The sequence below is a fragment of the Melitaea cinxia genome, chromosome 25 (genome assembly GCF_905220565.1).
Source record: "Melitaea cinxia chromosome 25, ilMelCinx1.1, whole genome shotgun sequence".
In the NCBI taxonomy this organism is placed as follows: domain Eukaryota; kingdom Metazoa; phylum Arthropoda; class Insecta; order Lepidoptera; family Nymphalidae; genus Melitaea; species Melitaea cinxia.
This window is the reverse complement of record NC_059418.1, coordinates 204,870-276,958: the sequence shown is the minus strand read 5'-3', so window position 1 is coordinate 276,958 and position 72,089 is coordinate 204,870. Positions and strand designations below refer to the sequence as shown.

The window sequence follows — 72,089 nt, the reverse complement described above, 5'->3', positions numbered from 1 at the left end:
CGCAAGAAACAAACGAGCAATGTCCACTCAACTTTCTTTCACTTACGTTTAAAAAAAAAAAAATATAATAAAAAAAGTTAAAGAAATTTAAGCAAAGAAAAAAAAAATTATAACAAAAAAAATGTTTTTAAGGAAGGATTTGATCCTTCGCCCTAACGAGTGTGCAGACGACCGGCAATCTGTGTGTTAGACACTAGACCACTCAGTACTCGTTTGTGTGCAGCGAAATTTTCAATCCGTATGAACTTTTTACGATTACTTCTTTGTAATAACGGGTAGATGTTAATGAATAAGTCCAATCCTTTGTTCACTAAGTTCAATTTATACATCAACAACGAAAGATTTCAAACAATTTTTTCCGTTTTAACACTCATTCACACACTTATTAATTACCGTTTCACAACACTTCGTTAGATTTTTATCTACTAAACACGCTGATACAACTCAATACTAGGATTTTGTGAATATTTAACCATTTACTAATATTTATCTTCCAGAACCACAGAAACACGTCTTCTCTCGATAAGCAAAAAAGAAAATCGATTTAGATGTTAACCATTTAGATGTAAAGACTGCGTTCTTGAATGGTGATTTAGAGGAAACCATTTATATGAAAATGCCAGATGCAGTGTCTCAAGCCTTTCATTTATTAGAGTATCGTTTGTTGATCTTGCAGTAAAGATCGTTTTTAGGTACTCCTGTTTGAAAATAGCGTCTGAAAGTCGCGGAACGGAGCATGAGTGCACTTCCCGCAGCGCCGGAGTTAAGGTGGAGTTAGACGCGGAGTTCTAAGGTATTGTAATATCTCTGAATAACAAAAAAACCTCATACTTTATCCACGATATCACAGTAACCACTGGGTTCATACAATAATAGTCGTGCCAGAGGATGACTCACTTCTTCCCCTTTTCCCCCACCTAACCCCCAAAACCAAAACTCCATAAATTAGCCCGCAATTATAAAGCCTAAAACTGTCATCGATATTAAAAATATAAACGAAAATTATTAATCTGTCACCACAATTTGGAACTTCACAGTTTTATTTAAAAGTTTAAATTCCAAAATACTCACTTATTCAAAAACCCAATCGAGTTATGCCCAAGATCCAATTTCTTCAAACTGGTCATATTAGAGAACAATTCGCCGGGCAGGCTCTTCAAGTCATTGTAACTCAATGTAAGTTCAGTCATCAAAATCTGCTCCGAGAACACGTCGCTATTCAAATAACTTATTTTATTATGGCTTAGATATAAATAAAACAAATTTAGATCTTTAAATGTCTTGTTTGGAATATATTTTATATTGTTTCCTTGTAAGGATATTTTTCTTAATTCAGTAGTGTTTCGGAATAGCTCTGCTGGTATAATCTCGATGAAACTATTGTCTAGCTGTAACTCTTCGAGAGAGGGTAGATTTGAAAAAGTGTTGTTGCTCAGTTTCAATACTGCCTTATTATCGATGATAGAAATCTGAAAAAAAACGAGTGTGCTTCAGACCATACGACTGAAGTAAAACTTACAAAACGTAACTTTCCCTCTTTCTATCTTCACTAACTCTCTCTCTCAAGTTCCGTTCGCCTCCCCCGATTACACTTTTTGTAACGCTCTTGTCACGCATTCATCAGCTTACTCCCCAAGTCAAGCGTGTGTATTTTTACTTCAAAAAATTACTTTTCATAGATATTTTTACTGACTTGATACAATTTGCTGTGACCCTGCTTTCTACTCCCAAGGTTTCGGCTTTGATTCCCGTCATAGATGTATATTATTATGTACGAAAGGAACACGTATCAAAAGGGACAATTCAAATTACCCGCGAATTAAAATTGATTTCGAATCAACACCATATTGGTGGTTTAGCTGCATTTCGCTTATAAAATATTATTTTTTGTGATATTACATGTTGTACCTTTCAAAACAGCATATACCTACATTAATACATTTTTTTTGATTATTTTGATTTTTAATTTTTTGTATAGTTGTTTCGTAATGTTTCTTCCTTTGCCTGTATTTGTAGCCTGAATTTTAGTTAGTTTTTAAATGCTAATGTTGATTTTTAATTTAATCAACAAATGTATTCTTGCTTTTAGTTTTTGCGAAAGCTGATCGTGTTAAACTTATTTGTGACCACAGTTTTGGTTTATGTATTATGTTTTTAACTTTAATTGTATGTGTTTATTTTTGACTGTTTGTGTTCCTTAACAATTAAAAAAAAATTATATACATATGTATATAAAGCACAAAATGATATATATATATATATATATATATATATATATATATATATATATATATATATATATATATATATATATATATATATATATATATATATATATATATATATATATATATATATATAATAGCTGACCCCGCAAACGCTGTTTTGACATATATGTTATTAACCCTCTTAATCCCCCCCCCCTTTTAACTTAGGGGTATGAATAATAGATGTTGTTCGATTCTCAGACCTACCCAATAGGCACACAAAATTTCATGAGAATCGGTCAAGCCGTTTCGGAGAAGTTTAACTACAAACAAAATTATTATTATAATTAAAAACAAAATAAAAAATCTCTAGCTATATCAGTCGGCCGTTACCTGATGCATGAGCATTTAGTTGCTTGCCTTAGAAACAGACGACGTGTGTATGTCAAAATGTTTATTTGTTATTTAATTAATTAGACGCAGTTAATTACTAAGTAATTACTAGTATTGAATAATTGTTTTAATGGACTGTGTTAGCAAACTTTTATGAAATAAATAAATACCTCTTTAAGCTTGTTTAATCCGGTGAACAAGTCGTCAGACAAGTCGAGCAACTTGTTCGCGCTCAAGTTGATTATTTCAACGCTCGGTATGTGTCTGAACACGCCTGCGGGTAGATGTGTCAAGAGATTCTCGCTTAAATCGAGCTGCACTAATTTTGTTAAACCTGAAATTATAAAAAAACAAAATCTTTGTTAAAATAGGCTTTAAAAGTTCTTATGAATCATTATTTTTAACCGACTTCCAAAAAGGAGAAGGTTCTCAATTCAACTCTATTTTTTTATGTATGGTACTTCAGAACTCTGACTGGGTGGACCGATTTCGACATTTTTTTTTAATCGAAAGTTGGTGTGTGTTATTTGGTACCACTTAAATTTATTTGAAAACTAACAACTACTTTTCGAGTTATATCTAATAATGCGTATTTACTTGACTATTTTTTCGTCGACCTACGTTGTATTATACCGCATAACTTTTTACTGGGTGTACCGATTTTGATGATTTTTAAATTTCAATTTAACATTTAAACATCGAGACCTGATAACAAGTTTTTGAGTTATCTTTGATAACGCGTATTTACTTGAATATATTTTCGTATACCTACGTTGTTTTACTTGTCGATGTAATTGAAGTGGGTTTTTTTGTTTGCGAGCATTTACAATTATATAATTTGTAATTAAGTTAGTTTTTAACCCCGACGAAAAACTTCCCTCGAGTTTTAAGTCTGACGCTAATATCGGCCTGTCTTTCTGTTTGTCTGTCGGTCTGTGGCATCGAAGCTCTTGAACGAATGGACCGGTTTCGATCCGGTTGTTTTACGTGAAAGTCAGTTTCAGTTCTTTTCCAAAATGATATTATATGGCGCTTTCGGCACAAAACGTATTTATTGCGAAGTGGTTTCCTTAATTTTATAGTTATTATTAAATTACTGAAGCCACCACGGTTTCGGAATGTAAATTATGCAGAAATTTATCCGGAAACCAACACAACTCTATTAATAATTATGTTTGCTCGCAAACAAAAAACTCTGACTTAAATTACATCAACCAATAATATAACGTAGGATGATGAAAAAATAGCCATGTTAATATGGATTATTACCGATAACTCAAAAGGTACTCGACAGATAAGCTTTCGATTAAAAAAAGAATCATAAATCGTAACCCAGTAAAAGTTATATACATATAAATAACACAGTCGAATTGTTAACCCTTCTTGAAGTCAGCTGAAACTCTTTCATGAAATACATCTTTATCATTTATATAATCTTGAACCAGATTCGGGTTTACTTGAAAACAAATGACACTCAAAGTGTATTAAAGCGAACTAAGTCGCGGGTAGAGCTTGTATTAATAATATTTGCTCACAAATGAACATAAAAAAAACCAGACTTCAAGTAACATCGACAACCAATCAAATGAGAAGTCAAATATGCATTATTAGAGTTAACTAAAAGCTGCTCGTCAGATCTTGGTCTATATTGAATGGTTAACTGAGGAAGGGCACAGCAGGAAATATCCTACTAAAAATATGGAGCAGCCTGACGGGGGAAGTACTTCGACCTTACAGAAGATCACAGCTGAATAATAATGCTTTCAAGCATTGTTGGGTTCTTGTGGTGATTAAGGTGATAGAGCTCCTGGGAGATTGGGGCTAGGGTCGGTAATGCACTTGCGATGCTTCTGTTTTTGCAGGCACCTATAAGCTACGGTGATCGCTTATCATCAGGTGAGTCGTACGCTTAAATAAATGGGACTACGCAACGAGCACGAGCATTTAAACAAAAGAAGAATTATCAAATTCGGAACTGGTAGTAAAAAGTTATGAGGTAATAAAACTGCTATCGATCAAAGTCTTTTTTTGAAGTGGGTTATAAAATAATTACCTTCGAAAGCATCAACATCAATAAATTCAATTATATTTTTCGTCAGCGTCAAATATTGCATTTCGGCGGTAGCCTTGAACGCGCCTTTCGGTACACTTTTGATTCTACATTGATCTAGTTCTAAAAGTGTCAGTTTTGACAGAACGTAATTAGTTTCTGACGTCAGTTCTATGAATGCTTTCTTCATGGAGAAAAACTCGAGATTCGGTAGGAGAGATAACGCGTTGTATGGTACAGATGCTAAGCTTTTATCTGTGGAATAAAATTAAATATCAATTTTTAAGACACAATTTGTGTTTATTATTAAATTTAAAGCTGCAAACTGTGTGGTTACGGCAGTAAAGAATATAGCAACCCCCTCTCTTCCCGTGGCTGTCGTAAGAGGTGACTAAGGGATAACACATACCGCCTCAGAACTTAAGAAGCCAACCGATAATGGGATAACCATCCAACTGCTGGCTTTGAAATACATAGGTCGAAGACGGGCAGCAGCGTCTTTGGAGCGATAAAGCCAGCCCTGTGGTCACCAACCTGCCTGCCCAGCGTGGTGACTATGGCAACACACACGAGTTCATGCCATTTTTATGGCGAACTTGTAGAGGCCTATGTCCAGCAGTGGACTGCGATAGGCTGAAGTGATTTAATTATGATAACTTGTTCCTAATTTTTATATAATTTGATAATTTGGTTATGATGATGATTTAGTGTCACTTTTTTGTAAATAATTCAAATATTGAACTGTATTATGTATATTTAAAGTTCAAATATTTTAATTATTTGTGATTTTTTGTGTTTTTAATTTATGTATTCCAAAGTGTTATGAACTCTTGTAAGTGAGATGCACATAGATACATTATTATTATATATTGTTCAATTTTATATTTTTATTTTCAGGTTGTGTGCTAATTACGAAGGGTGCAGCCGGAGCCTTCGAATGAAAACTTTCATTGACGTCAATGATTGACGTCGTAGGTCGTAGGTGCCGTGTGCAATGTATATGTTACATGCTTTTCAAATAAATAAACATCATGACAAGTATTACCTTTCAAATACAATAAAAAACATAAAAATCGTTATATCTGTAAATATTCCCTATCCTATCCTATATATATATAGGCATGTTTATGATGTATGTTGAAACAAATGAAAACTAAAATTTAAATACTAAAACAAGCAACCATCGTAATTCCAGGTGCTATCTCTATCAAAGAACAATTTGAAGATATCAATAGAAAAGAGCGTTAAAAAGTCATAAGACTCTCAGGTTTCGTATCTTACTTCTCTCCTCTGACGAACCTGTTGAGGCCGAGGTTAAACGAAATTTAATTTTTTTGCTTTTGCTGACTAACCCAGTCCATCACAACGGCGTCTGCAACGTCGTTGAAATATTAAATTTTATAATTAAAATTTTTGATATTGACCGCGAAAGCTTACGAACTTAATAAATTCGACTGGTCTGTCTGCAAGTCTGCGCTTATAGTTTATTTAGAATGGTTCTTCGATGGTCAATAACTGATATTATAACCTATTTCTCATTTAATGGAATAAAATTTGATTGTTTTTGTGTTTAAGTGGTTATTACTATCTTCTAGAAGAATTGAACAAAAATATTGTGCTTTCAAATTGGTACCACTCACAGAGTAGAACAAAAATATATGGCAATAAAATCGCTCACCCACATCATACATTTCAAGTTTAAAAACCCCTTCCAAAAGGTGAACAGGCTCCAGAGTCCCCGCAACTCTCTGCAGCTTCACCAGGTCTGTTCCTTCCACCACACCTAGGAGACACGCTAGACGTTCGGTTGACAAATTGCAAGATTTAATGTAAATTGTGCGCAAACTCTTTTTCCAACTGCCTGTGTCATTATATTTGTCAAGGAAGGGCTTCACCTCCTGCAGTTCAGCGCAAACTAGCGTACTGTTCTGTAAAAAATTGTTGAAAGTCAGTCATACCTATTCTCCACAAATCCAACGACGAAAACATTTCAGAGAATCATCCGAATCGAAAAATATTGTATTCAAAATAGGCTGCTAAAGGACTTCAATTTTAAATCAACGAATAACAAAATGAGAAAGCGTCTAAGCATTACAAGGGTTAACTCAGAAACCGATAGTTTGATATAGCTCATACTTAAATGGGACAACATGACAAGCATCTGATGTAATAAAAATCAACAACATCTGCACATTCAGCAAAAAGTTATGTCGAATTTATTTTTATTTTAATTAATTTATTTTTTATATCTATGCTCATGTAATGTTGGAGTTCAGCGCTCAACATCCGTGCCGATAACTATGCAATTCGTTAAGGTATTGTAAAATTTATCTCGACTGACCTTTGAACAAAAGATGATCAAGTTTTCCATTAAATTTTCTTTTCGTAGGGTCAGGTTCCCGCTGGGCAGCGTGCAGTATATTTCGATAATACCGGCGTTTACCTTATTTGTGCATACTTTATCAGGATCTTGCCATTTTCTCGGAATGTCTAGCGAGGTCCTGGGGAAATATTCAGAATAAAAACTTTTCGCGTACCCTAAATTTTAATTTAATTCAAGTCATGTTTTTCACTTCCATATGTTTTTATTTTAACTTATTTACTCTCATATAATATTCAGTAACAATTATTAAAAGGAACTGAAATTTTGAATATTTTTCGTATGACAGTAAATAAGTAAAAATAAAATATATTTAAGTAAAAAACATAACATGAAATAAGGCTGTATGGTCTTAGATCTTTGCCTTTTACAGTTCTTTAGATAAAAACAAAGCAATTGTGCTTACATTGCTTTGGAGTGCAACGCTGTGGCGCGCCATTTTTTTAAAGCATCTATCTCTCAATCTGTTCAAAAATAACTGGTTAAAGCTGCAGAACAGACCATGACGGCACTTCCCGCAGCGCCGGAGCTAAGGTGGAGTCAGACGCAGAGCTCGAAGGTATTGTAATAGCTTTAAATTCTTCTACTAATATCAAAACTTTAACTATGGATATCTCCATAATATCTCCATAACCATTGGTTTCCGAATGATGGCAGTGTTACCTAGTGTAGCTCCCCCTCCACCCTCAGCTCCAAGCTCGTAATAATAAATAATTAAAGGGGCTCCCAAACAACAAACGTGATTTTTTAAAGTCTAATAAAACTATAATCGTGACATGCTGCTTATCAATCCTAAGCCACATGTCGTCACATAATTTAGCGAGAGCCGAAACGGTGCTGTGCCCAGGGCGGAAACCAGACTGGAAACAACTGAACTGATTTTAATGAAACTCGGTACGTAGTTAGCTAGGCTACATAGGCTTTTTATCGTGACATTCCACGGGATCGGAAACTGCGTGGGTGAGACTTGGGAGCACAGTTTGTAAGATGTATGTAATTATAATATTGGATGTCTCCCCATCGTGTCTCGGAGAGCACGCCAAGCCGTTGGTCCCGTGTTGTTATCATAAATACCTGATAGCGATCGTTATTCATAGTATAGAACATATCCGGCAACTGGCAGTGGAGCAGCGTGGAGGATTAAGCTCCATATATTCTCTTACATGGCGAAAAAAGGCCTAATCCCAGTGGTGGGATGTTACAGGCTGAATGCGTAAAAAAATAATTTCCACACTCACTCCTGGGCATCTGTCGCTGCCAGCGCGACGGCGAGGACTACCAGCCATGGCAGCATCCTGCGTAACCTGATATCTGTGTCTGTAACAAATTGCCACTTATTAGTGCCGCTCATAAATTTAAAACCGTCGCTATCTAGATTTCAACTATACTATTTAAACTATATGTGACTTTCATTTTTCCTTTCCCAGACACAGTGTGGCGAAATCCGGCTTAAGAACTAGGGACAGAGGCCGCTCTTTCTAACGAGCGCTGGCGCAGCGCTCTCCCATTACGTAGGTAATTTTAAATCTATATTTCTGTACTACTAAGTCATCCCTTTCACGTAGCCTATAAGATTTAGTATTAACTTTAGCTTAAGATGAACCGTACGTTCAAAGGTTTCTGTACCTAATAAGTTTCAAGTTATTGTCATGTTATAAAGTCTTTGGGTTGTCATGTCATATTTTAACTTCCATCTGATCTTCTCCTCAAACCGTGCCCAATTTCAAGACTAAATGTATGTAACCAATTTTACCCAGCTTCGTTTAAATTTTGGATCTGGCCCAATTTCTGAATCAGAATTGACCAATGTTGATCTATTTAATTTAAAGTTGTTCTGTTATTTTGTAAAGGCCAACACACAAACCGACAGATAGACTGACAATTGTGATTAGAAACACACATTACATACAAAAAAATGTTTATTATTTAAAATCATATTTACAAAGTATTCCGCTATGCTCGCTATCCGATCTAGTTTTCTAAAAGTTTAATTTCTACATTTAGGCGAAAAACTAAGGTGTGGATGCGTTGGAAGACTTACGGTTCATTACGAGACTATCAGGAATTAAATTTACTGCGGAATCGAGTCAAACTACTAATTGGGAACTGCTACAATCAATATATTGAAAATATAGAAAAGTCTCTTAAAGACAATATAAAGTTGTTTTGGAAATACACGTCTGATTTAAAAGAAACTAACTCAGGATATCCAAAAACCATTAAACTTAAAAATTGTACATCCAGTAATCCAAGCATAATTTCAGTACGTTTTCTCAATATTTTCAATCAGTTTTTGAGCCGATAAATCTAAAAAAAGGAGCCTACAAAATTTCTGATACACTGGATACAAACGAGACCCTTATATGTTTGAATCAACTTTATCTACCTCAACATTATATTACGACATTTATAAGCATTAAAAGATATAGATCCTGGCAAAGGGCCGGGTCCCGATAACATAGCACCTATAGTGTTAAAAAGAGTTAGTAAAAATATCTCTTTTCCTCTTGAAATAATAACTATCTCACAAAAAGTGTATTTCCAAGCCGACGGAAAAGGGTTTTTATAACGCCTATATTTAAATCGGGTTCGAAAAATAAAATACTAAATTATCGGCCAATATCCATCCTATCAACTATTCCGAATGTGTTTGAGAAACTAGTTCACAATTTCATGTCATCGAGGCTTAAGCATACTATTATCGAGGAGCAGCACGGATTCGTTAGGGGGCGATCTACCTTGCCAAATCTATTAGTTTTCACAAATAACATATTTAAAAATTTAGACAAAAAGGACCAAATTCAATTTTTTTTATATATAACTAGATCACCCAACAAGCGTAAGGCTCACTTGGTGGTAAGCGATTGCCGTAGCTTAAAGACGTCTGCAACCTACTCACTAACAGGAACACAAAACTGCTTGAAAGCAGCGTTATTTAGCTTTGATCTTCTGTAAGGTCGAGGCACTACCCCAGTCGGACTGCTCCATATTTTGAGCAGGATATTTCTTGCTGTGCCTTACCTCAATAACTACTAAGTATGGTCATAAAATTTTATTATTTCCATCCAGACCATAAAAAGTTATAGTATGTAATGTTCTTAACTACAATATCTGCAGGTAAGCGCATTATCTCACTACATAATGGAAAAAATATAAGGAACGAATTTCAGTTTTAGTAGATCAACGTGGCAAATATTAGCACAAGAACTGAATTATAGATAAAGAGATGACGAGAAGTGTGTGTGATGATGTCAAATCGTTTTCATTGATAGTATCATATTGTATCAGCAAAATTCAAAGAAACTATATTTAGAAGGTGTGGATAGTGCTTCTCGAATGAAGTAAGTTTTACGCCTATCTTCGAATGCATATTGCCGTTTTCGAATTGAAAATAGTTTTTGTAACTGAAAAAGTTATTCGAATGTAAAACGTAACCTAAAAAAGTTTCGGTGGAACGATTATTTTAATGTGGAAAATGGAAAATTTGCAGTGTCAAAGTAGATTAAAAACACGGTAACATTTACTTAACTCTTATAAAGTACTTCTTAGAGATTACTTTCTTTTATAGTTACTTAAGAAGTTTGTATGATTTTTAATACGCTATATCTATTATTGGTAAGTAAAAAGATATTGTACGTAAGTTTTAAGATTCTAAATTTTTATTCTTTAAAATTTGATCAAGTATGACATTATTTATTCAATCTGGTATATACACGGAATGCTTTGATTCTAAAAAAATATAGTGACAAAGCAAATAAATAGGAATATACTTAACGCAAATTTTAATATTGGCTTTCATAAGCCTAAAAAAAGATCTCTATGATACTTTTCACACATATACGAAAGTAAAGAATTACCTACCAATGAAAAGTAATCAGTAGATAAAGATGAAGCTAAGTCGAATGAAAAAGTATTAGCAGCTACTTTTGATTTTAAAAAAGTTTTGATAACACCACATACATATGTAAGCATGTTTTACTACAAAATGAAATTGTCTACCTTAAACTTTACGTTCTATAATTTGTCTAACAAAATAGCTACATGTTTTATGTGCCACGAAGCTATTGCAAAACGTTGTGCAAATGAAGTTTCAGGTTGACTTTATCAATATATATATAAGAAAATGCATATAGTCTAGGCAGAAATTTTGGTCCGACTATAGCCCGGGTCAGAACAGGAACGGAAGGTTTTTTCTCTATACTTGCTTGCAGTAAAAGAATTTGGAGTCACGATTACTCACTGTTTCATGGAGAAGGGTCATACTCAAAATGAAGGGGATAGTGTGCATTCAATCATCGAGCGCGTAGTGAACGCAAGATGTTATATTATATACCAGAGGAATGGTGCTGCCTCGTTCGCTGGGCCAAAGCTGAAGGTGAACTTTATGATGTTAAAGTGATGACAATTTCAGAAATATTGGATTTTAAATCCTTGCTTTGAATTATATTAATTACACTGGACACATATGAAATATGTAACAGTTATGACACAGTTTTGACAGAATTTAATATGAATATAATTTTTAGGACACATTTAAGTGACTAATCCCCAAAAGATATCACAATTTTTATTAGAATTCTATAATGTTTCGGAAAGAATCTTCTTGGATGAAGAAGACTGATTTTCATTGATTAATCTAAAACATATTAATATAAGTCTTAGATTTAACCAAATCTTTGATTACTACCCAAAAAATTTTATGTTAATAGATCGCAAAGACAATTGTAAAGACATTGCAGAATGTGCGGTACTCGTACCGACAGCTACAAATGTGTTGATTCTCAAAAACTATCAGCCCGTTAGATCTTGATCAAATTTGAATGAACTTGACAAACACGAGCTTTCTGTTACAAAAATAATCATCGAAATCAGTCCAAGTCCAATCAACGAAGCTATGAGGTAGCACGCATAAAACAATTACGTAAAATGTATAAAAAATATCGAATCGAGTTGAGAATATCCTTATTATTTCAAGTCGGTTAAAAATGACAGCAGTTCTTTTTTGGTCCAGCTCACGTTTATCTATATGCTAAAGTTACGGAAATAATTGTTGTAGAAAATGATAAATAAATAAATAATTCGTATAAATATTCGTAAAAATTTCGCTCGGGCGGGTGCATCGTTCCATAGCTTAATTGGCTAGAGCGCCGACACGGTATGTCGGAGGCGCGGGTTCGAACCCCGCTGGAGCGGTCAATTTTTGATATGATATTCAAAAATGTTTAGAATTCCTAATGTGGGTAACACAAAAAAATAAAATCTTAGATATTAAAAATAGCACGGTGTCGTCTCCTGTCAAAGATTTTCATTGTAATATGAAACTTTGAATAGTTACGGGTTTCTGTAAAGAGCTCACTATAGACGGCGCCACGGTTCGCTTAAACCGAAATTAAAAATTATCATATCGAAAATTTCGCTCGGGCGGGTGCATCGTTCCATAGCTTAATTGGCTAGAGCGCCGACACGGTATGTCGGAGGCGCGGGTTCGAACCCCGCTGGAGCGGTCAATTTTTGATATGATATTCAAAAATGTTTAGAATTCCTAATGTGGGTAACACAAAAAAATAAAATCTTAGATATTAAAAATAGCACGGTGTCGTCTCCTGTCAAAGATTTTCATTGTAATATGAAACTTTGAATAGTTACGGGTTTCTGTAAAGAGCTCACTATAGACGGCGCCACGGTTCGCTTAAACCGAAATTAAAAATTATCATATCGAAAATTTCGCTCGGGCGGGTGCATCGTTCCATAGCTTAATTGGCTAGAGCGCCGACACGGTATGTCGGAGGCGCGGGTTCGAACCCCGCTGGAGCGGTCAATTTTTGATATGATATTCAAAAATGTTTAGAATTCCTAATGTGGGTAACACAAAAAAATAAAATCTTAGATATTAAAAATAGCACGGTGTCGTCTCCTGTCAAAGATTTTCATTGTAATATGAAACTTTGAATAGTTACGGGTTTCTGTAAAGAGCTCACTATAGACGGCGCCACGGTTCGCTTAAACCGAAATTAAAAATTATCATATCGAAAATTTCGCTCGGGCGGGTGCATCGTTCCATAGCTTAATTGGCTAGAGCGCCGACACGGTATGTCGGAGGCGCGGGTTCGAACCCCGCTGGAGCGGTCAATTTTTGATATGATATTCAAAAATGTTTAAATAATTCGTGAATATGTACCCCTTTGTCAGTAATCAATAACTGTCAGTACTAAACGATATCTTTCGCACTTTGTAACTTAAATGCGATATTATTCAATTCGAAATTTAATTTTTAGAACCCACTTTGAGCCTTTTTTTTTGCTAACTTGTTAAATTTTGGCAAATCATGTGAATAAGCGAGTGATAACAAAAAATATTTAAAGATCTATTCTAAAGTTTATACAAAGTAAAGTTACGGGTGTAAAATAACTTAACAAGTATCATTTATCACATAATTTTAGAAATCCCTCCCAGGAGCTCTGATCACCACCACAGGAAGTCAACGCCCCTTGAGAGCAGTACTATTTAGGTGTCATCTTCTGTAAGGTCGAGGTATTTCCCCAGTCGGGCTGCTCCATAACTTGAACAATAATATCCTGCTAGCCCTACCTCAGTCATCGTAATAGAAAGGAGGTCAGATAAAAAAAAACCCATTTTCCACAACTGTATACATTTCCGCTGGCGTGCTTATTTTTAACCGACTTTAAAAAAAGGAAGCGGTTCTCAATTCAACTGTATTTTTTTAATGTATGTTACTTCAGAACTCAGACTGGGTGGACCAATTTCGACATTTTTTTTTAATCGAAAGGGGGTGTGTCATTTGGTACCACTTAAATTTATTTGAAAACTAACAACTACTTTTCGAGTTATAGCTAATAATGCGTTTTACTTGACTATTTTTTCGTCGACCTACGTTGTATTATACCGCATAACTTTTTACTGGGTGTAACGATTTTGATGATTTTAATCGAAAGCTAATGTTTATTATGTGGTTACATTTAAATTTCACCGAGATCTGATTACAACTTTTCGATTAATCTTTGATAATGCGTGTTTATTTGACTATTTTTTTGTCTACCTACGTTGTATCACTTGTCGTTGTAATTGAAGTCGGTTTTTATCGTTTGCAAGCAAACACAATTTATAGCTGTTCCGTTTTCTCCCTTCAAGACACAGCCCACGTCACTCAATGAGAACGTAACGCTCTCCTGGCGAAAGAACTTTTATAATCGGCGCAGTAGTTTGAGTTGATCCTTTATAAACATTCAATAGTATTTATAAGATACTATATGACCCGGATAACTTCGTATCACAGACATATGTTTGGGAATAATATGCGCAAAACATTTTCTGAACGCACCTGTACATATTTGACAACCAAGTGACAATTTTATTGACAAAGTCATCAAATTTTCCACAGCTATAAAATATTTTGTAGAGATTCGCTTGCGTTAGCTTTGGTTAACACACGTGTCAGAGAGATTTTTGGTGTTTTTATCTGTGTTTTTAAGTTTGTTTTGTAAATTTTATAGTGAAAATAGTTGGTATTTGGTTATAATAGTTTATATTAACATTGACAAGGTTGGGTAAGTGTTTTTATTTAACATATTAGGTTATTTATTTTTTGTTGTTATTATTAGGTTATATTACTAGTATTTTTTTCCCTTCTCTTTTATAAAATAATATAAGATGGACGTAGGTCGTCCTCCGGACCCTCCGGATCCTCCGGATCCGGATGATACACAAAGTTCACGTAAACGTCAAGCGACTGATGACCCAAACACAGCCAATCCTCCCCCCAAAATCATTGTCAACCATCCTTCCACGGCTATTCCGTCGATACAAACCGTTTATATCCACCCATTATATGCCGACACTCCTAAATCCTACTCAGATGAAGACAAAGGTCCCTTCATAGTTCATGTCTCTAGAGAAGTCTCAGACCCAGCTGCAGGAACTACTATCCGAGCCATCAAATTCGGCCAATTTTTGCATACTCACAAAATTAAAAATATAGTGAATGATGGCGTAAAAAACATCGGCCGAAATAAAATTTCGGTCGAATTTGTATCTGCACAAGCTGCTAATAATTTTATTACTAACCCAGTACTTGAGATGTGCAAATTCAAAACTGCTGTACCGACTTACAATATAACTAAAATGGGCTTGGTTAAAGGCGTACCAGTAGACTGGTCTATGAAGGAGCTGGTGGAATCTCTTGAGCTCCCTTCTGGCTGCGGGGAGGTCATCAAAGCTAGACGTTTGAACAGAAAATCAATAAGTGAAGGAACTGTCTCATGGTTGCCAACCCAGTCCGTAGTCTTGACTTTCAGAGGACAATTACTCCCTGAGAAAATTTATTCTTATCATACTTCTCTCCCTGTTGAAATTTATAAATTTCCAACAATTCAATGCCTTAACTGTTGCCGGTATGGTCACATTAAAACACAGTGCAGATCTCAACCCAGATGTTTCAAGTGCTCGCAACCCCATACGGGTGAATCTTGTGATGTCACTGAGGACAAAGCCACATGTTTACACTGTTCAGGCTCCCACTATACAACCAGTAAGTCTTGTCCAGAGTTCTCCCGCCAGCAGTCGATCAAGATCATAATGTCTCAAGAGAGTATCTCGTACTTGGAAGCGTCTTCCCGTATTCCCCCTGCCAATAGATCCTATGCAGAGGTGGCGAAGGAGATGTTTTCCACTCCTTCATACTCCTCCAATACTCCCCAAAATCCTCCTCTTTTCTCTCCCACTTTCCCAATCACTCCATCAACTCGATCATATAAAACAGTAGTCCGAACTCCTCATCCCCGAGCTCCTTTAGGCAAAGGTTACGACAGACAGACTCACAACTTAATTATTTCCAACGTCCCCTCTTCTCAACCTAACGGCTGTGCCCTTAAGAATAATAATACTCCCAATTCGTCTCCAAACATCTCTAACCTTTTACAAGATATCTTTCATATTCTTATATCAATCGCTTCAAAATATACTGACTCGACTTTACCGACCAACGTTGCCAATCCACTGTCTCATCTCTTAGAAGTCCTAAAAAATGTACCAACACAATTTCCTCCAATGGAATTGTCAAAGCCTTCGTCCTAAAAAACACGAACTCCTTTCACTAATCAACCTCCATAAGCCCGTCATTATTGCCATCGCTGAAACATGGTTGATTCCTGGATCCCGTTTTCGGGTCCCTGGCTTCTACTGTTTGAGGGATGACAGAAGTGACGGGTATGCTGGTAGTGCCATTTTCATCCGGCACTCCATTCCTTTCTCCCATATCCCTTTACCTCCCCTAAGTCCTCATATTAATGCAGTTGCAATCAGAGCCCTTAACATCTCTTTCGTCTCTTTGTACATTCCTCATCCTTCCTCGTCCCTTGGTCCTCAATTATGCTCCATATTCTCTGCTCTCCCAAACCCTATCCTTATCATGGGGGACTTTAATACTCACCACACAGCATGGGGTTGTCATTCATGTGACGGGTTTTCTTCCTTGTTGATGGACATATTTGATGATGCCAACCTCTGCATCCTCAATGATGGATCGCCGACGCGAAGAGTGTTTCCTCATCAGAATGCAAAGTCTGCTGTAGATCTCTCTGTTTCATCAACGTCTCTCTCCTCCCTTCTTTCCTTTAAAACTCTTCCTACAACTTATGGTAGTGATCATTTCCCTATTCTTCTCTCCCTATCCCATAGAGCAAATCCTTCTATTATCCCAAACCCCCTACTTAAGTACAATATTAATAGTGCAAACTGGCTTGCTTATTCGGCATCGGTTGATAACATTTTGGATAACCTACCTGATTTTAGAGATGATGGAAATATCTTTTTATACTACGAACTCTTTTATCATACAATCATCACATCTGCCAACAATAATTTTAAAAAGAAAAGCAATAAACCTTTCCTACATCCACCTTCCCCTTGGTGGGATGAGGAATGTAGTGTTTTAATAAGGGAAAGAACAGAAGCAGAACATTCATACAAGCTATCTATGTCCAATGAAAATTTCATCAAATATCAACGTATTAATGCTAAAATTAAACGATTATTTCACAAAAAGAAAAGACAAGGCTGGGCTAAGTTCTGTGAGTCCCTTGGTCCCAGATCTCCTGCCCGTGTCGTCTGGTTAAATCTTAAGAAATTCCGTCGATCCTTCAGTCACGATGATCCCCTCTCCAACGATCCCACTGTTTGGCTTAATGACTTTGCTGATAAACTTGCTCCACCTTTTGTCCCAAATCAGGAATGTTTTGTTAATACCATGTCCCTGTTTACATATAGCGAGATGGATGCCCCATTTTCTTTTTCGGAACTGCAATGTGCTTTAAATAGCCTTAAAGATTCGTGTCCTGGGGAAGATGGTGTACCCTATTCGTTTATCGTAAACTTAAGTGATAAAGCAAAGAATTTCTTCTTAAACATTATTAACGCTGGTTTCATAAAAGGAATCGTCCCACAATCTTGGAAGTCGCAAATCATTATACCAATTCTGAAACCAGGTAAGGATCCCTCAGAATCAAACTCTTACAGACCTATAGCTTTATCTTCTACTCTAGCCAAAATTACTGAACACCTTATAAAAAACCGCTTGGAATGGATAATTGAAAGCAGAAATATTCTCTCGCCCTTCCAGTTTGGCTTTCGGAAGGGGTTGAGCACAATTGATAGCCTTAGTATTCTTTCCACAGACATTCGAATTGCCTTTGCTAAGGGTGAGTACCTTGTGGGTGTTTTTCTAGATATCACTTCTGCCTATGACAATGTTCTTCTTCCGGTACTCAGGCAGAAAATGCTACAGCTGAGTATTCCGCCGAGGATAGTCCATTTCATCTGCAATATGTTAATTAACAGATCCATAGTGGTTAAACATCAGCACCTTTCTCTTCCCCCCAGACTTGTCTGGAAAGGTCTCCCTCAGGGCTCAGTCCTTAGTCCTCTACTCTACAGTATATACTCACATGATCTCGAACTGTCTGTGAATAGTTTCTGCAATATTCTGCAATATGCGGATGATATTGTGTTATATCAAATGTCAAATTCCGTGGATGATTTAACCTTTCGACTTAATTCTGCTTTAAATTATCTGGACCAATGGCTTTCGGATCATGGCTTGTCTTTGTCGATCCCTAAGAGTCAAGCGGTGGTGTTCACGAGGAAAAGAAATATCCCTTCTTTGGACTTGTCATTGGGGGGTCAACACATTCACCTCGCGACTAAGGCCAAATTTTTAGGTGTAGTACTCGATCACAGACTGAATGGATTTTCTCATACAGAACATGTCATTAAAAAATGTGAGAAAAATATTAACGCCCTTAGAGCCGTTTCGGGTGTTTGGTGGGGAGCACATCCTTACACTCTAAAACTCGTTTATAACGCGATAGTCCGTAGTCACTTGGACTACGCCATGTTTATTTTTGACCCTCTCAATAAAACTATTTCTGATAAATTGAACAAAATTCAGTACAAGTGCCTGAGAATAATCCTAGGTGCCATGAAATCTACACCTACAAACGCCTTACAGGTAGAGTGTGTTGAGCCCCCTTTGCAGTTCCGGAGAAGATTTTTATGCGATCGTTTTATCGCAAAATCGCTACAATTGTCATCCCATCCCCTCATATCCCGTCTTAACGAACTATCCCATCTCTGTTCCAATGTCAGAACCTCATCTTGCCTGCTAGACAGTTTTCTTGAATTTACCAGACTGCCTCACCTCCTGAAATCCTTCCCCTCTAATCCTCTTTTTACTACTCCGTTTCAAGCCCTTGTATATAACCCTCCTATTATCACAGATCTTGGTCTGGTAAAAGGAGCATCAGACACAAATTTTATTTTCCAAAATATTGTTCATCAAAATTGGTCAGAACACCTTTTTATTTACACTGATGCATCTAAGCTTTCCCCCAATAGCTGTGTGGGTGCTGCCTGTTGGATCCCAAAATATAGAATAGTTCTACAATTTAAATGCCCTCCTGAAACTTCAGTATTTAGTGGTGAAGCTATTGCCATTCTGGAAGCTGTCTCTTACGCTATCTCCCACAACTTAGGACAAACTGTAATCTGCACCGACTCTCTCAGCTGCCTGTTAGCTATAAAAGCTAACCCCTTTCGTAGTAAACTAAGAATTTCTATTATTTTAAAGATAAGAGAGGTTATGTTCCTATGTTATCAAAAAGGATTGCAAGTTATTTTGGTGTGGATTCCCGGTCACTCAGGCATCCCGGGTAACGAGACTGCTGATTCCTGTGCGAAAATGGCTGTACAAACTGGCTCCGTAGAACACTTTTATAACTCTTCCAATGACTTACGCGCTCTGGCGAAAACTCAACTTGACAAGTCCTGGAACTCGTTTTGGGTTGAGTCAAAATCGGTAAAGGGAAAGTTCTATGCTTCCATACAACCTGAAATACCAAGACGCCCTTGGTTTTTTCTTCTTAAACATGCCGATCGCTGGGTTTTGTCCACAATCTGCCGTTTACGTCTTGGTCACGCGAGCACTCCGGTTCATCTGGCAAAAATCAGGGTACGAGACCACTCTCTGTGCGAATGTGGCCTCGATGACGGTTCAGCATCCCATATTCTTTTTAATTGTCCTAATCTCCTTTATCCCCTATATGATGTCCTTCCCCGCAAAATCCCCCGTCCTGTAAATATTGAATGTTTATTGATGCTTGTGTTCAGTCCATTTTGTAAATTTTTATGTAAATATATCAAACGTAATAGAATAAAGTTGTAAATATTTATTAGGTGTGTGTAATTATATATTTGTTAATGTCCTAGCATAACATAGTACTATAATATAATATACCTTACTAACTTTAATGTTTGTGTTGTTCTAGGCGAAGAGATATTTTATGTCATACTAACTACTACTATTTTCAATATACTTTTAAAATAAACTAACGAAGGTTGTAACATCGACCGCACCGATCAATCTCCTTCGTGTATTCTCCATTCTACGTGACATTGGCGAAATCATCTGTGCTCATTTGGCACTATTGAAAGCCATTAATCAAGAAGAAGAAGAAGAAAATATTTTGTATTGGAAAATTGAATTGTCATTTTTAGTATTTTCTGTCACTTATTTTTTATGTTTAACGGTGCGACTCTTTAAACCTTCCCAGAACTTTCACAATATTTCAAGATCAAAATTAGTCAAATCGGTCTAGCCATTCCTGAGTTTTAGCGAAACAAACGAAAAAGATTTACATACAAATTTATATATATATATTAGCTCACCTGCGTACATGGCTGACCGGCAAACTTTTCACTCACAAGCTAGTTTCACAACGACTTCTATTGAACTGGTGGTTTGTATGATTTTATAAATGTTATAAAGTGTGTTCTTCTTAATTTATTGTCTCTGATAATACACTTTTATTGCATGTAATTATATGTATATGTCAGAGCCAGTCATTAATGCGGACGAAAAACAAAGTTCGACACGGCCCATATGGGAGAAACTCTCGTGTTTTAACCGACTTCAAAAAAAGGAGGAGTTTCTCAATTCGACAGTATTTTTTATGTATGGTGAAAAAATAGTCAAGTAAATACCCACAATTAGGCATAACTCAAAAAGTACTCGCTAAATCTGAATTAAACGGGACCACATGACACGAACCACCTTCCAGTAAAAAAAAACATCTAAGTCGCTCCTCCCAGTTAAAAACTCTGAGGTAACATACATAAAATATATAATCGAATTTAGAACCTCTTCCTTGTTTTGAAGTCGGTTAAAAAATCGACTTCAATTACATTGACAAGTAATGTAACGTGGGTAGACGAAAAAAAAATGCAGGTAAAAAGTACTTGTTAGATCTCTATTAATTATAAATGGGACCACATGACAAGCCATACCAGCTCGATAAAAATATATCAAAATCGCAAGTTACAGAAAATGATCATAAAGTAAAAACTAATGAGCTAAAGTGAATCAAATATTTGTGGGAACAAATGGCAACTAATCCACATCAATCGACAACAAAAGAATCACGTAAGTTGGATTTAGAAATCTCGGCGTAATCACTGTACAATTGTATATACATAAGAAAAAAGGCCACCAAATTCAGAACCTCCTCCTTTTGGAATTTCTGTGAAATCGGGATATATGCGGGGAAAGCCCCGTTTACCGCGCACGGGTACCTAAAATCCAGATAGACAGTGACGTCAATGCAAGAACATTCTTTTCTATGTTCATTAACTGACTTCAATAAAGAAGGAAGTCCTTAGTTCAACTGTATTATTTTATGTGGGCTACGTTCCGAACGTACACAACGTGTAGTTACGGCAGTAAAAAATATAGCCACCTCCTTTCCGTGGATGTCGTAAGAGGCGACTAAAGGATAACACAGTTCCACTACCATTTTGGAGCATAAAAAGCCCGAGCGATGGCGATGATCATCCAACTGCTGGCTTTGAAATACACAGAACAGAGACGGGCAGCAGTGTCTTTGGTGCGACAAAGCCAGTCAGTCCTGTGGTCACAAACCCGCCTACCCAGCGTGGTGACTATGGACAAAACACATGAGTTGACGCCTTTTATTTGCGTGAACTTGGGGAGGCCTATGTCCAACAATGGACTGCCATAGGCTAAAGTGATATACGTCTACTAACACACGCACCACTACACCAGAGTTGCAGCATGCAAAAAATTTAAGCGCGAGTTGAACTCCCGACCAAGTTAGTACAACTTCACCGACGTACTCTACAGATTCACAAATTAACGTTTATTGAACTATAATTATGGGTTTTTTAACTAAACACAATAGCACCATCTCGATCGTCACAAATTTATTAGTTAATATGACTAATTAATAGCGATACGCGTGCATATGGCGATATTAAAATAATAATAATAATCTGTAAAATAATGACCCTTTTTGATTGCTCGATAATTTTTTTGTTTTCTTTTTATACAACTAGAACGGCAAACACGCTAACAGCTCACCTGATCTAAGCGATTACCGTAGCTTGTAGACTTCTCGAATTCTTCTAGATTTCTCGACGCTATTTCACTATTGTTTGGTGGATAAATACTCTTAAAAACTTTTTTCTTTTTCAAGTTGGTTTTAAAATGTGTATCGAACTAATGAACCGATTTTGAAATTGTTCCCCATTTACAAAGCTCCTTTATTCGCGGAGAAATTATTGAACTACTGTTGACTATACCGTTGGCAGTGCAGCAACTCTTCTTTCTGCTCCACGGGATTGAGTTCCAGTACCGCCCCGAGTCTGGGTTTAATATGTGCCCACAGAATTAACAAATTGAAGTGGCAATGGGCTGATCACCTGTGTCGTAGGACCGATGGCCGTTGGAGAAGACGTGTCCTGGAGTCGAGACCGCGTCTTGGCAAACGCAGTGTGGGACGTCCTCTGGCCAGCTGGACTGACGATCTACGTAAGTTTGCCCGTATAGTTTGGATGAGTATTGCGGAAGACAAGGATGTCTGGCGCGAACTTGGGGAGGCCTACGTCTAGCAGTGGACTGCGATAGGCTGAAGTGACTAACTGACATAGCGAACGCGATTTGGAATTATTTTTTTATCAATTGAAAAAAATAGTTATATTTACCGGGGCCATGATGTTCCCTCGTCACCCTCCACGCTACGCCAAAATCAACTAATACAAATATAAAAATAATAACAATCCCAAAAGGTTTAAATTATAAAATATTACTATTAATCCCCCCCTCTTCCCGTGGATGTTGTGAGAGGCGACTAAGGGATAACAAGGTTCCACTACCACCTTGGAACTTAAGAAGCCGACCGATGGCCGGCTAACCATCTAACCGCTGGCTTTGAAATACACAGGCCAAAGACGGGTAACAGCGTCTTTGGTGCGACAAAGCCAGCCCTGCGGTCACCAACCCGCCTGCCCAGCGTGGTGACAATGGGCAACATGAGTTCACGCATTTTTGGTGCGAACTTATGGAGGTCTATGTCCAGCTGTGGACTGCAATAGGCTAAAATGATCATCATGATGATGATGATGATGATGACTATCAAACTATAAAAGAAATAACAAGTTGTCTTTTTAAACGACTTCAAAAAAAGAGGAGGTTATTCAATTCGACCGTATATAACATATACATTCAATCCATCTATGGCGTTATTTGATTCGTTTATTTACTATTTGATATAATATTAATCTTTTTCTTAGACTAGTAGTTAGTTTTGGTGACACACTTTTTTGTAAGTGGCTGATATTTGTGATGTCCCGTTTAAAAAGTTTCATCGAGATTTGACGACTGCTTTTTGAGTTATCTTTAACTAACTGTGCCCGCGGCTTCGCCCGCGTTGAAATCAGTGTGTTACAAAGTTTTCCCGGCAAACTTCCAGTGAAACTCTCATCAAAATCGGCTTAGCCGTACCCTGAACCTTCCTCTCGAAGCCCTCTCTCCATTGGTGAAACCGCTTGAAAATCCGTTCAGTAGATTTTGAGGAAATCGATCACATTCCATTTGTGGGACTTTGTTTTATAATACACTAACTGTTGCCCGCGACTACGGCCGCGTGAAGCGCGCGTCGCGTCGAACAAAATGGTTCGTTGAATTCTTCAGAATTGTATCATGAAATAATATTGTAGTGTAAATATGTTTAAAATATACTGCAAGCAATTTAGTTTTTAATATGATTCTACGTAAATACATGCCACGGAATAGCGTAACGCACGCTCCTCCGTGACTCTGCGCCGACAGGGGTAAACAAAAAAGTGTTCTAGTAACGTAAAGGTTACATATTGTAAAAAATATTTTTTTTTCTTACCACAAAAACATAGGATTTTCATAGAAACTTCCAACCCTCGTTTTATCCCCTTAGGGGTCGAGTTTCGTAAAATCCGGTCTTAACAGATGTCTACGCCTTATAAGGATCCTACTTGCCAAATTTCGAATTTGTAACTTTTATAATTTCGGAGATTTCTTGATGAGTGAGCCAACCTACCATCCCCCGTTTCAACCCCAAAAGAAATATAATTTCTAAAGATACATTATTTAGACACTTTATCACCATCTATAGAGCATATATTTTAAATTTCAAGTCTCTGACTTCAAAAACATATCACTTTGATACAAACTTCCAACCTCCGTTTCACCTCCTTTGGGGTCGAGTTTCGTAAAATCTTAGCGGATGTCTACGTCTTATAAGGAGCCTGCCTGCCAAATTTTAAGTTTGTAGGTGTTATATTTTCGGAGATTTCGTGATAAGTCAATATATAAATATATAGATAACGCGTTAACGCGTTTGTAATAACGCCTGTACTCGTAATAATTCGACTATTTTTTCGTATTCCTACTTTGTTTTAATTGTCGATGTAATTGAAGTCGGTTTTTTCATTTGCTAGCAAACGCAATTATTTCTTGTTTTACACAATCAAAATAAAACAACATTTAAATAGTAACATATTTATTACTCTCCAGGCCACACGATGGCTTCTATCCAATCCAAGTATTCAGACACTCTGGTGTATACCGCGGGTTTGCCCGACTCAGCGCAGCGACGTCCGAACGAGGTGATCCCGACTATGTGGAAGACGCACTTGTTGTTCAGGGAGGCAACTTGAAGCGGGGAGCCGGAGTCACCCTAGGATTTATTTAATAAATATATAATTAATGTGTACCTTATGTCTATGACCATTGGGTTCTTTTTTTAACCGACTTCCAAAAAAGGAGGAGGTTCTCAATTCGACTATATATTTTTTTTTTAATGTATGTTACATCAGAACTTTTGACCGGGTAGACCGATTTCGACAAATTTTGTTTTAATCGAAAGGTGGTGTGTGCCAATTGATCCCATTTAAATTTATTTGAGATCTAACAACTACTTTTTGAGTTATATCTAATAATGCGTTTTTACTTGACGCTTTTTTCGTCGACCTACGTTGTATTATACCGCATAACTTTCTACTGGATATACCGATTTTGATAATTCTTTTTTTGTTGGAAAGGAGATATCCCTAGTTTGGTACCGTGATAAGGAAACCAGGATGTGATGATGGGATCCTAGAGAAATAGAGGAAATCTCTCGAAAATCCGTAATAACTTTTTACTGGGTGTACCGATTTTGACAATTTTTAATTTAATCGAAAGCTGATGTTTATCATGTAGTCACATATAAATTTTATCGAGATTTGATGACTACTTTTTGAGTAATCTTTGATAACGCGTAGTTGCTAGACTATTTTTTCGTCGATCTACGTTCTATTACTCGTCGCTGTAATTGAAGTCGGTTTTTTTTTTCGTTTTCGAGCAAACACAATTATAAATAATATCGATTGATTTAGACAGAAACACTGAACATGAGATCAGGCGACCAATCACGTTCGTATAATCTTGGAGACCAATCAGAAGCACGTATGCTTGCTTCACAACAAAGCCCATCAAGATTATCCCGAAATAATTGTGTTTGCTCACAAACGAAAAAAAACCGACTTCAATTACATCGACAAGTAATACAACATAGATCGACGAAAAAATAGTCAAGCAACTACGCGTTATCAAAGATTACTCAAAAAGTAGTTATCAAATCTCAATAAAATTTATATGTGACCACATGATAAATATCAGCTTTCGATTAAATTAAAAATTATCAAAATCGGTACACCCAGTAAAAAGTTATTGCGGATTTTCGAGAGTTTCCCTCGATTTATCTGAGATCCCATCATCAGATCCTGGTTTCCTTATCATGGTACCAAACCTGGGATATCCCCTTTCCAACAAAAAAAGAATTATCAAAATCGGTACATCCAGTAGAAAGTTATGCGGTATAATACAACGTAGGTCGACGAAAAAAGCGTCAAGTAAAAACGCATTATTATATATAACTCGAAAAGTAGTTGTTAGATCTCAAATAAATTTAAATGGGACCAATTGGCACACACCACCTTTCGATTAAAACAAAATTTGTCGAAATCGGTCTACCCGGTCAAAAGTTCTGAGGTAACATACATAAAAAAAAAAAAAAAAAAAAAAAAAAAAAAAAAAAAAAAAAAAAAAATACAGTCGAATTGAGAACCTCCTCCTTTTTTGGAAGTCGGTTAAAAAAAAAACTGTAATTTACAGACGAGAGCAGTCAAAAAGAAAATTAACGGTTGTACAAGGTAGCTATAATGGTTAAATTGTTCTTCTTAATAGTTAAATTATTGTCAATAGCTAAATTATTGTTAATAGCGCAATTACTGTTTAATTCCTAAACCTTTTGTTTTTGTTAATTACGTTGTTTGTTAATAACGCATAAAGTAATTTAAATTACATAATTACTAGTTTTTCCCGCGTCTCCGCCTACGCGGATATTTAAACAGTATTTTTAGCTCATTCGATAAAGGGGGAGGTACCCAATTCGATTGTATTGTTATAGTGTGTGATATCTCATAACTTTTATTATATTTTTACTGGAAATACAAATTTCAATTCCGTAAACCCGCAGTGAAGCAGCGGGGTGGATTAAGCTCGGATCCTTCTCCTAAATAGAGAGAGAAGTCTAAGCCCAGCAGTGGGATATTACAGGCTGAAGCTACCGATTTCAATAATTCTATTTTTAATCTTTGCTCTTGCTTGTCACGCCGGTCTATTTCAATTCCATTGAGGTCTGATGACCACTTTATGAGCTATCTTTGTTAAATTCAGTTTATTTATTCGTTTGCGGGCAAACACAATTATCCTGACGTCAATTTAAAAGGAATATACATATGCACATAGGTTAAATAAATGCATATGAGTTCTTTATAAAAAGGTTATCTTACTTGACAAGTGTCCTTCCCACCTCGAAGCTCACCGGCGCACATCTGGGAGGGGACGAAGCCCGACCAGTGTCTGTTGTGTGTGTCGTTGAGCAAGACGTCGCAGTAATCGTTCTCTAAGAGCGAGAGAGACACCTTCTGCAGTTCATTGGAGCCCACGGCGCCTCTTTCTAAAAATTAACGAGTTGAAAATGAAGGTTGTAAAAATCATTATCTCTCATAAATCGGTATGAGAATTACAAAAACTGCTTCCAACAGCTTAACGTGCTATCCGAGGCACGGTGGGAGACCCACGAGGACAGACGTCCACTAGAACCAGAAACCAATATTTGTACCAATACATCCCAAGCGGGGATCTAACCAAAAACCCTGGTAGTTTAGCAGCTAAGCAGTACAGAAGTACACAGTAAGTTGTATTTTTAACCGACTTCAAAAATGAAGGAGGTTACTCAATTCGACCGTACATATATTATTATGTATGCTCGGGGATAACTTCGTCGTTTATGAACCGATTCCGATAATCCTTTTTTTGCTGGAAAAGAGATATTCTAAGTATGGTATTAATATAAGGAAACCAGGATTTGATGATGGGTTACCAGAGACATCGAGGGAGACCGTCGAAAATCCGCATAACTTTTTACTGGATGTACCGATTTTGATGATTTTTACTTTAATCAAAAGCTGATCTTTATCGTGTGGTCACAATTTCATCGAGATGTGATTACAACTTTTGAAGTAATCTTCGATAACGCGTATTTACTTGACTAGTTTTTCGCCCAACTACGTTGTATTACTTGTCGATGTAACTGAAGTATTTTGTTTCGTTTGCAAGCAAACACGATTATTTTAACTACATTAAATTTACGACAAAAAAAAATTACTCAATAACTCCTGTCCGGTTCCTTTCCTTCTACACCTGAACCCCACCCGCACTGTCCATACAGCGCATCTCCAAGAGCTGTGGCTACCTTACCCACCACAGGAATACAACACTGCTTGATAATTTGAAAGAAATTATCTCCTGTCAAGAAAAGTGAGTGTCTATGATATTGTGTAAGTTTGAAGTACTTCCTCAGCCAAGCTGCTCCAGAATTTACATAATGTGCCCTCAAATATTGTGACAGTTTTTGGTCTAAGTGGACTTACTTGAGGTGGTGACACCCCAGCCTGTCGCAACCGCCTTGGTGTGTCCGGGGAAATCGGGCTTGGTCCAGAGGCAAGCTGGACGGATGGCGGCTTCGAAATCGACGTCACTGTTCAGCTCGAAGAGCGCGATGTCGTTGTACTTGCCGGGTGACTTGTATAGAGGGTGCTTGTGGACTGTCTTTATCGGTACCTGTTTTAAATTGAAAAAGTAAATAAACACCTCACTTTCAGCCGTCTCCCGTTGGCTTTACTGCTGTGTCTGGGGTCTGAAAACACATAACACTCAAAAACAAATGCCTGGATCACTTTATTCTTTATGAGAATAACGGTTCTTTAACCATTAACCATTAAATGACGACCCCAGGAACACAACAACACTCCAGAGAAGTATTGTTTCTTTTTGATATTCTGTGAGGAACTTTCAAAGTCGAGCTAGTCTAGATTATGGGCAGGATATTTCCAGCTGTGCGCTACATTAATCAATTTTAAAATTAAAGCGCCTACAACTTTTAAAGAGCAATCACTTATGTTGCATTTTATTGCTTTTATTTATTGATAGGAGACTTTTAATAAAAAATTCTACAAATCGAAAAAGTAAGTTGTAAGTATGCATGTATGTAGGTATTTATGTATGTTTGTATGTATGTGTGTATATATCTATGTGTGAATGTATGTGTATGTTTAATTATTTGAATATTTACTATAAATTTATTGTAACTTGTACACCTATGCTGACTGCAAAGGAAACGGTCTAGCCGTTTCCTTTGCCCTAAGTTTGCCTGGAAGAGATCGTTTTTTAGCGATAAGGCCGCCCTTTGTACCTAATGAATGTATTGTTAATATTTATTTCTTCGTTTGCTATGTATTATATCTATTTTTTGTTGTACAACAAAGTGTATTATTATTTTTATTATTGAGTCTAAACTCATTCGTAGAGCCATTTTAGTACCTAATTGATGCTTTTATAAATATTATCCGTAATTCTCATAAGCTACGTGCTATTTAGGCGTGATCTTCTGGAATGTCAGTCGAGCTGTTCGTTTTGAACAAGATATTCCCTACTGGGCCCTACCTCAGTGAAAATTACTCAATGAGACCACCCATTGGACCTTTATAACAAGGTATATATCAAGTAATACAAACATCAAGAGGACTAGCTCCATCGCTGACTGATGGGTCTAGATTCTGGTCACCAAGTCTGACGATGGCGGGTTTTTTCTCCTTCATTCGAGGGTTCTTGCTACAGTGACCAGCACTCAGCACGAAACGGGAGCTGATCAGGCTGCCTCCACACTGGAAGGCGTAGTTTCCTTCAACATCCACCCAGCCTATGGCCGCCTGGAATAAAATAATTGAAGTATTGTTATTGTTTTAGTTGAGTAAGCTTTGCTCTGAATACTTATCAGTTGTCATTGATTGTATGTAATTAACTATATATTAATACGTGAAGCTTAAACTTTGTACCCCTTTTTACGAAAATTTCGCACACTTATAGCGTGCGAAAGGAAGCTAGATGGAGTGCAGAATGTTAATATCTTTTTTTAATTAGGGCGCGTCCATAAATTACATGAGGTATTTTTTTAAATTTTCTGTCTCTCCCTCCCCCCCTGGTGAGATGTGATGAGATTTTTTCAACCATCCCCCTATCTCACGTGAGATTTTTCAAAATGTAGGTTTCTTACGTAAACGCGTTGGATTGTTATTGAAAAAAGAAAAAAAAATTGCTTCGTGCTTCTATTTACGACTAGTTAAGACTAGTAATCAATATTGCTGAGAGTTTAATTATAAGTGTAATAAGAATTTAACAATAGAATACTTAAATCGCAACTTCTGTGATTAAAAAAAGAATATCTACTCTAATTCAGTCCATGGAGAATCATGCGCGGTTTCAAGAGAGACTATAGGAACTACAAATAGGGATAAAAAAATATGGTGGTTTGACAGTCTCATCAGAATGAAATTATTTTCTTTCTAACGAATTAGTGAATGATCTTAATTGTATTACGATTACGCTTAAGATTAAATGTTAAGCATGTATAATCTGGATTAAATGGATCAAAATAGTATATTTTTTTTTGTTGCCGAGGCTCCCTCTCTCCAACATAAGATAAGATGAGATTTGACTCGACCCCCCCCCCCCCCTAAACATCTCACGTATTTTATGAAAGCCCCCTTATGCACATCAATTCATTATAGCTATAAATAAAACTTAACACACACTATCACTTATCTGACACACACGCATATATTATACTCTTTTGATTTTTGTTAAAGTCTGTGGTCAAATTGAGAATAGATTTTACATTACAGATTAGTTAATTATGGTCGAAATTCGACTTCTGGGCGACTACTAGTGTACAATTGTTTGCTCGTAAACAATAAAAAAACCGACTTCAGTTTACGTTAAAGAGTAATACAACGTAGTTTTTATTGATAATCGCTGCTAGTGCTAGTCTTATTTCGATCAAATTTGAATGGGACCACAAGGCAAGCATCGGCTTTTGAACAATATAATAATCATCAATATCTGTACACTTAGTAAAAAGTTGGGAGGTTGCACACATAAAAAAAAAATACAGTCGAATTGGGAACCTCCTCCTTTTTTGGAAGTCGGTTAAAAAATTCAGTCGAATTGAGAACTGCGTGGTTACGGCATTAAAGATTATAGCCATCCCCTCTCTTCTCGTGGATGTCATATGAGGCGACTAATGGATAACAAAGTTCCACTACCACCTTGGAACTTATAAAGCCGACCGATGGCGAAATACACAGGGCGAAGACGGGCAGCAGCGTCTTTGATGCGACAAAGCCAGCTCTGCGGCCACCAACCCGCCTGCCCAGCGTGGTGACTATTTATTTATTCATTTATTTATTTAGTTTTCGGTTTTGGCGCGAACTTGCATCGACTGGACCGAAATGGACCGATGGTCTACGTAAGATTACCGGTGGTGGCTGGGTGAGGATTGTGAAAGATCGCGATGTCTAGCGTGGACTTGGGAAGGCCTATGTCCAGCTGTGGAATGTGAAAGGCTGAAGTGAAGTATTATAAATAGCTTATTATGAAAACTGCTGGACATAGGCCTCCAAAGATGACGTGAACTCATGTGGTTTGCCCATAGTCACCACGCTGGGCAGGCGGGTTGGTGACCGATAATATTTACAATTAGGACACATTAACTCACCATGTGCGGAAACTCTCCTTGGTTTGCATCCTCTCCACCAACGATCAGTTCAATCCTCTCGTAGTTGCACTTAGGAGCCGATATGGACATGGTCTCCGGCTCTGTCAGTAACGGAATGAAGCCGACGGTCTCTGTCACACCGCGGCTGTATTCATCACATTCTGGAACGTGACAGAAGATCATTCAATAATAAAAATAAGTGAAATAGATAAAAGTCGAACGAAACGTTTTATATTTAGAAAGTACATGCTTATTTAATCTTGAGTTGTCTTCATCCGTTCTTTTTAACCGACTTCCAAAAAAGGAGGAGGTTCTCAATTCGACTGTATTTTTTTTTAACGTATGTTACTTCAGAACTTTGGACTGGGTGGACCGATTTCAAATTTTTTTTTTAATCGAAAGGTGGTGTGTGTCATTTGGTTCCATTTAAATTTATTTGAGATCTAACAACTACTTTTCTAGTTATATCTAATAATGCGTTTTTACTTGACGCTTTTTTCGTCGACCTACGTTGTATTATACCGCATAACTTTCTACTGGATGTACCGATTTTGATAATTCTTTTTTTGTTGGAAAGGAGATATCTCTAGTTTTGTACCATATACCAGAGAAATCGAGGGAAACTCTCGAAAATCCGCAATAACTTTTTACTGGGTGTACCGATTTTGATAATTTTTAATTTAATCAAAAGCTGATGTTTATCATGTGGTCACATATAAATTTTACTGAGATCTGATAACTACTTTTTGAGTAATCTTTGATAACGCGTAGTTAAAAAAAAAGTTACTTGACTATTTTTTCGTCGATCTAGGTTGTATACTCGTCGATGTAATTGAAGTCGGTTTTTTTTCGTTTGTGAGCAAACACAATTATGTTCAGATCAATCAAACGAAAGAACTGTCTGTCATCTTATGCGCGGAGCTTAAATAGTCGTTAACTCTTCTTATAATTTTCCAATTTTCATTTCGTAGGAATATTTTATTCAGCTGACTTAACTGAGGTAGGATTCAGCAGGAAATTTTCTGCGTATATATGGAGCAGCCCAACTGAGGGAGTTCCTCGACCTTACAGAAAATCACAGGTAAATAATACTGCTTTCAAGCAGTGTTGTGTTCCTGTTGGTGAGTAATGTGACCTAGGGGGAATTGAGGATTTTTTTATATCACTAGGTCGGGAAACAAGCGTACGGCTCACCTGATGGTAAGAAATTACCGTAGTTTATAGACGCCTGCAACACCAAAAGCATCGCAAGCGCGTTGCCGACCCAATCCCCAACACCCCCCCCCCCCGAGCTCTGGGATAGGGTCGGCAACATGCATGCGATATTTATGGTAATCGCTTACCACCAGGTGAGTCATATACTTGCTTAGACTCAGTGAAGGTCCTACCTTGAAATAAAAAAAAAATAAAAATAAAAATTGCATATTTTTAGAATAAAAAAGGACATGGGCTCATAAGCCCGTGGATGTATATCACTTAAAAAAAAAAGACTCAGTGAAGGCTATAAGTGTCAGAATTAAATTAGTGTCTAATTGCAAATCACTTACTTCTCTCACTGATACGTTTGTTACGATCCACTTTGTTGGCGAACTGGTTCCAGACTGGTCTTCGGCTGGATAAAGAAACATAAAAAGTACAGGATAGAATGTCATAGAATACATTATTGCTCGAATCGCGTAAACGGCGCGTTTTGCATGGCGTATACGACCTTTTTCACGAAACCGTGTTCATTGTCGATAGAACAAATCGAAATGGCTTCCTGTAACTTCACTTCTTCGTGTTTGAATTACACATACACACTTTTTATACATTTATGGGATTTCCTTTTTAAGAATCGATTTATATAAGGTATGAAAAAAATATGAGGTGTAAAATCTACTGAACGAATGATCTCGTTACGTTTTTCGTAACGCCATCTATCGGAAACCAATAGGGTTATAGATAACAGGGATCGTAGGGGATGACGACGTTTTCTAATAACGCCACCTCCATAAATGACGTTATTTGATTAGTTTATTTAACATTTGATGTGGTATTAATATTTTTTTTTTGACTAGTAAGCCTTTTCAGTCGTGTATCGGAGCGGACACTCACACTTTTTTTAATTTTTATTCTGGTCTATACTTACTCCACAGGCTTCGGAGTAGCGCTGATTGAAATGCCATCGCTGCAGCAGACCAAGGCCGTATCGAAGGTCAGTGAACAAAAGGTCGGCTTGATACCGTTGTTTCTGAAAATCAACGAAATAAATTTTGTTTAATTTGGTTATCTAAAAGACAAAAGCCTCAGACTAACTGTCTTTAGGCCCTTGGGCTTTTCACTCCAATTAAAACTTTTGAATTTACATTTTTGAATTTTATACATAAGATAGGTATATATTTTTTTTTACATCTCGATAAGTATAACATTAATTACAGAGTAAACCCCAGCTGCGTGTTGGTTACACACACACACTGTTTTAAACGATTGCAAAACAAGGGGGAGGTTCTCACTTCGATTGTATTTTTCTATTGTTCCCTCATAACTTGTTACTGGGTCGACCAGTCTCGACGATTTTTTTTAATCGAAAGGTAGTGCGTGTCTTGTGGTCCCATTTAAATTTAATTGCGATCTAGCAAGTACTTTTTAAGTTGTATATCATCATCATCATCATCAATTCAGCCTATCGTACGGCTGTAGCCACGCAGCACAAGTGTAAAATTAGTATGTATCTAATACTTAATGCGTAATTACTTGATTACTTTTTTGTTGACCTACGTTGTATTATACCGCATAACTTTTCACTGGGTGTACCGATTTTGATGATAAACATTTTTGAATATCATATCAAAAATTGACCGCTCCAGCGGGATTCGAACCCGCGTCTCCGACTGACCGTGTCGGAGCTCTAGCCAATTAAGCTATGGAACGATGTACCCGCCAGAGTGAAATTCTTGATATGATGATTTTTATTTTCGATTTAAGCGAAACGATGCGATTTTGATGATATTTGATTTAATCGAAAGCTGACATTTGTTTTGTAGTTTTTTTGTTAACTTTATCAACATCTGATGGCTACTTTTTGAGTAATCTTTGATAACGAATATTTACTTGACTATTTTTCCTCTACTTACGTTGTATTACTTGTCGATGTAATTGAAACCGATTTTTTTCGTTAGCAAGTAAACATAATTATTAGCATCTAGAACGGCCAAGATATAGAAGAAGAAAAAATACATAATGTCTCAATTAACTACGTTACTGGTTAATTTCAAATAAACTTTAAGATTTGAAGCACTAACTGGTAAGCTGCCCGAGCGGAGTCACATTTGGAAGCTTGCTTGCAGACACCAGCTCGGTTTGTGTCCTCTATCACACAGGCGTCACCCACTGCAACAAGTAACTAAATGAACCCTTTACATTCTACAGAAAACACATATATTAGTTCAATAATAATAATATATCTCTTCATTTCAGCCTATCGCAGTCCACTGCAGGACATAGGCATCCAGAAGTTCGCGCCACAAATGGTGTGAACTCATGTGTGTTACCCATAATCACCAAGCTGAGCAGGCGGGTTGGTGACCGCAGGGCTGGCTTTGTCGCACCGAAGACGCTGCTGCCCGTCTCCGGCCTGTGTTTTTCAAAGTCAGCAGTTGGATGGTTATCCCGCCATCGGTCGGCTTTATAAGTTCCAAGGTGGTAGTGGAACTGTGTTATCTCTTAGTCGCCTCTTATAATAATAACACCTACGGACTCTTATATAATACCTACGGAAAGAGAAGAGGTGGCTATTTTCTTTAATGCCGTAGCCACACAGCATATATCTCTTCAGCTCTCACTACTGGGCATAGGCCTCTTTCCCCGTGTAGGAGAAGGATCAGAGCTTCCACCTTCCAACTGGGAAAAAAGCCTATGCCTAGCAGCAGGATATTATAAAAATTAACTGGATATTTCATTACAGCCCTCCCGAAGTCTCATGAGATTAATGGACAACCCCCTAAGCAAGTACTTACAGTTCTGAGAAGATCCCGTTTGACAGCTCAAGAGAAAAACCAAGCACGCCGCGAGTAACATGATTGACTTTAAAATCTGAAAAAGGAGAATGAATTGTAAATGTCAGCTCCGACACGCGACTGGAAAACAAATATTATATATTTATAAAGACATCGCGTGGTTAAACTTTACTATCAGAACTGGTCTAACAGTTTCTCTTGATCTCTCTTCCGCAATTTTTTCATACACGAGCCTGAAATCATTTCTTAAGGAGTACGCTTCAGCCTGTAACATCCAAACACCCAGACTACCGCAAACACCTGTATGGCCAATACAAATGTTTGTCATGTTCGGGGATTGAACCCGCAACCGCCAGCGCACAATCCATGGTACAGGTACAATCCATGGTTGTGACCGTTGCGCCTACTGTGTGGCTACGGTACTAAAGAATATAGCCACCCCCTCTCTTCCTGTGGGTGTCGTAAGAGGTGACTAAGGGATAACACAGTTCCGCTACCACCTTGGAACTTAAAAATCCGACCGATGGCGGGATAACCATCCAACAGCTGGTAGCATCCAATGGTATGGTATTCAATATGATCGAAAGAGATAGGCGTGTGACCTACCATGAGATTTAGGCATGAGATAAAGACATAAGCATGAGTCAAATACAATCAATCCTACATGTGTGTGGCCCACAGTCACCAGGTTGCAGGCGAGTCGGTGACCGCAGGGCTGGCTTTGTCACACCGAAAACGCTGCTGTCCTCTTCGGCCTGAGTATTTCAAAGCCAGAAGTTGGATTGTTATCTCGCCATCGGTCAGCTTTTTAAGTTCCAAGGTGGTAGCGGAACTGTGTTATCGCTTAGTCGCCTCTTACGACACCCACGAGAAAAGAGGGGGTGGCTATATTATATACTGCCGTAACCATATAGGCCAGTGTTTAGTAGTAGGTACCAGGCGATCATAAGTTACATGCAGTCGCCATTTACTTAGTAACCAAACCTTTGACCTACTTTATCGCACATGTTAAGTTTATCTAAACAAACAATGTTGCATATATTTCCCGCATCCGTGTCTGACATTCGCGTTTTAAATGTATTTGTAATGAAATACGTGATTTTAGTTACAACTAGCTGTGCCCGCGACTTCGTCCGCGTGGAATTTAACAAAAAAGTTATTGTTCAGTTCGCAGAGTTATAAAATAAATCAATACATATAATAAAATGGTAGGAAAGTCAAAACTGTACATTGAATATTTTTTTAAAAGAATACTTGGGGTGTGATCTACAATCGATACCGAAGCCAAAAATATAGTTTTTAGAATTTTTGTCTGTTTGTCTGTATGTATGTCCGGGGTAAACTCAAAAAGTACTGCATGGATTTACTTCAAATTTTGGCACGAATATTATTAAGAAGTCGGGTCAACATATAGGCTATATATTATCACGCTATCACCTACCGGGAACGAGCAGTGAACCTTCATTTCTTCAACGCATTCTGTAACAACGTGTAATCTAACGACGCATATTTGAATGTTGTTGTTATTATGTTAATAACCATGCTATAAGCTAGCTTCACACAATAAATAAATAAAGACATTCTGTAGTATATTTAGTATCAGCATTGAACCTGTAGTATATCAGCATTGCACCCGTGCGAAGCCGGGGCAGGTCGCTAGTAAATTTATAAAATAAAAATAGCCTAAGTTACTCCTTACTACATCAGAACAAACAGACAGACAGATAAACAAAAATTGTAAAAAATGTCATTTTGGTATATATACCGTGTATATGTATTAGTGAAAAGCGGTTATTTTAATATTACAAACAGACGCTCCAATTTTATTATCTTTGATTTCAATAATAAATTTTATTATATTAAAATCATTTTGTGATATAATTACGCGGGTAACTTACCAGACTTGATATTAACACAAGAGAAAAGATGTCAAAATGTTGGGTCTCTATCGAATTGAAAATTAAATTTAACGTGACAACGTCATAACAAAACATCTCCTCGGACGTATAGGTCATTCGAATGGCTACCACTGAGCGTCATCCTTTTTCGTGCACGCCGCCGGCGTTAAACGATTTAGTAGAGTTCTTACGAGCGGCATGTTGCCAAAGGCAAAGGTAACTGCAGCCGACACGCGTCAGTCAGCAATGGACATTCGAAAATAAATGATAAACTTTTGCCCATTTCTTCGTAAAATGGGTGTAAAAAAATGTCCATTTTGATCTCTACTAATTAATATTTCTTTAACTTTATTTTATCGTTTGTGTCGTGTATGTATCCGAATTCCAAAAAAGGCGGAGGTTCTCAATTCGATTGTATTTTTTTTATGTATGTAACTTCAGAACTTTTGACTGGCTAGACCGATTTCGACAAAAAAATTTTTAATCGAAAGGTGGTATGTGTCATTTTTATTTAAACTTATTTGAGATCTAATAACTACTTTTCGAGCTATATCTAATAATTCGTATTTACTTGACTATTGTTTCGTCGAACTACGTTGTATTATACCGCATAACTTTTTACTGGGTATACCGGTTTTGATGATTTTTAATGCAATTGAAAGCCGATGTTTATCATGTGGTTACATTTAAATTTCATCGAGATCTGATCACAAATTTTTGAGTAATCTTTGATAACGCATATTTACTTGACTATTTTTTCGTCTACTTACGTTGTATTACTTGTCGATGTAATTGAAGTCAGTTTTTACCAAATACCTACCTAAGCATGGTTTTACAGGTTTAGTGTCTCTGTAATTATTATATACATCATCATTACAGCCTATACAGTCCACTGCTGGACATAGGCCTCCACAAGTTCATACCAAAAATAACGTAAACTCATGTGTTTTGCCCATAGTCACCACGATGGGCAGGCGGGTTGGTGACCGCAGGGCTGGCTTTGTTGCACCGAAGACGCTGCTGCCCGTCTTCGGCCTGTGTATTTCAAAACCAGCAGTTGGATGGTTATCCCGCCACTGGTCGGCTATTTAAGTTCTAAGGTGGTAGCGGAACTGTGTTATCCCTTGGTCGCCTCTGACGACACCCACGGGAAGAGAGGGGGTGTCTATATTCTTTAGTACCGTAGCCACACAGTACATTATATACAAGATAATATTAAATTTATAATATGTATTTAAGAGTTTCTTAAAAGAGTAACTATGGAGTTTCTCGCTGATTCACATAATTGTAATTATATGTAATTAATTCAAAATTACGCGTTTCAAAATGGTTATTCAATACAAAGTTATGATAAAGAAGTTTTGATTTTGAATTAATTGGACAAATAAGTAAGTAGCGAATAAGCAAGGCAAGTAAGTGCTTTTGAGTTATCTCTTATACTCTGACTAGCCCGTTAGCGCAGTTTGTAGTGACCCTCCTTTCTGCTCCGGGAGTTGTGGGTTCGATTCCCACCCTAGTCTAGGTGTAGTATATATCTCTTATAAATAAAAGTCTCGTGTCACAATGTTAGTTACAATACTCCTCCGAAACGGTTAGACCGATTTTTATAAAATTTTGTGTGCATATCGGGTAGGTCTGAGAATTGGCTAACATCTATTTTTTATACTCATAAGTTATAAGGGGTTAAGGGGGTTAATAGCATATATGGGAAAACAACGTTTGCGGGGTCAGCTAGTATATTTATACTCGCATATGTAGGTAACATTATAAGTATGTTTATCGAAAACAAATTTGTAGCTATACCAGTTGGCTGTTACCTATAATACAAGCATTAAGTTGCTTACTTTAGGAACAGACGATCGTGTGTGTATTGTGTAGATATTTATTTAATAATATTTAACTACTAGACGTGCAACGCGGTTTCACCCACGTTAATTTAAGAAAAAAGGGGTACTAAGATATTTATAATAGTCTGAAGTGATGAATTTTAAGGAGGAGGAGGTTATCAAATATACTGTATTTCTTTAATGTATGTTATTTTAAAAAGTTTTACTGGGTTGACCGATTTTGATGATCCTTTTTTTAATCGAAAACTGGTACTTGTTTTAAGTACTTTTCGAGTTATGTCTAACTAGCTGGTACTCGCAACTTCGTCTGCGCAGGATTAGTAAATACTTCGAGTAGCTAATAATCTAAGATAATAATCCTCTCAATATCTATCTTTATACCGAAATTCATCAGAATTGGTTATGCGATATAAAAATCAATTTGTTACCACCAAATGTGCATTAGAAATATATTATAAATTTTTATTGTATTTATGGTTCACTGTTTTTGTGATAATGGCTTGCTCATAAAAGATAGATATTTGCTGTCACGGACTTTTTTGTAGGACTAATTAAGATAAATATTTCTCTTAAATACATTATATACGTGTAAAATCTACAGTTTTTGCAGCGCACGCCAGAATAGCTCGCAGACGACAGATTTTTCCGACTTACTTGACAATTATCGTTATATTTTGAACAATTCACACACTATCTTTAAAAATTATAGCCTATGTGTTATTCTAATGTATAAGCTATATAAATCCATTTGGTAGTTTTTTGCGTGAAAGAGGAACAAACATCCATACATACATACATACAAACTTTCGCGTCTATAATACTTGACTATTTTTTCGTGGACCTACGTTGTATTATATACCGCATAACTTTTGGCTGTACCGTTTTTCGATGATTCTTATCCTAATATAAAGATGATGCTTGTTTTGTAGTCGTATTTAAATTTGATCGACACCTAATGACTCCTATAATCTTTGATAACGCGTATTTACTTGACTATTTTTTCGTCGTACGTTGTACTTGTCGATGTAATTGAAGTCGGTTTTATTTTCGTTTGCACTTATTGACTACAATAAGAACTATCAAAATCGGTACTACTTGTGAATAGTTTTGAGTTAACACAGATAAAAAAGTCGAATCGAATTACCAAACTCCTTGTTTTGACGTCCATTACGAAGTATATTATTTTTTAGTTATTAAATTAATGAGTAATGAAAAACAATACCGAAATGTAAGAATCATTAACTTTGAATCTATAAAGATATAGAAGGACCGTAATCTATATATATAAATGTCTGTCTGTCTGTCCTTTATAGTATCGTACCAATCGTTTTTAATCGTAATTTTGACTCGAACTTGAATTTTATAATGGGTTCAATCTATGCTCTATTTGCGAGGCTTGTGTTAATTGTTTCAAATTAATGAATAACAAAATCAACTATGCATATGATCATGTCATAACCATAAAGGTTTCTGAGTTAGTATAATAGTGTAAACAAAAGAAAAAAAGCCTAGCAACGCAGGTACAGCTAGTGTATGAAAACAGAGACGAGTCAATTGTGTACATTGAAATATAACTTACCGTATATCCGTTATCAGCACATAGACACAGCGATATTATTTAACTAAAATATTATTTATACGACCCGAAGACACGACTGCGAACGGCGTTTGTTTGAGACCGGTTTGTTTCGCACGAGCGTTTTCCTCACACGAAGGGTGGCGGCAGACGGCGAGAGAAAACGCTCAGGAAACGCTGAGGAAACGCGACGGATCGAGGCAAAGGCCAGATAATCGTCCCGGGGATAGTTTCGTAATCAAAAACTTGGTTTATTTTTAACCGACTTCAGTAACGGAGGAGGTTATTCAATTTGACTGTATATATGTATTTATTTTATGTATGTTCAAGGATAACTTCGTCGTTTATGAACCGATTTTGATAATTATTTTTTTGTTTGAAAAAAGATATCCCATGATAAGGAAACCATGTTTTGAAGATGGATCCCAGAGACATCGTGGGAAACTCTCGAAAATCGTAGTGTCGACTAGTGAGTTTGGTAATTTTTTTCGTCTACTTACATTGTATTACTTGTCGATGTAATTAAAGTCGGATTTTTTCTTTTGCGAGCGAACACAATTATATTTATTTCTTTAAGACAATTTAACCATTGATTCTAATTAAAAATCATAAGTTTTATTATAAAAAAAAACTAATCCACAAAATAATATAAATAAAATAAGAAAATAAAGAGGTTTTGCTTCAACAAAACTGTAATATTTTTTCGTTAGCTGTGTAGTTCTTATTAAATTTTAGGCCGTTTATAAAACGACCGTTTCTCAGCCAACAAAACGCGTCACGTGCGACCTTCCTAAGACCATCTTAAACCAGAACACATAAGTACACCGCTACGTAGCGATACAATTAACATAAATATTATAATATGTTTTTTTTCTGATCAAAATATTGGTCATTAGTGACCGACTTCAAAAAAAAGAAAATAAATGAAAGGACCTCCTTGTTCTCAATTCGTTTATAATTATTTTTGAATTAAACCTTCACACTTGACATGGGGAGTAAGCTGGTGAATGTGTGACGAGATCATTACGAAAAGTGCGATCAGGCGAAGCGAACGGAGCAAGAGAGGTGCGAGTTCACATTTTCTTTCTATCTTCCTCTCATAGCCAGTTACGTTTCGCATATCTAAGACAGGCCTATTGTGCAGAAGTTTTATTTCAGTCGTGTGGTCTAAAGCACACACTGCTCGGCATAGGCCTCTTACTCCAGTCATCTTTCATACTCTGTATTTACTTGACTGTATTTTTTTTTTTTTGTATGAAATGTACCGATTTGAATGACTCTATTTCTCGATGTTTTATTCGAAAGCTGAATCTTGTGATCACGTGTAAATTTAAACGAGACCTAATGAGTAGTCTCAATCAAAATCAAAAACAGCTTTATTCAAATAGGCTCCAAGAGCTCTTTCGAATCGTCATTTTACAAATTAAAACTTTAAAAATAAATTATTATAATTTTAGAAGTGAAACAACCGCCGATTCGGAATGTAGATTCTGCAGAGAAGAATCGGCAAGAAACTCCGCAGTTACTCTTTTGAAAAATAATATATAAACTGTGTTTTAGTACAAAATTAGTAACATGTTGCATAAAATACAGCGTCACTAAGTCCACACATCTTTATCAACTATGTAATCCTGCACCGAGTAATAAGCTTTATCTATTAATTTATTTTAGTAAAAACTTTAAATTTATGTTGAGACAATTCCAAAATCGTTTGTGGAATTTTTTATTATACATGCGAATACCGTGACTCAGAAAGGAAACGTTTACTTTGCGCAGTCGGAAACTTGGAGTTACAATTTTGTTATTCCTTCTGAGTTCCTTCTCGTGTTTGCAATGCGATTATTACTATTTATTTCAAAACAATGAATATTCTGGTGAATATACATAATCTATATCTATAATCTATAATATATATAAACGCGAAAGGTCATTCATCACGAAATCTCCGAAACTATAACACCTAGATACTTGAAATTTGGCAAGTAGGCTCCTTATAGGACGCAAACATCCGCTAAGAACGGATTTTACGAAACTCAACCCCTAAGGGGGTAAAATGGGGGTTGGAAGTTTGTATGAGAGTCCCATGTTTTTGACGTAAGAGACTTGAAATTTAAAATGTAAGCTCTATAGATAGATGGTGAAAAGGTGTCCAAATAATGTATCTTTAGAAATCAACCCCTTTTTGGGTTAAAACGGGGGATAGTAGGTCGGCTCACTGATCACGAAATCTCCGAAACTATAACACCTACAAACTTGAAATTTGGCAGGTAGGCTTCTTATAGGGTGTAGACATTCGCTAAGAACGGGTTTTAAAAAACTCGACCCCTAAGGGGTTAAAACGGGGTTTGGAAGTTTGTATGAAAGTCCTACGTTTTTGAAGTAAGAGACTTGAAATTTACAATGTATGCTCTATAGATGGTGAGGAGGTGTCCAAATAATGTATATTTAGAAATCAACTCCCTTTTGGGGTTAAAACGGGGGATGTTAGATTGATTCACTCATCACGAAATCTCCGAAACTATAATACCTACAAACTTGAAATTTGGCAGGTACGTTTCTTATAGGGCGTATACATTTGCTAAGCACGAATTTTATGAAACTCTACCCCTAAGGGGATAAAACGGGGGTTGGAAGTTTGTATGAAAGTCCTATGTTTTTGAAGTAAGAGACTTGAAATTTAAAATGTATACTCTATAGATATTGAGAAGGTGTTCAAATAATGTATCTTTAGAAATCAACTCCCTTTTGGGGTTAAAATGGGGTATGATAGGTTGACTCACTCATCACGAAATCTCCGAAACTATAACAGCTACAAACTTGAGATTTTACAGATAGGTTCCTTATAGGGCGTAAACATCCGCTGAGAACGGATTTTACGAAACTCGATCCATAAGGGGATAAAACGGGGGTTGGAAGTTTATATGAAAGTCATATGTTATTAAGGTAAGAGACTTGAAATTTAAAATGTATGCTCTATAGATGGCGAGGAAGTGTCCAAATAATACATCGTAATCTATATATATATAAAAGAGAAAGGTCACTGACTGACATCACGAGAACTCAAAAACCGCTGGATGGTCCATCCATCCAAGATGGACAAAGATGAAATTTGGCAGGGAGGTAGATTATAGTTAGTAGACGTCCGCTAAGAACGGATTTTGCGATATTCCATCGCTAAGGGGGTTTAATTGGGGTTGATAGTTTGTATGAAACATATACAGTAGCAACAAGTTCGCCTGATAGGTTATTAATACTGCAGCCTGAAAATAAAACTAAAAATGTGGTGTATAGAGAGGTTTTATAAAAATAACTATTAAATTATACTAAATTGTGCCTTTGAAAAAGTTACTCAGAGTGATAAGCATTTCAAGTGACTGAAATAAAAAAAAAATTGCGTTAAGCATCTTAATAGTAATGCATATCTTCATAACCACGCGGACGTAGTCGCGGGCAACAGTTAGTGTATTATAAAACAAAGTTCCCAAAAGCGTATGTGACCGATTCCCTCAAAATCTACTTAACGGATTTTCATGCGGTTTCACAAATGGAGAGAGGGCTTCAAGAGGAAGGTTTACGAAACGGAAAAGCCGATTTTGATGAGAGTTTCACTGGAAGTTTGCCGGGAAAACTTTGTGACAAACTGATTTCAACGCGGGCGAAGCTGCGGGCACAGCTAGTATTGTTATAAATGTACTGCGATGCAATTGTTAATATGGTTATACCAGATATCGCGTAGTTTAATTACCTAATTATTTTTTCGTCTACTAACGTTGTATTACTTTTCGATGTTACTGTACTCGCTTTTCCTTTTTGTTAAACACATTTACTGCAAAAATAAAATGGAGTATCCTCTTTAACAGACGCGCAGATACGGTATCAAATTTATTACGGGAAGTGAGGTCGTATTAAACAACGAAACAGGAGTAACGCTGACTCGCTGAGCGGCGCTTTACAGCGCTTTAGCTGTAGCGAGATATATGTATAACAGAATACCAGCGTTAACTGAACCCATACCAATAACAAGATTCGATTTTTGTTTTGACTTTAGCGTTGTAGAACTTGTTTTACCGTTTGAGGATCACACTATCTGAAGGATAACGGTATCGGTGATATTTGTATCAGCAAAACGTGAATCTGAGAATTTTAGTTTAATAATTGAGGCAAGCAACGCCGCGTTGGCGCAACGGTCACAGCCATGGATTGTACCTGTTGTGCTGGCGGTTGTGGGTTCGATCCCTGCACATGACAAACATTTGTGTTGGCTATACAGGTGTTTGCCGTGGTCTGGGTGTTTGTGGGTCCTTGTGGGTCTCCCAACCGTGCCTCGGAGAGCACGTTAAGCCGTCGGTCCCGGTTGTTATCATGTACACCCGATAGCGATCGTTACTCATAGTAGGGAATATATCCGCCAACCCGCATTGGAGCAGCGTGGTGGATTGAGCTCTGATCCTTCTCCTACATGGAGAAAAAGGCCTATGCCCAGTAGTGGGATATTACAGACTGAAGCGACTACCACCTTGGAACTTAAAAAGATGACCGATGCCGGGATAACCATCTAACCGCTGGCTTTGAAATACACAGGCCGAAGACGGGCAGCAGCGTCTTCGGTGCGACAAAGCCAGCCCTGCGGTCACCGACCCGCCTGCCCAGCGTGGTGACTATGGGCAAAACACATGAGTTCACGCAATCATTGATGAGTGATAGTATTATAAAACATAAGATGATTTTTTTTGTCGCAAATAAATTCCAGTCACGTGTCGTCACGGACACACACTATGTTTCTGAAAGATTTAATCTCAACAAACATGTTTTGTTCAAAGCTGCGGTCAATATTAATTTAATATTTAACTGCGGTTACTGTGAATTTAATTAAGTCATCTTCTGTACCGTGAATAACATTAGAATGACCGCAATCCGATTATGACAAAACAAACAAATGAACAATAATTAAGTTTAACTGACTTCTTAAAAAGTAGGAAGTCACTCAGAAATTTTAATTATTTTTAAGTCTATTTTATTTGAGATCTAACAAGTATTGTTTACGTGCAAACGAAAAGAAACCGACTTGAATTACATCGACAAATAATACAAGAAGGTAAAAAAAAAATAGTCAAGTAAATACGCATTATCAAATCCTTATAGCTATATTATCCTGTATTTAGCATTATCCTTAAGGAAATAATGACGCTCCGACAAGCCTGTGAACGCCGCAGAAGGCTTCTGAGCTTCTATGCTCAACATCGAGCCCACAACAACAATGCATTATCAAAGATTGCTCAAAACGTAATCATCAGATCTTGATCAAATTTAGATGTAATAACGAAACAAGCATCAGCTTTCGATTAAAATAAAATGCATCAAAATCGGTATACCCAGCAAGAAGTTATGAGGTATAATACTACGTAGTTCGACAAAAAAATTGTCAAGTAAATACGCATTATTGGATATAACTCGAAAAGTACTTGTTAGATCTCAATTAAATTTTAATGAGACACATGACACGTAACAGCTTTTGATTTAAAAAAAATATCAAAATCGGTCTACCCAGTCGAAAATTCTGAGGTAACATATGTATATAAAGAAGAATACAGTTGATTTGAGAACCTCCTCCTTATTTGGAAGTCGGTTGAATATCTTTTTCACCGTTAAGTATAACAAATAATAATTGTGTTTGCTCGTAAACGAAAAAACCGACTTGAATTACATCGACAAGTAATACAACGTAACTAGACAAAAAAATTAACAAACGCACTAGTCGTCACTACGATACGACGATGCCATCCTGATCTTGGTTTCCTTATCATGGTACACTTGGGATATCTCCCCATCGAATTGAAAAACCTCCTCCTCTTTTGAAGTCGGTTAAAAAATTAGATTAAAAGAATATTTTATTAGTATAATCTTAATATATATAAATCACGTGTCACAATGTTTGTCCTCAATGGACTCCTAAACCACTTAACCGATTATAATAAAATTCGCACACCATGTGCAGTTCGATCCAACTTAAAAGATAGGCTATATTTTATTTTGATATATTATGTTATTATTATATTTCAGGAAAAAATAAGGTGATACGAAGTTCGCCAGGTCAGCTAGTTATAATATAGGTCGTTCAACAGCTACGTAAGGTATCACAAGGAGTGGGGGGAGGGTAAAGGATACGTCACGTGTATTTATTCCGTTGAACGCGCGAATCCTAAAGCAAACAAACGATCCACAAACACCCTGCAGCCTTTATATGTCTAGAAATTTGCAACACAATGCTTGATTTTCAAAATTTAATTAAATTTCATCTGTATCTATACTAATATAACAAAACTGAAGAGTTTGTTTGTTTGAACGCGCTAATCTCAGGAACTACTGGTCCGATTTGAGAAATTCTTTCAGTGTTAGATAGCCCATTTATCGAGGAAGGCTATAGGCTATATATCATCACGCTAAGGCCTATAGGAGAGGAGCACCAATGAAGAATGTTTCAAAATCTGGGATTTTCCTTTTAAGAGCTTTCCCAGTTAGCCCAAAGAAACTGTTCCTTGCGGACAAAGTCGCGGGCAGAAGCTAGTTTAAAGATAATATTCTGAAAATTTTAATTTAGTACCCACAAAACAAATACACGTGACTTTTGGGTATGGAGTTATGGGTTATCATACCTCACTAACTGCTGCGCTGTGCGGTTACGGCAGTACATAATATAGCCACCCCCTCTCTTCCCGTGGGTGTCGTAAGAGGCGACTAAGAGATAACACAGTTCACTACCACCTTGGAACTTAAAGCCGACCGATGGCGGGATAACCATCCAACTGCTGGCTTTGAAATACACAGGCCGAAGACGGGCAGCAGCGTCTTGGGTGCGACAAAGCCAGTTGCGGTCACCAACCCGCCTGCCCAGCGTGGTGACTATGGGCAATATTTGTGTACATTATATTGAATAAAGCGCATAATCGTCTCTTCAAGAAATATTAGCAATCTCCTTCGTGATTTCCTCTTAGAGAAAACACTTTGAAATGTATACCGTTTGAGAATTAATAGCAATATCGTTTTTGCCCGCGACTTCGTCCGCGTGGTATTTAAAAAATCTTGTTCAGCTCGCAGTGGGCAAAACACATGACTTCGCGCCATTTTTGGCTCGAACTTGTAGAGGCCTATGTCCAGTACTGAACTGCGATAGGTTGATATGATGATGTGTGACCTCACTAAAGATCACCAGGAGGGATTAAAAAAGAATACAATCGAATTGAGAATCTCCTCCTTTTTTGGAAGTCGGTTAAAAAGTTGCTAAAAGCATCACGACTAAACGAGTTTAGTTAAAAGAAAAATTTTGATTCCGGCCAGGATCGAACTGGCGGCCTTCCGCGTGTAAAGCGGATGTGATAACCACTACACCACGGAACCCTGATCGATTGTGGTTAAAATAATTGAAGTGCTAATTCGTAAATATCTCTTTTTACTTTTGAAACAAAGTGATTTCGTCTATACAGATAAATAAAATTGGAGTGTCTGTTTGTAATATTAAAATAACCGTTTTTTACTAATTGCATATGGGTATAATATACACGGCACATATACCAAAATAACATTTTTTTTTAAATTTTTGTCTGTTTGTTTGTCTGTCTGTCTGTCTGTTTGTTCCGGCTAATTTTTGAAACGGCTGGACTGTTTTTGACGGGACTTTCACTAGCAGATAGCTGACGTAGTAAGAAGTAACTTAGGCTACTTTTATTTTCGAAATTTATTTCTTTTATAACTCTGCGAACTGAACAATGCGTTTTTTGTTAAATTCCACGTGAACGAAGTCGAGGGCACAGCTAGTTGTAAATAACAATGAAATTTATAGTTAAAAACTAAAGGAGAATGCCCACCGCAGTATGGACTTTAGTTTCGCTTTGAAAAATTTTGTGCCATGATGATATTTACCACATTTTGTAGGTTCCTTAGTGTACATTTAATTAAAAAAAACGCTGTTTCTCTAGCTCGACGGGTATAAGGAAAAAAAGTCACAACAAAAGTGGTTTTCTTATCCTTCATTCATTTTGTATTTTTATTTACATTTGAAGTTTTAACTATCTGTAAATGTTTTAATATGATCTGAATGCAAGTAAGTTAATACTTCAGTTTGCATATACTCTAGATTATTGAAGATATTTGACACAACAAAGATATTGACTTTCCCTTATAGACAGGTTGTTAACTTATGCACAGGTTGTTTTAGAATTTGTGTTTTTAATCATTTAACTATGACCCAAGAAACCTACAAAAATATTTCAGATAAGACAGTGAGGCAATAAATAAAAAACAACTTGTGTATACAAAATCATTTTTTTAATAAGTAAATACTACATTGTGCTATTCTTTGTAAGATAACTATGGGGTATTTATTTGACACCTAGCAAACAGACTTACAATCGTTTTGTAGATTAAACAATCAACAATTGGGATTGTATTGTGTAAAACAAACAAATAAAAATGAATAGGTACTTTCATTTTGAAATATTTTAACAATTTAACTTATTCATTTTCAAATGAGAATTCATTAAATATGTCATCTAAAAACTGGGCCGGAGCAGTAACATCATTATATCTGCCCCACCCCAGGTACCACACCACACACATAACATGGGCACAACAACCTACAGTTCTGTTGCCCACAAGACAGCTGCAGCAATAACCTGATATAGCTTCGACACTATTGGCAACATTTTCATCTTTACTTATCAACAAATATGCATAATAAGTTCTGCCACCAATATGTCGAGACTTTATTCTCCCTCTCAGTAAGAAATGATTTGTGCCCAGAATAAGAGGAATATCTTCTTCAATTTCGTTATTAATTTCTATTGTGTAAGTGCCGTTTGTTCGTAAGTGCTCACCGTAATATGAAGAAGCTTGCTTGAGCTGGTATGTCCCTAATGCAAATCTTTTCAAATCAGTTATGCTAAGTCTTGGGAACTGATCTAAATGTGGGTGGCGAGCATCAATGCTTACAAACGTAGCTCTTCGCCTATTATAATTTTCAATTCTTACAGTATTAGCAAGAACATTATCTATATGTAACCTACGTACCGCAATTGCCAAATATTCTGCTGCTTCTGGTATGTCTTCAATAAGTGGGTGCAATTTATTTGTTAAGGCACAGCCGTTCCGAAAATCGATCATTAAATGCTTAGCAGCTTTATTAAAAAACTCTTGGCGAAACAGTTTGAAGTCGCGTTTGAGACGACCATTGACCACTTCAACTACCCACCTACACATTGTTACACATCTCGACTTATTTGCTTGTTGTGTCGTAAGTTGATGCTCGCCTTCTGATAAAGACTCAGGCATATGAGCTTGATAGCCATATTCTATCAGTTCAGGTATTACATCCCTGAAACCTCTATCTAAAATAAAAATATCCCCCTCTCTGAAATATCTTCTCATTTCACCATTACTATTTTTAAATTCATTTCTCATAATGGTAGCATCATTCACTGTCGCTCTATATGGACCTAAACAATCAAGGATATGGCCATCACAACAAACTATCATGAACGGCTTCACCAAATTAAGATGTTTATGTAAGCTGAAGGACTCTTTTTGAAATAAATAGTTGCTACTGCTTTGTACGTACACATATGTAGCATCACATATTACAATAGCGGGTCTCATTTCTGAAGAAGGATTAGGATTCCCGAACAGTCCTTCTGGAATTGTTTTATTCCTAGCTGCAACTTCTTCCACTGTCATGTGATTAAGGCCTAAATGTAAAGGAACCATTTCTTGGCTCATGCAGTTTCTTGCCTTATTCATATGTCTTTCTAATGTGCTTCGGGGCATTTCAAATAAAGAACTGAGCCTTTCATTGCTATCACCGGTACGCAATTTGGCCAAATAAATACTTAATGCCACACTTGCAGAAGGCACTTCATTGTGCAGACTAGGCATTTCTGCTAAAAGTTCATGGAACTGAGCAGCTGTAACTCCAAGCCAATACTGGCAGAGATTGGGTGGCATCATATTTATGTTATTGAAATCCAACGTTCTTAAATTAATTCTCTCCATCATATTCAGCATGTGATCCATCTGTGATGCAGTAAAATCCCTAATATTAGATTGTAACTGCTCCCAACAATCATTTTCTAAATGGTATCTGCATACACGAGCAGAAGATGGAATGTATAATCTATAGCGACATAATAACATTTCCTTCACTCCAGTTGGTACCAATAAACGTTCAACATTTTCACATCCTGAAAATATACAATGTCTTGAGGTTGCTGCAACACGTGAATAAGTTTGTGATATTATTCTAGCAGTTTCTGGGCGTTGTGGGACCGAAATATGTGGAAGTGGAGGCGTCATAGGTATATGTGGTGGTTCTCTGTTATCAGTTTCCTCATTGAAGGCTTCAATAGGTCTATTGGCATCTTGCCGCGTTTGTTTTTGAACATTTCTCCTAGCAGCAAGCCAGCATGCAGTACAAACTCTATTCAGATGAGAAACCTGAAATTAAAATATTTGTTAAGCAATATATTTATAAAAATCACTACAACAACTAATATTTTCTAAAAATCTTATCTTAATATGTATGGGTATGCTTTGATAATCATAAAGAGTACATTTTTCACTAAACAAGGTTGTTTAAAAAGGGTGTGAAAAGATTATTATGGGGTCGGCAATGCGTCTGTGATGCCTCTGGTATTGCAAGTGTCCATAGGCTATGGTGACTACTTTCCATCAGGTGGGCTGTATGCTTGTTTATTGTTGTTAATATTAAAAAGGAGACTGAATGTAAGTTTTAAAAAATAACATATAATCATAGTAAAAAAAATACACAAAAAATAATATGTACCAAATGAGGAAATGTCCAACTAATTATAACATTCCTTTCTGGGCAGTCTAGATGTACAAGATGAGTGCGGGCCCGCAGAATAGATATACCACAAGCAAAGCACACATTTCTATGTCCAGACATGGGCGATTGGGCTGGTACACCATCGGGTACTTGTTGTAGCATTCCAAAGCACTCCAAGCATATTCTATTATCAGAAGAAACCTACAAAGAAATTAATATTCTTAATACTTAGTTTATTTTTAGCTACTAAGCTTATTACATATAAATACCTACCTCACTGATATTAATTGGATGGATTGGGCCCAGCATAATTATCAATGTTTTTTACTATGTCCAAAATAAATACAGGACTAAGCATGCGCCATATTGTAATATAAAGGCTTTGTAAACTCCAACTAATAGTTTCAGTTCCCTCTTCTAATGAAATAGTTGCCTCAGTCATAAAGTCTACGAGTTTTTTAATAATTGCGAGGCTGAATAGGTTATAAAAATATGTTAATACTTTTAACTTACCGGCGTTGGTGATACCCAGACACGAAGAATATTCACCATAGGCTCTGTTGCATCTTCCACCATGCGCCAGCGCTGGTGCGCCAATCTCATTGAGCAATTGATACACCGGCGAGTAACATCCATTGTCGTAAGTAGGTATAGGTTTGATTCACAAACACACCGAAAGTAAAGAGTCTTTGTCTCAAATATATTTTCAATTTCTATAGTTCTAGGAGGAACACGAAGCTCAACTCGACAAAGAAATTAGAAAGAAAACAATAAAAAGCTCTGACACAATAACAAACGAACTTATTAGCACGAAAGTATGTACGTCAGTAAAACGAAATAGTTACACATTTGACTTATTTGATATCTTTTAAGTTAATATCGCATTATTGCCAGTTGTAGATCGATTATCGATTAATCGATTATCATTGACAAAACACTAAAACAGGATACTTTCAGATAGATTAATCAAATAAACTCATATTATTACCAAATAAAAATTGATTTTCTTTATTATTTACCATGTTATTATGAACTGCCAATTCGATATTTTAATAAAATAAATATAAGTGTATCGATTATATTTTGGTGAGTCGATTCGCTCGTACAAAAATTGCAATACTGAGGATTCAAATGTCAATAACAAAAAATACTTGGGAATTGCGAGTAAAACGGAAATGAATAAATTACTGCTTAATATGTGGATTCTTATCCGTCGAAGTTATGGCTAAGTATTTTACAATGGCTAGTGAAAATTAAAAACTTAGTTTTTAATATTAATTTGGTTTAGGCACAACGACGTGGAAGGAGGAAACCGCCTATGGGCATTCCCCTTTAATTCTTACGGTACTGGTCATGTCAAGTGGTGACAAAAATATTTGTAGTATTTGAAAGTTTCATCGCAATTAAGATTCCTTACATACAAACTATAAAATTGAATATATACATACATATTATACATGTACACATGTATATGTAAATACATCTACGTAAATAAAAAATTTGTGCATGTAAATTTATGTACAGCGCCCTCTATGATTTGTAAGATAAACTATTTAGTCAAATAACAAAATGCTTTAAGATTTGTGTCCGATGGCATTTTTTTATTAAATTCTTAAAGTTTACATTAGCTTACATATTTATTCTACCATAATGTGTAACATTTCTATTTTGTAATTATGTTTGTTATATTTGAAATCTGAAATGGGAGTATTTATCAATTTAAATAAATATAATGAAATAAATGGTTCATCACTGAACTGGTACTTACAGAATGTAGTTACACTATCTGTCAATAGGTGGCGCTTATGCCTAAAATTATTATCTTGCAAAAAAATTTACGTAGATTATGATTGTATCTGTTTCGCATACGAAAAAAAAACAACTTCAATTACATCGACAATTAATACAACGTATTTAGATTAAAAAGTAGTCAATTAATACGCGTTATCAAAGATTACTCATAAAGTAGTCCTAAGATCTCGATCAAATTCGCGAACGAAAAATAATTGTGTTTGAAAATTGTTATGAAATCTTTCCTCGATGAACACTTAAAATTTTCTGTTATCCGTTCATCCATTCTGAAAGCTAATTATAATTAAGAAACAGAAGATCACTATTAAAAAAATTAGTCATTTAAAAGACAAATTATCATTACCGTCTGCGTTAATTTTTGTCTAGTTTTTAATGTCTTATACAGAACAAATAAAATAAAAGAAATTGTGATGGCCTGCGCGCGAATCGTGAAAATTTACTCTGTAGTTATACTATTTGTCAATAGGTGGCGCTTATGCCAAAAAGTTATTATTTTGCGAAAAAATTACGTGGATTATAATTGTGTTCGCTCGCAAACGAAAAAAAACAACTTCAATTACATCGACAAGTAATACAACGTAAGTAGACGAAAGAATAGTCAAGTAAATACGCGTTATCAAAGATTACTCAAAAACTAGTCCTAAGATCTCGATCAAATTCGCGAACGAAAAATTGTTTGAAAATTGTTATGAAATCTTTCCTAGATGAACATTTAAAATTTTCTGTTATCTGTTCATCCATTCTGAAAGCTAATAATAATTAAGAAACAGTAGAACACTATTAAACAAATTAGTCATTTCAAAGATAAATTACCATTACCGTCTGCGTTAATTTTTTCTACTTTTTCTATATCTTAAACAGCACGAATAAAATAAAATTAAGACGATCTGCGCGCGAATTGTAAAAATTTACTCTGTAGTAACACTATCTGTCAATAGGTGGCGCTTATGCCTAAAATTATTATTTTGCAAAAAAATTATGTCGATTATGATTGTTTACTCACAAACGAAAAAAAAATTTCGCAAACGAATAATTGTGTTTGAAAATTGTTATGAAATCTTCCGTAGATGAACATTTAAACTTTTCCGTCATATGGTTATCCATAATATCCATACTGAAAGCTAATTATAATTAAGAAACAGTAGAACACTATTGTCATTTCAAAAACAAATTACCATTACCGTCTGCGTTGATTTTTTCTAGTTTTTCTACGTCTTAAACAGAACGAATAAAATAAAATAGAAAATTGTGAAGGTGTGCGCGCGCATCGTAACAATTTACTATCATCGTTTTTTCCTAACGAAGTATGACAATAGAATAATTATCTTCAAAGCGGTTTTTATCGCTATTAGGACCATGTATTCCGGATACATTTGGGTGTAAGACTCAACGTAGAAAATGCGATTTGAACAAATAGATTTGTGGGAATAAGAATATTTTGCAAGAATTCCACGGAATCGTCCCAATCGATTGATTGATCTAGCCTTTACCATCCCACTGCTGGGCATATTCCTCATTCTCCATGTAGGAGCCGGGTTGGAGCTTAATCCAGTGTTGGCGGATATATTCCCCACCATGAGTAACAACGCTGTATATACAACCAAGACCGCCATTCGGTATTGTCTCGGAATTACGTGTCTTGTCCCGTGTCCGGGAATTATAGTTGATTGTCCCGGATTTCACATACTACTAGTTTTCTAGCGATTGACAAAAAATATTATCAATTTTCGTATATTTTTCAACCGACCGAATTCGTGATCCTCGAATTGTCCCGGATATAACACGCTCGAATCTGGCCATATCTTCTCAAAGGACATACAACCAGAGTGCCTAGTGCGAGTTTTATTCACAGAAACATGACAGAAACGCGTTTATACGTGAAGATTATTTTGCATGGGAATTTAAACAGTGCAGCCTAGACGATAAAGAATAGTACACGATACAATCGATACAGAGCCATCTAGCGGCAAACGCGAGAACTAGGTTGAAATCCTGAATTTCCCATACAAAATGAAGTTAAAATTTACGCCTGTTATTGCGAGACGGATTAAGCAAAACTCGCACTAGGCACTAAGATAAAGAAATACCTATTCGTAATACTCAAACGGCGGTGTTTAGGCGCCAACACAGCACATGCACTGAACCAAGCGGTCGTCGTATTTATGCCTCAAGTACAAACGAGTGTACTTTCAAATACTGACGTAGATAAGTGAGTTGAGGAAAACATTTCTTGTTGACTTCCTGTGTCGAGATTTAAGCTTATTTTATACATTATTAAATTACTAATTTAGGACTTCAATATAAAATTATTTATCAACTAACTTCTGCGCGCAACTTCGTCCGCGTGGAACAGGTGCGCGCAATACTTGATCATTATTTTGCTGCGATGTTATTTTAAAACTGCGATATCTCCTGAGATACTCATTGAAATTGACTTATGTAAAAGGCTATTTTGTTTTTAATTAAATACTTGTGATAAATAACGTATTTATTTCAATAAGGATTAATATCATCTTCTAAAAACATCTTCGCAAATAATGCATTATTTTAGAACAAACTTGGTTAGCATAAAAACGGTTATAGTGAGCCAACCTTAAAAGATATACTGTCGCGGACTTTTTTTAGAACTTTTAAAGAGGATCAATTCTGTCATATATGATTTGTGCGAAACTTTAATTTTTTTCACAGCGCACGCAGCGGAAAAAGAACCCCCGATTTTGAAACATTCTTCATTGGTGCTCCGCTCCTTTTGGTCTTAGCGCGATGATATATAGCCTATAACCTTCCTCAATAAATGGGCTATCTAACACTAAAAGAATCTTTTAAATCGGACCAGTAGTTTCTGAGATTAGCACGTTCAAACAAACAAACTCTTCAGCTTTATATTATTAGTATAGATACGCGAAGTAAAAACTTTTATACCCGTTTTTACGATAATTGCGCGGACGGAGTAGTATCAAATGTCGCACACTAATCTATATAGCTGAAGAGTTTGTTTGTTTTTTGTTTGTTTGAACGCGCTAATCTCAGAAACTACTGGTCCGATTTGAATAATTCTTTCAGTGTTAGATAGCCCATTTATCGAGAAAGTCTATAGGGTATAATTTTATAACGCTATGACCAATAGGAGCGGAACACCAATGAAGAATGTTTCAAAATCGAGTTTGTTTTTCCTCTTGAGAGGTTCCGCTGCGTGCCCTGCGTAAACAGTAAAAGTTTTGCAAAAATCATGTAGGTATGACAGAATTGTTCCTATTCCACGCGGACGAAGTCGCAGACAGAAGCTAGTAGTTTATATAGAGAAGGAGCGCAGAATGATAATATATATATATTTTTAATTATGTATAAGAAATACAATAAATCAATAAATAATTGTGTTTGCTTGCAAACGAAAAAAAAAACCGACTTCAATTACATTGACGAGTAATACAACGTAGATCGACGAAAAAATAGTCAAGTAACGACGCGTTATCAAAGATTACTCAAAAAGTAGTTATCAGATCTCAATAAAATTTATATGTGACCACATGACAAACATCAGCTTTCGATTAAATTAAAAATTATTAAAATCGGTACACCCAGTAAAAAGTTATTGCGGATTTTCAAGAAGTTCCTTCGGTTTCTCTGGGATCCCATCATCAAATCCTGGTTTTCTTATCACGGTACCAAACTAGGGATATTCCCTTTCCAACAAAAAAAGAATTATCAAAATCGGTACACCCAGTAAAAAGTTATTGCGGATTTTCAAGAATTTCCATCAATTTCTCTGCGATTCCATCATCAGGTCCTGGTTTCCTTATCATGGTACTAAGCTTGGAATATCTTCTTTCCAACAAAAAAAGAATTATCACAATCGGTACATCCAGTAGAAAGTTATGTGGTATAATACAACGTAGGTCGATGAAAAAAGCGTCAAGTAAAAACGCATTATTAGATATAGCTCGAAAAGTAGTTATTAGATCTCAAATAAATTTAAATGGGACCAATTGGCACACACCACCTTTCGATTAAAAGAAAATCTGTCGAAATCGCTCCACCCAGTCAAAAGTTCTGATGTAACATACATAAAAAAAAAAAAAAAAATACAGTCGAATTGAGAACCTCCTCCTTTTTTGGAAGTCGGTTAAAAAAAAATCGCGCGGTGTCGTGAGACACCCGATAAGAACGAAGTTCCTTGTTATAAAATATTAATTTCAAGTTGCATTCGAGGTATAAAGACAATAATTATTCGGGTATACATTTTTTATTGTGATTTTTTTTTTTTATCGATAAAAAACTTCTTTACAAAATTATCTTCACACGTTTTTTTTATTTACAATGATTTATAAAAATATATAATTATTATCGAATGATATAATAATAATAGCAAACTGCAATAATAATAACAGTCATCACGTAGACTTTTTTATTTTTTAACCGACTTCCAAAAAAGGAGGAGGTTCTCAATTCGACTGTATTTTTTTTTTTTTTTTTTTTTTTTTTTTTTATGTATGTTACATCAGAACTTTTGACCGGGTGGACCGATTTCGACAATTTTTTTTTAATCGAAAGGTGGTGTGTGCCAATTGGTCCCATTTAAATTTATTTGAGATCTAACAACTACTTTTCGAGTTATATCTAATAATGCGTTTTTACTTGACGCTTTTTTCGTCGACCTACGTTGTATTATACCGCATAACTTTCTATTGGATATACCGATTTGGATAATTCTTTTTTTGTTAGAAAGGGGATATTTCTAGTTTAGTGCCATGATAAGGAAACCAGGATCTGATGATGGGATCCCAGAGAAATCGAGGGAAACTCTCGAAAATCCGCAATAACTTTTTACTGGGTGTTTCGATTTTGATAATTTTTAATTTAATGAAAAGCTGATGTTTATCATGTGGTCACATTTAAATTTTATCGAGATCTGATAACCACTTTTTGAGTAATCTTTGATAACGCGTAGTTACTTGACTATTTTTTCGTCGATCTACGTTGTATTACTTGTCGATGTAATTGAAGTCGGTTTTTTTTTCGTTTGTCTGCAAACACAATTATTATATCACTAGTTCGGCAAACAAGCGTACGGCTCACCTGATGGTAAGAGATTACCGTAGCTTATAGACGCTTGCAACACCAGAAGCATCGCAAGCGCGTTACCGACCCAATCCCCAATCCCCCCAGGAGCTAGTCACCTTACTCACCAACAGGAACAAAATACTGCTTGAAAACAGTATTATTTAGCTGTGGTCTTTTGTAAGTTCGAGGTACTACCCCACTCGGGCTGCTCCATATTTTGAGCAGGAAATTCCTGCTGTGTTTTACCTCAGAGACTATACACTACTGTATAGCCAGCATACATAGACTATACATAAGATACTTACGCTTTTATTTAACGTTACGGACATTTTTTGCCGGCTACTGTCTATCTATGGCCTTTACATCTATTGCAGATGCTTTAAGCAGTGCAAATCCATGTTGGTTTCACCGCTCTGAGATTGCGATGGCGGAGTTTCCTCTCCACAGATGTTAACTTCTTTGCCTGGGTTTGAATTTAGGAAGTACAGGTTTTCCCACTGCCTACACCACCTTCTCGACCTTGTCAGCGGGAGCCACAGGAACGACAAGTCGCTACGGGTGGAGCCGGCTAGGGTATCCCTTCGCGGTGCCCCATAAGGATTAATTACGATCCATTTTTGAGCAAACACAATTATGTACTTTATTATACGTAACTGTTGTGTATGCGCACTATAAGTATAACGGTCAGCTGTCAATAAATCAGTGTGCAACTAACTAGCTCGTTTGACTTAACGCACTTAACAAAATGGCCCGTCTCTTGATAGTTAATTTGTCATTTTCCCATCCCATCATCAGATCCTGGTTTCCTTATCACGGTACCAAACTAGGGATATCCCCTTTCCAACAAAAAAAGAATTATCAAATTCGATAAACCCAGTAAAAAGTTATACGGTATAATACAACGTAGGTCGACGAAAAAATAGTCAAGTAAATACGCGTTATTAGATATAACTCGAAAAGTACTTGTCAGGTCTTAATTAAATATAAATGGGACCAAATGACATGCAACACTTCTCAATCGAAAGCGAAAATCGAAATCAGTCCATCCAGTCAAAAGTTTCATTGTAACATACATTAAAAAAAATACAGTCGAACTGTGAACCTCCTCCTTTTTTGGAAGTCGGTTTAACTTTGTCTGTTATAAAATAAATAAATTTCTAAAATGAAAGTTACCTAAGTTACTCCTTTTACATCAGATATCCGCTAGGGAAAGTTCCGTCCAAAATCGGTCCAGCCGTTTCAGAAATTAGCCGGAACAAACAGACAGACAAAAATTGTAAAAAATATTATTTTGATTTATGTACCGTGTCTACGCATGCATTTAGTAACATTATTATGTAAGTTTCGTTGTACGGGTTATTACAAAATTTAAAAAAAAAAAAAAAAAAAAAAAAAAGTTAAGAACTCGAATTTCAAATTATTTTTAATTTAAAAATATAGATTTTTTTTATACATTAGTCATTTGTTTAATGGTTAGCGTTCTGTTTACATCGCATTTGTACGTTTTTCGTCATCATGGATATGTTAAAAATTCGAGTGATTGTGGAGTATGAGTTTTTATTGTAACAAATGTCACGTGTAAATGAGTTCCGTCGTGGTAGTACAGCGGCAGAAGCGGCACGCAACATCAACGAAGTTTACGGTGCGAAAACTAACGATCGTACCACCCGTTATTTGTTTGCTCGCTTTCGTTCCGGAAATTTTGACCTAAGAAATGAATCACGTGATCGGCCGAAGATGTTGGTCGACAATGACGAAATAAAGGCGATTGTGGAGGCTGATAATGCTCAAACTACGGCTTCGAAGCTAGCACTAAAACAATATTGGTCCATTTGCGTCAAACTGGCAAGGTAAAGAAGCTCGACAAATGTGTGCCTCACGAATCGAATGAACGCTAGCGCGAAATACAAACACACAAACGAAGGCATATTGAATCGCATTGTTACTTGTGACGAAAAATGGATTCTATTCGACAATCACAAACGATCAGCTAGTTGATTAGATCCTGGTTCAGTACCTAAACAATGCCCTAAACAAAAAATGACCCCTAAGAAAATGATGGTAACTGTTTGGTGGTCTAGAGCCGGTGTAATTCATCACAGCTTCTTACCAAACGGCATGAGCATTGCTGCAGATGTGTACTGTGAAGAACTAATCACAATAATGGGGAAGCTCGCACGTCTCCAACCAGCTTTGGTCAATCGCTCGGCTCCGCTGCTCCTGCACGACAACGCGCGACCTCATACTGCACAGCAGACGATCTGCAAGTTACAAGAACTGGGGTTAGAAGTTCTCCGTCATCCACTGTACTCACCAGATCTGGCCGCTACAGACTTCTACTTTTTCCAGAATTTGGATAAATTTTTGGCGGGAAAAAATTCAAATAAAAATAAATTGTCATAATTTGAATATACAGACAATAGTTTGACGTCAAATGAAAATGGCGCTGTCCGGTAAGCTATAAATCGAATACCTCACAATAACAATTTTAATCCTATAATAAGCCTCACATTTATTTTATTTAGAATTCTGTTATGATAATATTTTACAATGCTTTGTTGCAAATATCCATTTTGTCTAAATGTCATCAAATTAAATGTCATTAAATTAAACGATTTGTTATACAATGACTTCAAATAAAAATAGGTAAAAAAACTTTTTAAGTTAAACGGTTTTATGTTAAACATACATTGCAATGTTTAAGATAAATGTACTAAAAACCAAAAAATAATAAAATAGATACAGTCGTGGGAATTATAAACATATGCATAGACTAGACTAAAATAAAACCGTGGGGCACGTCAATTGTCTACAATCGTTGATTAAAATGTTTGTTTTGTAATGTTACACTATAATTAGGCAGTTGTTCAACCGACAACGATGGACGTGTGATAAGTAGGGCTAGAATGTGGAAACAAGCTAGCAAGGTCGATTATAAGCGAGTTTTAGGGTTTCATAGTGGTGAGCGAGTAGTACTTTTATCATATGTTTTGTCGATTAAAGACAAACTACGAGCAGTGAAACGATTCCTCGCCAGCCAGCAGTGTGAATGTCCAACGATAAACTAGTTGAAACATCTCTTTTATTTACATGGAGTGTATAACTATTGGAATTTCCATGAGCAAGAAAATAGTAAGTAATTTCCTCACCGTCTGCGGGCCAACTGCCTATTTTAACGACGAATTAAACGATTCTTCTATCGCACATTAAGTCGATAATTTGTAGACAATTGACGTGCCCCACGGTTTTATTTTAGTCTAGTCTATGCATATGTTTATAATTCCCACGACTGTATCTATTTTATTATTTTTTGGTTTTTAGTACATTTATCTTAAACATTGCAATGTATGTTTAACATAAAACCGTTTAACTTAAAAAGTTTTTTTACCTATTTTTATTTTCTAGTTTTTAGTTTTTATTTTGCATTCTGTTTAATTCATTTAGTGCTTCATTATTGCAAGGCCCATCTTAAATATTGAGGTTGTATAGTGCACTGTATTCTTCTTGTCAAGCCCTTTTATTTGATACCCATATTGGTGGGATTGATAAAAAATTGTTATCAGACATTTGGTAGCGGCGGCCAGCTTAGTTTTCAATTTTGCATAGTAAATTGTATTCTACTTGTTGAGACCTTTCATTTGATACCCATGTTGATGGGATTGATAAAACCTAAGTTATCCGCCAATTTGTAGAGGCCGCCATCTTGGATTTTAATTTTATATAGTACATTGATTATACTGGTTGAGCACTTTCATTTGATACCCATATTGATGGGATCGATAAAACCTACGTTATCCGCCATTTTGTAGCGGCCGCCATCTTGTATTTCAATTTTTTATAGTATATTGTATTCTGCTTGTTGAGCCCTTTCATTTGATACCCATATTGATGGGATTGATAAAACCTACGTTATCCGCCATTTTGTAGCGGCCGCCATCTTGGATTTCAATTTTTTATAGTATATTGTATTCTGCTTGTTGAGCCCTTTCATTTGATACCCATATTGATGGGATTAATAAAACATAAATTATCCGCCATTTTGTAGCGGCGGCCATCTTGAATTTATAATGATAATGAATAAACATAATTGTATTGTCACCAAAATCCAAAGTGCATACAAAATTTCAGATTAATCGGTTGACAGGAAGAGGGTGAAATTTGAATTACTAAATTTGACCCAAGAATAAAAAATAAAACAAACAGGGTGAGCTAAATAAAACCGTTTAAAAAGGTAGCGGTTCTCTATCTGCCTGTATTATTTTATGTATCACATAATTTTTGACTGGATGAACTTGGATGACTGAATTGATGATGAGGTATCTCAAATTACGCGTATTTACTTAACTATTTTTTTCATTTACCTTCGTTGTATTACTGGTCGATGCAAACGAAGTCGGTTTTTGAAGTTATACTTTTTTTGGCCTGTTAGGAAGAAATTATGAGAGTGAATTTTTACGATTCGCGCGCACACCGTCACGAAATAAACCGGCACAGAGTGCCTAGTGCGAGTTTTATTCACAGAAACATGAGAGAAACGCGTTTATATGTGAAGATTATTTTGCATGGGAATTTAAACACTGCAGCCTAGACGATAAAGAATAGTATACGATACAATCGATACAGAGCCATCTAGCGGCAAACGCATAAACTAGGTTGAAATGCCGAATTTCCCATACAAAATGAAGTTAAAATTTACGTCCGTTATTGCGAGACGGATTATACAAATCGCACTAGGCACTCTGAAGTTAGCTAGTCAACGAAGAAGTTAGCAACGTGAAGTTAGTTAGCCAATGAAGTATAACTTCTCACGTACGTACATAAGTACAGACACACTTTTTTTTTCGTTTACGAGCAAATACAATTATACATCTAAGAGTATTAGTGTTTTAGTAATCATATTCGGTCTTACTTATAAAAATCTCGCTAAGCAATACTTAGCCACCGCTTAGTTAAACCGCTCTTAAGCTACAAATCCATGTTTAACTTTTGTTTACTTATAAACGTTGATTAGCTGTTACTTAGTTAAGAAACGAACAAAGAATGATAATTTTTTTTTCTAACAAACACACGCAAGTAAGTAGATCAAACGTCACAATATAACAGCTGATTTATGTGAAATCCGCCAACTTGCCGCTTAGCAGGAGTTAAACTATGCCTCGGCAGTGTTTAAATTTGACGGCTATTTAAACACTACTTATCGACTTCTTAACGCTAAATAGTGTTTATAAGTGAGGTTTTTGCTAATCCGTTGCTAAGCAATTGATTAAAAATTAAGAAACGTTTATAAGTAAGACCGATTATGTTTCAGAGGTTGTGGTTAAAGTTTATCCTGTACATAAGTTACGAATAAATTTTAAACAGTAGTTGGTAGAATAGGCCATAGGAACGTGTTTCTCCTTAATTAACTAACCGATTATAGATATAAACCTTTATATAGATATGAACCCTTTATATTCGCTGTTTAATAGAAATATCGGCTATTCTTTAGATTAAGAGCCGTCATTTTGAAGTTAGATAAGTTAGTCTAAATACTTACCGAAATATCCAATAAATAAACTAGAATTTAACGTTAAATAAGAAAATCATACAAATTTATCTGCTAGATACCGCCATACGTCAAATAGCTTTAACGACAACTGGTTAGCTTGATTAATTAAAGGATATTTAATTTGAAAAATGTGTGCTTTAGACCACACGACTGAAGTAAAACTTACGAAACGTAGATAACTATTCCTCTATTTCTATCTTTACTAACTTATATCTCCCTCTCAAATTCTATCATCTCACCCGATCACACTTTTCGTAACGCTCTCGTCACCCATTCACCAGCTTACTCCCAAGTCAAGCGTGCGAAAAAAAGTTTTACTTCGAAAGTTAAATGCGTTTGTCAAATACAATTTTTTTTCGATGTCGAATGTATAATTAAATTATATCGACGCAAAACACTTAACTTTTTTTATTTTAGATTTTAAATTCGATTACTTATCGTCTAGTTAATAATACTAATTACATTTGATCGACTTTATTATAAAAATATTTTTTAAAAGGAGTTTGTCAACATTTGTCATTACCTCCTTAGAAGTTACGAACATTAAAAAAAAAGATTTGAAATTGGAATAGTTGTGTTTCGAATGTTCGTGGATGTTGTTTTGAACAATGAGTGATTAAAAATTTATAAAAACCACGCGTAATTTTATAAAATAATTTGAGTTAATAAGTGTTTTCAATAACCTTTTAAAATTATTTCATGAATAACGAAATATTCGTATTAAAACTATTAATTATAAATTATTGTAAAAAAGCAACATGATCGGAGGCCGCCATGTTGATTCACTTTTTCACGCCGCGTCTGTTGTTAACATTTACTTTGGTGAGTGTTATTTAAAATATTTACTTTTGTTTAGAAAATAAGTGTCGAATTAAGATTTTGGTTAAATTCAACATTAAAAAAAAGTGTTTTAATATAAAGCTAATTTGCGATAGGGTTTATTTTAAGCGTATACTTGTTTTATAATAGGTTTTAAATAAAATTGAATGTGATTATTGATTACGAAAATTATTTGAGAACGGGGTATTTATCATGTTTATTATTTTCGCTTTGCGAATAATTTTCGTAGTAGAAGTAACCATGTTAATCTAAAATCTTATATGTGATTATTGATATTGAGTTTTCGTTATCTGTAAATTATGAATGACGTGACTAATGGTGACGTCAGTAAATATGACGTCACACTTTCTAAAAACTTGCATGGTAATAATGTTTCGTTAAAATATAGGTAGCTATTTATCGCTATGTCAACGCCTCGCTTCACCGTCGCAAGTACGAAAATAACTTTAATCTATAATCTATATCTATAATATCTATATCTATAATCTATAATATATAATATATATAAAAGCGAAAGGTCACTCACTCATCACGAAATCTCCGAAACTATAACACCTACAAACTTGAAATTTGGCAAGTAGGCTCCTTATAGAACATAGACATCCGCTAAGAACGGATTTTACGAAACTCGACCCCTAAGGGGGTAAAACGAGGGTTGCAAGGTTGTATGAAAGTCCTATGTTTTTGAAGTAAGAGACTTGAAATTTAAAATGTATGCTCTATAGATGATGAGAAGGAGTCCAAATAATATATCTTTAGAAATCAACTCCCTTTTGGGGTTAAAACGGGGGATGGTAGGTTGACTCACTCATCGCAAAATCTCCGAATCTATAACACCTACAAACTTGAAATTTGTCAAGTAGATTTTTTATAGGGCGTAGACATCCGCTAAGAACGGATTTTACGAAACTCGACTCCTAAAGGGATAAAACGGGGGTTGGAAGTTTGTATGAAAGTCCTATGTTTTTGAAGTGAGAGAGTTGAAATTTAAAATGTATGCTCTATAGATGGTGAGGAAGTGTCCAAATAATACATCGTAATCTAGATATATAAAAGAGAAAGGTCACTGACTCACTCATCATGAGAACTCAAAAACCGCTGAATGGTCCATCCATCCATGATGGATAAAGATGAAATTTGGCAGGGAGGTAGATAATAGTTAGTAGACGTCCGCTAAGAACGGATTTTGCGATATTCCACCGCTAAGGGGGTTTGATTGGGGTTGATAGTTTGTATGAAACATATACAGCAGCTATAAGTTCGCCTGAAAGGCTATTTATACTGCAGCCTGAAAAAAAAACTAATAATGTGGTGTGTAGAGAGGTTTTATAAAAATAACTATTAAATTATACTAAATTGTGCCTTTGAAAAAGTTACTCAGAGTGATAAGCATTTCAAGTGACTGAAATAAAAAAATAATTTGCGTTAAGCATCTTAATAGTTATGCATATCTTCATAATCACGCGGACGTAGTCGCGGGCAACAGTTAGTGTATTACAAAACAAAGTCCCCAAAAGCGTATGTGATCGATTCCCTCAAAATCTATTGAACGGATTTTCATGCGGTTTCACCAATGGAGAGAGGCTTCAAGAGGAAGGTTTACGGAACGGCTAAGCCGATTTTGATGAGAGTTTCACTGGAAGTTTGCCGGGAAAACTTTGTGACAAAATGATTTCAACGCGGGCGAAGCCGCGGGCACAGCTAGTTTAAAAATAAATGAATAATACACACAGTTTACTTTATTTTAACTTTTATAAACGTTATTAAACTCGATTTGTGCGGACGTCTCGTAAAATAATAAATTCATTAAAAACCAGGAAAGAATTAAACATATATTTAAAAAAAAAAACACGAAAAAGTGCAGCGGAATTATAGCATAAAGCCATTCTTTCTTAACTTTTTTTTTTTTTTAATATATAATATAAGTAATAATAAAAATGTGTTTCCAAAATGTGTTAAATAAATTCAAAAATATTAAATACAATAAAATTTTAAACAATTCAAGATATTTATCACTTGATAGTGGATATGATGGGTAAGTATTCGATTTTATTTTTTAAATTTTTAAAAGTAAAAAGGACGAGGTTATTAATTTGAGTGTATTTTTAATTTTAAGTCTTATTCGGTGTGTCGATGACCGGTTTGCAGTTCGCATTTTTTCTTATGTTATCTACCTCACAGAATTTTTGAGTGGGTGGACCGATTTTGTTAATTTATTAACCGACTTCCAAAAAAGGAGGAGGTTCTCAATTCGACTGTATTTTCTTTTTTTTTATGTATGTTACATCAGAACTTTTGACAGGGTAGACCGATTTCGACAAATTTTGTTTTAATCGAAAGGTGGTGTGTGCCAATTGGTTCCATTTAAATTTATTTGCGATCTAACAACTACTTTTCGAGTTATATCTAAAAATGCGTTTTTACTTGACGCTTTTTTCGTCGACCTACGTTGTATTATACCGCATAACTTTCTACTGGATGTACCGATTTTGATAATTCTTTTTTTGTTGGAAAGGGAATATCCCTAGTTTGGTACCGTGATAAGGAAACCAGGATCTGATGATGGGATCCCAGAGAAATCGAGGGAAACTCTCGAAAATCCGTAATAACTTTTTACTAGGTGTACCGATTTTGATAATTTTTAATTTAATCGAAAGCTGATGTTTATCATGTGGTCACATATAAATTTTATCGAGATCTGATAACTTCTTTTTGAGTAATCTTTGATAACGCGTAGTTGCTTGACTATTTTTTCGTCGATCTACGTTGTATTACTTGCCGATGTAATTGAAGTCGGTATTTTTTTCGTTTGTGAGCAAACACAATTATTTACTTAACTTTTTTTTTCGTCTGCCTTGTATAACTGAAGTCGTTTTTTTTTTTCGTTTGCGAGCAAATATTTGAATGCTTGTAATTGTCGTGTCGTTCAATTTTATTTTGAGTGAGATATGATGACTTTTCGATTATATTACATGATGTATGGATATATGGGTTGTCTGGAAGAAATGGCTAATTAGCCATAAGTCCGCCCATTGTACTTCACTGTCTGTAACTATCTTTATGCTTTGTTTGTAATGTATTCGTGGTGTACAATAAAGTATAAAATAAATAAAATAAATGTTACGAATCGTTCGTATTTGTAACCGACTTCAAATAGTATGAAGTTCTCGATTCGACTTTTTATGTGCGTCACCTCATAACATTACTGGGTGTACCGATTTTGATTTTGATGACTTTTCTTAGGCCTCAAACTAGCAAACCATGAAGCGATTATTGAAGTGAAACTTCATTAGGCGCATGAGCTGACGCTGTTTGCCGACGTTGGCGCAACGGTCACAGCCATGGATTGTACCTGTTGCGCTGGCGGTTGCGGGTTCGATCCCCGCACATGTCAAACATTTGTATTGGCCATACAGGTGTTTGCCGTGGTCTGGGTGTTTGTGCAGTCCTTCTGGGTCTCCCCACCGTCGGTCCCAATTGTTATCATGTACACCTGATAGCGATCGTTACTCAAAATATGGAGTATATCCGCCGCATTGAAACAGCGTGGTGGATTAAGCTCTGATTCTTCTCATACATGGGGAAAGAGGCTTATGCCCAGTTGTGGGATATTACAGGCTGAAGCGTAAATATAAGCGAGACTTAAAAATTAGTTTGCCAAACAAGTTTCACATCTGACATGTGTACCTTGTACGCACGCACTTTTTAACCGACTTTCAAAAAAGGAGGAGGTTCTCAATTCGACTGTATTTTTTTTTATGTATGTTACATCAGAACTTTTGACCGTGTGGACCGACTTCGACAATTTTTTTTTAATCGAAAGGTTGTGTGTGTCAATTGGTCCCATTTAAATTTATTTGAGATCTAACAACTACTTCTAGAGCTATATCTAATAATGCGTTTTTACTTGACGCTTTTTTCGTCGACCTACGTTGTATTATACCGCATAACTTTCTACTGGATGTACCGATTTTGATAATTCTGTTTTTGTTGGAAAGGAGATATCCCTAGCTTAGTACCATGATAAGGAAACCAGATTCTGATGATGGATCCCAGAGAAATTGATGGAAATTCTTAAAAATCCGCAATAACTTTTTACTGTGTGTACCGATTTTGATAATTCTTTTTTTGTTGGAAAGGGGATATCCCTAGTTTGGTACCATGATAAGAAAACCAGGATCTGATGATGGGATCCCAGAGAAATCGAGGGAACTTCTTGAAAATCCCCAATAACTTTTTACTGGGTGTACCGATTTTAATAACTTTTAATTTAATCGAAAGCTGATCTTTATCATGTGGTCACATATAAATTTTATTGAGATCTGATAACTAATTTTTGAGTAATCTTTGATAACCCGTAGTTACTTGACTATGTTTTCGTCGATCTACGTTGTATTACTCGTGATGTAATTGAAGTCGGTTTTTTTTCGTTTGCGAGCAAACACAATTATTTGAGTCATTGTCTATTTAAACAAATTCGGTCGAACTGTTTGTTACATATTTAATAAAGTATATGTACAATACTCATAAGTGAACTGTAATGGTCTTGACAAATAAAGTTCTTTAAGCCTAAAAAAAGAATTGTTTGCTCGCAAATAAAAAAAACCGACTTCAATTACATCGACGAGTAATACAACGTAAATAGACGAAAAAATGGTCGAGTAAATACGCGTTATCAAAGGTTACTCAAAAAAAGTCATCAGAATTCATTCAAATTTGAATGACACACGATGAGTATCAGCTTTCGATTAAAACAAGAATCATCAAAATCGGTACACCCAGTGTAAAGTTATGCGGTATAATACAACGTAGGTAGACGAAAAAATAGTCAAGTAAATACGCATTATTAAATATAACTCAAAAAGTACTTGTCCGATCTCAATTGACATGACACGCACCACCTTTCGATAAAATAAATCATCGAAATCGCCCAGTCAAAAGTTCTGAGGTATTTTAACATACATACATTTAAAAAATACAATCGAATCGAGACCCTCTTCCTTCTTTGTTAGTCGGATGAACAACAGGCGACCCTCAAAAATTTATATTTGTTTCATGTTTACGGTTAAATAGTTTTTATTTTTCTTTATATTAGTATAAGGAAATTTACATTTAATTTTACATTTTCCATTGTTTTCCTTTCCCTTAACACAGAGACAGAGTCGTCTATGTCTACCAATGTCATGTTATTATGTCAGGGTTTCTGATTGATCTCATCTATTTTCATCGCCGGTGGAGGTTTTTTTTTTTATGTCACTAGGTCGGCAAACAAGCGTACGGCTCACCTGATGGTAAGCGATTACCGTAGCTTATAGACGTCTGCAACACCAGCAGCATCGCAAGCGCGTTGCCGACCCAATCCCCCCAGGAGCTCTGGTCACCTTACTCACCAACAGGAACACAATACTGCTTGAAAACAGTATTATTTAGCTGTGATCTTCTGTAAGGTCGAGGTACTACCCCAGTCGGGCTGCTCCATATTTTGAGCAGGAAATTGCTGCTGTGCCCTACCTCAGTTTAGGAGGTTTAGTAATTAATTAGTAAGGCATTTTTAACCGACTGCAAAATAGGAGGCAGTTCACTAACAGAAAGCTACACTATTCAGGAGTAACATAGGCTATATTTTATTGTGTTAGAATAAAAAATTCAGTGAAAAATCTCATATATAACATTCTTGTGTGACAATCTCAGTTGCAATACTCTTCCGAAACGGATGCAGTGATTTTTATGAAATTTTGTGTGCATATCGGGTAGGTCTGAGAATCGGCCTATATCTACTTTTCATACAGCTGTTATAAGGGGGGGGGGGTTAAGGGGGTTTAATATCATAATTGGCAAAACAACGTTTGTGGGGTTAACTAGTTGGATGTAACCATAGATGAAGTAAAAAAAAGTAGATAATGCGCGGCCTTTGTTGTTAGTGAAGCCACAAAACTCGGCTCCTTCAAGTAAACACACGCGCTCACGCACACATATGCACCAAACTACGCTCATTTTCGTTAGTATCTCACGAGGCCTCGTACAGTAACTTTGCCTGTAAAATGCCGTTCTTTTGTAATTAAATGGTGCAAAAACAATACCAAAGTGAACAAAAAGTCTGAAGAAATATCGTTTCACACGTAAATCCATACAAAACTTTATATTTTTTGTTATTCCAAAATAATATTGAGGTTATTCGGAACTTATAATTTCTATGCCCCGAAATGACGTACCGAGGGAGTGTTACCAGTAATTCTTATTTCCATTAGCCCAAAATGCGGGTAAGTAAATTGTAGGCAATCATAGAAAAATAATAAAGTAGAAAGTGGACATCATTATTGTGTTTTTTTTTATCGTGTGATTTTATGTTTTACCTAAATTGAAGTCAATATAAATTTTTAACTCGTTTTTTTCTGTTTAAATTTGTGAATTAACTACTTATATTTTACTACTAAATATCATGATTTTAGGTTTCCAACGAATATTTTAATAGGAGATAGATAGAATAGGTAGCTGCTGTGCGACTGAGCTGAAATGAACTACAACGACAGCCATCCTCATCTAGTGTGGTTTGTTCAAACCATTTTGATAAAGCTGACATGTACGGTACAAAACGTGGACTTCGCAGAGTACCATCGCGTATATACTACTACTTACTACTAGGTATTTTAATGTTGAATTTTTTGTTCTAGGACCTACTGGATGAGTCTTAAATTAGTCGTTAACCAAGATTCAATCTTTGATACACCTAGAAAACATAAACTAAGAGAAAAGTTAAAAAAGCAAGAACTTTATTTAAAAAAAAAAATGTAAAAAAATTAAATCATTACAGCAAAGAGTTAGACGTCTTTAAAACAGAAACTTGCCCTTCAGAGGAATCATCAATTACTTAAAAACGCAATTTTCATTGACACAGATTTATATAATTCATTAAATCAAAACATGGCTGCAATAGGTTTATTTAACAATTTGAAGCAAAAAAGGAGTAAATATATTTAAAACTATAAACAGATTTTTATTTTCGGATACCCATTTTACCTATATTAAATTAATTGTGTTTAATCCCATTTAATAAAATTTTCAGGGACTTTTTTTTAAAAGTGTCAACACTTCACTCACTCACACATATTTAAAAAAGTGGCTTCACTTTTTTGTTCTAAGTGCGTTATCTATTCTTTTTACTTGATCTATGGATGTAACTCGAAAAGTACTTGTGTGTCCTTTTTCGGAATTCGATTAAAAGCTTACACGACATATTCTGCATTGAATACTTTGTTATTGTTATTTATATTCGCTTCAGCCTGTAATATTGGGCATAGGTCTCTTTCCCCATGTAGGAGAAGGATCCATGTAGAGAAAACTTGTTAGGAACATATAAATAAATAAACATCTTTTTTTAAAATTAAAACTTACCAAAGTAGTTTTACAAATATTTCATAATAAATTTCGCAAATAAAAACGCTAAGCCGCTTATCGTCAAGTTATTAACATTCAAATGTTACTGAGGCGATGATTGCACTGTTAAAATTAAGTGCTAGAAGGCTATATACAACTTTTTAATTCTTATTTATTCAACTTGGTGGTCGGCCAGTGATCGAGATTCGATCATA

At 35.9% G+C, this 72,089-nt stretch overlaps 2 protein-coding genes, 1 long non-coding RNA gene and 1 other non-coding gene across 4 annotated transcripts in view; 1 reads left to right on the top strand and 3 right to left on the bottom strand.

The window, feature by feature from the left end:
• Nucleotides 1-24,412: 24,412 nt before the first annotated feature.
• LOC123666274 (serine protease snake-like) lies at nucleotides 24,413-31,287 on the bottom strand. The gene is made up of 5 exons (XM_045600441.1): nucleotides 31,090-31,287; nucleotides 29,051-29,245; nucleotides 27,908-28,097; nucleotides 26,765-26,931; nucleotides 24,413-24,606 (listed from the first exon to the last, which is right to left on the bottom strand). Exons 1-5 carry the CDS (start codon nucleotides 31,270-31,272, stop codon nucleotides 24,433-24,435), a joined length of 909 nt encoding a protein of 302 aa, XP_045456397.1. The 5' UTR covers nucleotides 31,273-31,287; the 3' UTR covers nucleotides 24,413-24,432.
• Nucleotides 31,288-33,282: 1,995 nt separating this feature from the next.
• LOC123666275 lies at nucleotides 33,283-40,500 on the bottom strand. Its single transcript, XR_006745198.1, has 4 exons — nucleotides 40,409-40,500; nucleotides 35,085-35,160; nucleotides 34,371-34,458; nucleotides 33,283-33,319 (listed from the first exon to the last, which is right to left on the bottom strand). It is a non-coding gene; the product is annotated as an uncharacterized LOC123666275 (long non-coding RNA).
• A 7,227-nt stretch (nucleotides 40,501-47,727) lies between these two features.
• Nucleotides 47,728-47,800, bottom strand: Trnav-uac. The gene has a single exon. It is a non-coding gene; the product is annotated as a tRNA-Val (tRNA).
• Nucleotides 47,801-60,152: 12,352 nt separating this feature from the next.
• LOC123665823 (putative fatty acyl-CoA reductase CG5065) overlaps nucleotides 60,153-72,089 on the top strand; it is a 26,988-nt gene continuing 15,051 nt past the window's right edge. The window contains exon 1 of the mRNA XM_045600057.1: nucleotides 60,153-60,394. Coding sequence (XP_045456013.1) covers nucleotides 60,153-60,394 — 242 coding nt within the window. The remainder of the gene's footprint in view (nucleotides 60,395-72,089) is intronic.

Excerpts from the sequence above, each read along its gene's own strand:
- LOC123666274 (XM_045600441.1), bottom strand. The coding sequence starts at position 31,272 with ATGATCTTCTGTCACGTTCCAGAATGTGATGAATACAGCCGCGGTGTG. Across the intron at positions 28,098-29,050 it reads ATGGAGCTAGTCCTCTTGAT|GTACCGATAAAGACAGTCCA; the intron begins GTTTGTATTACT and ends AATTTAAAACAG. Across the intron at positions 26,932-27,907 it reads CTGGGGTGTCACCACCTCAA|AAAGAGGCGCCGTGGGCTCC; the intron begins GTAAGTCCACTT and ends GTTAATTTTTAG.